Raw genomic sequence first — 57,689 nt, forward strand, 5'->3', positions numbered from 1 at the left:
ATTTGTTCTCATCACTTCAACCCAAAGTATAAAACGGGGAAAAGTTGTAGAATAAGATTATTTCCATGCGCTTTACCAGAGATGCATCAATTCTATTCTGGTGGTTCAAAAAAGAAATTTCCAGGGTACGTACAGGGTTGCCCATATTCGATGGACCCATGACTCTTTGGGCCCATTCCAATCGACGAGGCTTGTCCGCAGGCAACATTCTTTGCGTCAATTGAATTTTGTACGGGAACAAATGCAAATCAATGTGAATAATCCGTTGTAAAGTGGACCGAGCCATGCCCAACTGCTGAGAACGGCGTTTTTGGGATGTTCTTGGGGACCTCTCAACACTGGCTCGTACGGCAGCGATATTCTCGGCCGATCGCCTTAGTCGACTTTTATATGGCCTCTTCGGATTAGAAAAAGCCTTACGAGTCGAAAATTTTTCGTATAAACGCTTAATGGTGTTCTTAGAAGGCGCACTTCTCACATTTTTTAATGTTTTAAAAGCACGTTGAGTTTTCACAATAGATTTCTTGTATATTTCAACTATTTCAGAGCGCTCGCGTGGCGTGTATTGTTTCATGGTAAAAATCTGCTTGGACTGACGCTTCAAACGCGGTATGTCATTAAGCGATGTGACATCTCTGTCAAAAGTTATGGCGTTGCCAGATGGGTCCGTCGAATATGGACAACCCTGTATTTGCCAGAAGTGAGAATGTTAATAAAATATATAAAATACGGTTTATATGTAGATGAGCCCAATGCGAAGAAGTCGGGAGGATGCTTCAGTGTGAGGCTGGAATAAATAGGCTATACCAAAACGTGGACCGATATGTCCCATTTGCAATACCAACCATCCTAGGAACAATACACACACTTGTGCCAAATTTCAAATGGACAGACAGACGGACATAGCTAAATAGTCTTAGAATTTTATGCTGATTATGGGTCTACGACGAATATTTAGAGGTGTTACAAACGGAATAACAAAGTTAATATACCCTCCTACCCATGGTGGAGGGTATACGAAATTATTAAGTAGCTTACAATTTCTCGACCTTGATATTGGTGGAAATAAAAAAGTTCCACCGTAGTTACACACAGGTTTAAATTCACAAGTTCCACGCATATATGTACATTTATTGTTTAAACACTTTTAATGGCAAAGCATAAACCCTAATTCTAATACAAAAGGATAACTTGAGATCTTTACACATTTCTTAAAAGCCTATATCTAATGCTACAAGGTGAATTATTTATTTTATTAAGAGAATAAAAAATAAGTGATAACATAACATATCTATCTTTTGTATCTTCACACTGGATTCTGTGCTGTTAAAAATGTCGTGAGGAGTGGGACGACATTGCCCATCTCCGCTCTATGTTTGTTAAAAATATTGCGATGCACTATGTTTGGATGATGATCCATTCTACAGCTATCGTACGCACCAGCCAGAAAGACGGACGGATCGAACCCAAATGTCCTGAAACGGATTTGGTCGAAAGAGGCGTTATTTCGATCAGATACATTTTGGTCATATCAATTTATACAAACCTTCTGTAGCGATATGACTGATGGTATAATACGTATACACTTCCAGTTATTGCAGTATTTTCAATTTATATGTTAAAAAATATTCTAATCTCAACTAATATATACATATGAATAAACCAAAATAAACTTATTCAATGTTTCAGAACGAAGAGTTCTGATTGGTGCAAACCAATTTGCCCCAAATTTTATACTTCAAATAAATTCGCCCTGATTAAAACTTTGACATATCAAGTTTCTAAAAAAGTTGCTTTGTTGTAATTTTCGCCTATGTTGTTACCTGTTATTTCTACCATGACTTAGCCCTTTACTCTAATAAAATGTGACGTAAGTGTCCGATTGTCTTCAAATTACACACGTCACAATATTTTTATTAACCCAAGGTCTGGTGTGAAGATGGAATATATTGGTACACTCCTTCCGGATCCCCCACACAAAGTGTCAAAATTTGCAATATTCATAAAGCGAAATTAGTATCCGATTCCATTCAGACTTGGCACATCTCAATATTTCCATCAACACAAGATCTTTTATAAAGATGGTGGAGATCGGACCATTCCTTCTGGTACCTCCCACACAAAGGATCAAAGTTTTGAACAACCAAAACGATCTTAAAATCCGAAATAAGCATCCGGTTCCCTTCATATTTCACACATCTCAACATTTCCGATAACACAAGATCTATTATGAAGATTGTAGATATCGGACCATTCCTTCTGGTACCTCCCCCATAAAGAGTCAAAATTTTGAACAACCAAAATGTTCATAAAAACCAAAATTTGCACCCGGTTCTCTTCAAATTTTGCACATCCCATTATTTCTACTAACACAAGATTTGCTGTGAAGATGGGATATATCGGCGCATTTCTTCTGGTACCTCTACGGCATAGGATTTAAGATTTTGAAAAACAAAACGCTCAAAGTAAGCGAAATAAGCATCCAACTCGCTCCAAATATCACACTTCCAAACATTTTTGCTAACACAAGATCTGTTGCGAAGATAATATATATATCTGCCAACCCCTTTTGGTACCTCACCACACAAAGGGTCACAATTTCCAATGCTTATATCGGTCATAATTTGCAAAACAAGTCGGCGATTCTTTACAACTTGCTATATCTAAATATTTCTCTTAACCAGAAATCTGCTATGAATATGTAATTTATCGGAATTTATGATTTCGCATAAAATTGGATATAAATGTTCGATTTCCTTCAAATTTGACCCATGCCAATATTTAGATGAAGGAATAAAATGGAATACTTTGGTCCGATATATCTGTTACCTCACATATATTTCCACATTTCCCAAATATGTGCATATATTTCATATAAAGTATTGGAAGTAGTCGATATAGTCCAAATGTGGCACGTTGTAATATTTATATCAGTTTTAGGTCACATACAAATTGGTCAATATTGGCCATCTGCTTTGGAACCTCCCTCATAAAGGGTTAACAGTTTGAATAATCAGAATCAAAAGGCATCTGTCGGAAAACCCGACTGATACTATTTTACTTATCTTTAATTTTTCATAACAGTTTGTTTTCTTTTTGATTCTTTCTTTTGCCATCAAAATCTCCGCTTGTAATAAAATTGCAGAAATACATATTTTTTTAACTATATTCTTATTTATTCATTAAATAACTTTATGCTACACATGTAGGTATGTACTTCTTTTTTTTGTTGGTTTAGTAATAATCTTTAAAAATACTTTATTGGTTAGTTAAAGTTGAAATATATAAATTGTTATATTTTTGTTTTTCAATGTTGAAATGCACTTAATTTGATTTTTTCTTCTAAAAAAAGAGACAAAATATTTTATATTTTATGCACGATTATGGATTATTAATAAATGTATACAGATAAATAGAGATATATTTTGTGTGTGTGTGTGTGTGTGTATAGTAATTTATTTTGAATCCTCTTTTTTGCGGGGGATTAGATTTAGATTTTTAGGGTTTAAGCAGCAATTTGAAATCATCATTGGCATTCTTTGCTAAATATTCAAATGGTATTTTATTCTTATTATCGGCTACATCTTTGAGTTTGGGATTTTTCTCGAGAAGAAATTTACTAACTTCCAAATGGCCACCGATTGCAGAGCGATGCAAGGCCGTTTGACCATCATCATCCTGTATATCAACATTGGCATGGGCACTGTTCACCAATAGTTTAACTATGTGAAGGTGACCTGGAAGAATAAGAAAAAGGGAATATTAAACATTTTTTTTTAATATTTTTTTTTCAAAGCCTCAGCAGCAGAGCTTTAGCAGTTTGATGTTAAAATATATGTCAAGTTAAAAGTAGTAGTAGATACCTTTTGTTGCATACATGTGAAAATATACGATTACATGCAACCCGGATACAACCCTGAATTTTTAAAATGGAACGAAGTTGAAGATACGAAGCCAACCTGACAAGGCGTACTAGTTTAAGCTCGTATAATTGATTTTAATAAACGTTTGTGAATTCTTAATTTAATATAAAAACGGTCGTTGTATTTCATTTGAGTATACGGAAACCAACAGACTTCAATCGATCACTTGACATTTTTCTCAGAAGTGGGATACGACAAGTCTTATTGGAAGAAGCGTCTACCAACAAGAAATATGGAGAATTTGCACAAATGCACGGTTAAGCAGTTGCAAGCGAAATGCAGAGAAATTGGTGTTTCTCAAAGTGGTAACAAAAAGCAATTGATCGAACGACTTGAAGTCAACAACGAAAGCGAGCTGCACGGATTCGCATCTCCTCATGATATGCAGGAGCGAATTTCGCATTTGGAAGATATGGTAACTGAATTGCGTTCATCTATGGAGCAACGTGGACAATCAGAATTTGAGCCGAACAACGCATCATCCCCTTTGAACACGTTTTCGACACCGGATGGTAATATGTCCCTGCAAGGCACACGGCCTAGCTTGCCAAACGTGGCAAACGTTGTGACAATATTACCGGAATCACGTTCGATTCCATCGTATGTTCAAACGAATACTTCTTTTGGTGCATTTCAGACTACGTCAACAATTCCAACGGTCCACACGTGTGCTTCTGCTGGTTTACCAACGTTTACACCTTCATTGCACGGACATGCTCAACTTCCACGAAATACAACGCAAAATGTAGCGACGTCATGCTACAACGTACCAACACATATAACGACACATTCGAATTTTACAACAGCAACACCGACAGGAGTGTTCACGCAGCCGAACAATGGATATGTTCAATCAACGCAGCCCTACAACGCATATCTACAACCGCCGATATTTGCAACAAGTGTCTATTCAGCGCCGCCGCAGTCAGAAATAGTTATGCAGCCTTCACAACGTTATGTTCAGCACAACCCCTTTGGGAACGTTAAGGAAATAATTCAACTTTTGCCAGAGTTTAATCCGTCATCTGAAGAATCGATTAATCCTTCACAATTCGTGCGACGTGTGGAATTATTGAAGACAGCTTATAACTGGGACGACGCATCAGTTATATTTGCAGTGCAACAGAAAATGGCTGGCCCAGCCAAGTATTGGGTTGACTCACTGCAAGAGGTATTTCTGTCTTGGCCTCAGTTTGTTAACAAATTTCTTTTAGATTTCCCTCAAAATGTAAATGCAGCCGATGTACACATTAGAATGGCACAGACAAAACGGCAGTTCGACGAAACGCCGCAGGAATATTATTACAGAATGTATGCTATTGGAAAACGGGGCAATATAAATGAATCATCCATAGCACGGCATATAGTCAACGGAATTAATGATCAAGGATTGAAGCAGAAAATATCTAACGAGTATATTACCTGTAATCAACTTTTGAGTGACATCAACGCATACTGTAGTTATAACGAGGTAAGAAGAGTGCTGAACCCGATATCGAATAAGACGAAACGTAGCAATGAAAATAGAACTGCCCCAGAAAGGAAAAGCGATGAAAGAGTGAATAAATTCAAATGTTTTAATTGTGGTAATACTGGTCACAAAGCCGTAGACTGCCCAGATCCACAGAAGAAGAATAGATGTACGATATGCAAACGGACTTCACACGGTGCAAGTGAATGTCCAACAAAAACCCTGAACACAAATGTCAACAATATAAGGGACAGCGTAAAGTCCAACGAAATACTATGTAAACGTGTCAAAGTAAAGGACAAGGAGTTTGAGGCATTTATTGATTCGGGAAGTGATCGGAGTCTGATCAGACGAAGTTTTGCAATGATAATTGGCGAAACGGAAAATTGCAGTATGGTTTTAAATGGCTTTGCTGGTGGCAAATACGAGTGCACAAAGGTGGTTAAAGTGCCAATTGACATTGATGAGACGAGTTACGACGTGAACCTTTATGTTGTGGAAAATTCTATGATCCCGAATGATGTTCTTTTAGGTCGAGATGTTTTATGCCAAAAGGGTCGACGCACCATTATTGAAGGAGATGAGTGTTGGATGCAAAACGTAAATGCGATTAGTATCAACGAAGGCTTAACATCTGAAGAGCATAAGAAGTTGCAGTTGAACATTCAAGAAAACCGACAATGTTTTTCAGAAAAGTCAAGCGAATTGGGTAAGTGTAACTTAGTGAAGATGGAAATCGAAGTTACTACTCCAGAACCAATACGATGCAAGCCATATCGACTAGCATTTGCCAAACGTCCTATTGTGGCAAATATTGTGAAAGACTTACTGGATAACGAAATCATAAGGAAATCGAATTCTCCGTATGCATCGGGAATTGTTTTGGTCGAGAAGAGAAATGGTGAACACCGTTTATGTATAGATTATAGACAGTTGAATCGAATAACCGTACGTATAGCGCATCCTACGCCTGTACTGGATGAACAGATTGCACAACTCGCCGGAAATCGTTATTTCACCACACTCGACTTACGTATGGGTTACCACCAAATTGAAGTAGAGGAAGAATCGAAAAAGTTCACAGCTTTCGTGACTTCAGATGGTCATTATGAATTCAACCGGATGCCATTTGGTTTGGTAAACGCACCTGCAGTTTTTCAGGCAACGATGAACCGAGTTATAAGCTTTATGAAACCAGGAGAAGTTTTAGCGTATCTGGATGACGTCATAATTCCCAGTAAAACAGTCGATGAAGGTCTGGACCGAATAAAAAGATTTTTGGATATCCTTAAGAAATGTGGTCTCACGTTACGATTGGCGAAATGTTCGTTCCTAGCCGAAAAGATTTCTTATTTGGGACACATAGTTACACGTGACGGAATTTTACCTGGAGAAGAAAAAGTAAAAGCGATTAGAAATTTTAAGGTACCAACGAATGTAACAGAAGTACGACGATTCCTTGGCCTAACTAACTTCTTCCGAAAATTTGTAAAGGATTATGCAGCCATTACGAAACCTCTTGCGATGTTGACACGAAAGAGCGAAGAGAATAAATTTCGTTGGGACGTACACCATGAAAACGCATTCAGAAGTTTAATCCAAATTTTGTGTAGTGAACCAGTTTTAGCAATCTACGATATGAAAGCAGATCACGAGGTGCACACGGACGCTAGCAGTCTCGGATTAGCAGGAGTGTTATTACAGTCCGATGGTAATGGTAATTGGCAACCAGTGTTTTATTTTAGCCGCCACTGTTCTGAAACGGAATCGAAATATCACAGTTACGAGCTGGAAGTTTTAGCTGTGGTTGAAACGGTGCAGCGTTTCCGTATATATTTACTTGGAAAGCCATTCCGAATCGTCACTGATTGTGCCGCAATTACTAATGTGAAGACAACGAAGGAATTACAACCTCGAGTAGCACGATGGCTGATGAAATTACTTGAATTTGATTGTGAGTATGTACACCGACAAGGGTCACGTATGGCTCACGTTGATGCTCTCAGCCGTTCACCGGATCAGCCACAGACGGAGATTGAACCAGCAGGGTTCATAATGAATATTGATAGCGATGATTGGATTCTCACGATGCAGCTAAACGACGACCACATAAAGAATATTATGAGAGTACTGCGAAATGAATTGAAATCTGAGCAAGAGAAACAGATAAAATCTGAATACTTATTGGAAAAACATCGACTATACCGGAAAACGAAAAATGGACTACGATTGGTCATACCGAAGGCTATACGATGGCGCATAGCTAAATACTGTCATGATGATATTGGCCATTACGGGTTGGAGAAAAGCCTCTCACGAGTCGAACAAACGTTTTGGTTCCCCCGCATGAGGAAATATATGAAGGAGTACATTGCAGCGTGTGTAGAGTGTTGCTACAACAAGGCAAAAGGTGGTAAACACGAAGGAGCTCTACATTTTAGTAATGTCGAACCGCTACCATTTAGGCAAGTACATATTGATCACTTGGGACCGTTTATAAGAAGCAAGCATGGTCATACACATATAGTGGCAATCGCCGATTCCTTTACGAAATTTGTGGTTATTAAAGCTGTAAGGAATACGAAGACATTGCCCGTCATCAACGTTTTAAATGAGGTTAGTGGATACTTTGGTTTACCTCGAAGAATAATTTCGGACCGTGGGACAGCTTTTACGTCAAAAATGTTTGAGGAATATTGCGATCGAAACAATATTCAACACATTAAGAATGCCGTTCGTACACCAAGAGCCAATGGACAAGTTGAGAGGGTCAATCAACTTATCCTGTCTTATTTACGAACTACCACTGAAGAACCGAAGGATTGGGACTCGGCACTTCACGTTTTACAATGGTCAATCAATTCAACCAAAAATTCGACAACAGGTTACAGTCCGAATGAGTTGATTTTCGATTACAAGCCCACCGACTTAATACAAAACCGATTGTTAGCAGCTGTACAAGATGATGTACAAAACGAAGAAATTTCCATCAACGAAAAACGTATCATGGCCGCAGAAAACATCAAAAGCGAACGAGAACGATGGAAGAAAAGATTTGACAGCAAGCATTCGAATCCGAAATTGTATGTGGAAGGTGACTTGATCCTTATACAGAATGAACCACCAGCGACAGGTGAATCCCGGAAGTTAGAACCTAAATACAAAGGTCCATACATAATAGCACGAGTATTGGGCAACGACAGGTACCTGATAGAGGACATTCCTGGAATAAACATCACGAATAGGAAATTCTGTTCCGTATTCAGTTCCGACAAGTTGAAGAAATGGTGTGAATGTTCCCCCGAATTGGATGTTTCAAGCGAAGATGAAGCCGAGGACGACTTCAGGTCAGGAAAGGCCGAGTTGTCAAGTTAAAAGTAGTAGTAGATACCTTTTGTTGCATACATGTGAAAATATACGATTACATGCAACCCGGATACAACCCTGAATTTTTAAAATGGAACGAAGTTGAAGATACGAAGCCAACCTGACAAGGCGTACTAGTTTAAGCTCGTATAATTGATTTTAATAAACGTTTGTGAATTCTTAATTTAATATAAAAACGGTCGTTGTATTTCATTTGAGTATACGGAAACCAACAGACTTCAATCGATCACTTGACATATATATTTTTTCCAAGGACTATGTGAGTCGTCACAAATCTTTTTGAAGAGCCAAAAAACTAATTACCATGTGATCCAAAGACCATCAGAGCCGAATATTTTCAAGGACAATCAGAGGTATGAAGTTGAATTGTTAGGTTTTAGTTTTTTAAGGACCTTTACAGGCAATACGGTGAAAAGGAAAGTAATTTTTTAGGAATTTATTTTCAAAAACAATAGGAGACAGTACAAGGTTAGATAAAAAAAACTGCAACAAAGTCAAACGTCAAATTTCAGAATAAGTTTAGATTTATTTGGATTGGTCACCTTTGGCACAAATTATGGCCTTCAAACGGCCAATGAAACCGTCACACGCTGCCCGAATGTTGCTCTGCGGTATTTTGGCCCGGTCCCGGCGAAGCGCTTGCTTGAAGTGATCGACACTTTGATATTTTTTATTGCCAACCTTGCTTTCCAAATTACTCCAGACACAATAGTCCAACGGATTGGTATCCGGAGATTTTGGAGGCCATTGTGCACTGGAAATGAAGCGAGGAACCAAACAATATTTGTTTGGCCCATGTACGAACCTTATTGAAACTGGTGAGAATCGGTTCAAATTTAGATATAGCTCCCATATATATCTTCAACCGATTTCGGGTTAATTGTGCACTAAATGGCCAATATCAGTCCAAATTACCTGAATTTTGACACATCCGACCGAATTCGGTCTAGAAGCAAATACATCAAATTGTGATAGCTCTCATATATATGTTTCATTCGATTGTGTTTTTATGTCCCTCACATTCGTAACATGCATTCGACAACAGTGATATTTGGTACCAGATATCTCATAGAGCTCAGAAATACCTTTGCAAAATTTTATCGAGATCGGCTAAGATTTGGATATAGCTTCCATATATATTCATAATCCGTTTTAAATCCCAAATGGAGTGAGTTTCGGGACGCACATTTCCATTTGGAGGAACTCGGCTTCCATATATATTTTTTTTAATGTAATCCTTCTCGAAGTGATATCAGATACTCTATAGCAATGTTATTTGGTATAGAAGATAAAAATGTCCTCGTCAAATTTACTGAAAATCGATTCAGAATTTCATACGTCTCCCATAGATAAGTTCCCTCTGAAAACAAACTATAACTGCTCTAAAGCCAAACGTTGATATGTGGTATGATCTACTTCAAATAAATTATTTTGTTAAGGGAGCTTTATTAAATACGCATAGCATAGTAGTATCCTGGTACTTTCCCCACAAAAGATTCACATTTTCCACAAGAGTGGAGAAAATCGTCGATACAATCGAAACTTGGCAAGCCGTAATATTTGCATCCGACTTATGTCAGATGAGAAATGGACAATATTAGCCCACTCCTGCGGTACCTCACCCAAAAGGATTAACATTATCGATTGTGTTCATACTACTAAAAATGAGGTTGTGGGTGATAGAAGGGATACGGAAACGAGACAGAGAGGAAAAGTTTTATAGAGAGAAGTGTAGTTAGTTGGCTGATCTATCTAGCCAGGGAATTCTTATGGCAAATTTGTAGATGTTGATAAGACCTATGTCTACGTTAAGAGTTTCTATCTCCCACCCACCTTTTGTGAGATAAAATGGGACATCTGTGTAATGGGTGTTTAATCGTCTGTACATCTTTTGCTTTATCTTCACATAGCCTATAGTAGTAATGTACGCTGTTATGCCATCTTGAAGTCAGATATCTGCCACTGCAAGTCTGCATGCCTACTCCTTTACCATAAAGTCTAGGGCTGTTTTGGAATGCAGGAGATCCTTGGATCACGAAATTGGCTAGGCTCGATTAAACCACACCAGTGCCACTTCTTCCAGGTAATTCATAGACATTACTCTGAGAAAACTCAGCCACAAAGGCTGGATGAAATGGAATGTAATATATCCAAGAGAATCTCTGAGAAGAGAACAAAATCGCTATTGTCCTTGTCGGAACCTGATTTAAAACATGTGGTGGGCATCATCACAGATCACTGCGAAGTGAGGACTCATTCATTAACGCGAGACACAGGATAGTGGGGGAACAACTGTCACACGATTTGTCTTCGTTCTTTAACACTGACCCTACATTAATTCTTCAGTTAGCCAGAAGACTTATATGTCATAATTTGCGAAACAAGTCGGCGATGCTTTATAACTGGCTATATCTTAATATTTCTCTTAACCAGAAATCTGCTAAGAATATGAGATTTATCGAAATTTATGATTTCGCATAAAATTGTATATAAATGCTCGATTTCCTTCAGATTTTGCATATACCAATATTTATACCTTACACCACATAGTGGTAAGGGTATTATAGCTTTGTGCATTTGTTTGTAACATGGAGAAGGAAGCGAGATAGACCTATAGTTACTTTTGAGGATCTCCATAGAATCACTTTCTGAGTTAATTTATGCATGCAGTCCGTCTGTCCGTCCGTTCGTCTGTCCATGTATTCTTGTAAACAAAATGCAGGTCGCATTTATTATCCGATTGAGATGAAATTTTGCACAAATCATTTGTTTGGCCCATGGACGAACCCTATTGAAATTGGAGATAATCGGTAAAAATTTAGATATAGCTCCCATATATATCTTCGTCCGATTTGCCCTTTATTGTGCACCAAAAGTGTAATATCAGCCCGAATATCTTTGCCAAATTTTATCGAGATCGGTTCAGATTTGGATATAGCTCCCATATATAACTTCGTCCGATTTACCTTTTACTGTGCACAAAACGTCTAATATTTGTCCAATGGGATGAAGTTTGGCACATACGACCGAATCGAGTCCAGACTTCTTCTTTATTTTTTTTTTGAATTTCTAAATAAACATACCCATCATAGCTGCACGATGCAAGGGTGTAACACCACCCTTGGTAACGGCATTGACATCAGCTTTGCCCTCATTAATGAGTAGTTTACAGATTTCTTCGTTGCCATTACGCGCCGCATAATGTAAAGCTGTATAATCACAATTATCCAAATCCATGGTTTTACCTTTTTGGATAAAACTGCGCACCCGATCAACTTCATTGTATATTACTGCAAAAAGAGGAAGAGGATAATTTCAATAGAAGTCATCGTTAAAACTATAAACAACCAACACTAACCTGCATTCCAAATGCCTCGATCAAATTCCATATCCGTGATAGTCTGCTGGGCAGGTTGAACTTGTTTGTGACACTTGCAACAATCAGCCTTGTGTCGGTCCATGATGATGACGATGTTGTATTATTTGCTGTTTACGATATATTTTTATTTTAAATATTCTGATTTTTTATTATGCCTTTTTAAGTATTTGGAAAAAAAATGTTTTTATTTGAGGTTATGTCTTGCGTGTTGGGGTCTTTTTTTTGTTGCTTTTCTTCAGAAAGATAGAATGTTGTTGATTAGTTGTCTTTTTTGTTTGTTGTTGTTGTTGGATAATAATTCTAGAATATATGTTTGCTTAAATTTCACGTTGCATGGTCCAACAAATTTCTGCTTCACCCGAACTGCATACCACCTTATAGCTTAACTGGGCCAATGTGTTCATCATAATCATGGGCGGACATGAAATCATAACACCATTGACCACTGGCTTAATGCCATTCTCAAAACGTTTCGATAAAGCGTGCAGTTCGGTATCGTTTAGACCGAAGACCTGACAGGAACGATCGTGCAGGGAACCTTTAACGGTAACATAAGCAAAAGTCCCCTCGTTATTGACCACGGGTACTGGAATGGTGACTACACTGGCCGGTTGGGGGGCAGCAGGTGCCGCAACAACGGGAGGAGGGACAACACACTGATTGGACACCGAAGAGGATGACAAAGATTCTGGTAAAGGATTTGTAGTAGCTGTGTTAGTTGGTTCAGATTCCATTTCCTTGCTAACAATTAAATTTAAGGTTCAAACTTCTTTATATATACTTTTACAATACGGGCCTTAAAGCCGTGTTTTTCTAAATGTTTTTTTTTTCAACTTGTTATGGTATTGAAGTGTAAATTTCTCAAATAGTTTTGTTGTGGCTGTTTCTTTTCCCTATTTTTTATCTGGTTTTTAGTTTCTTTTAAAAAAAAAAACTTGGCTTTGGAGTCTAAACGAATAGAATGTTACAAAAAAAGGGGAAAGGCGGGGTAGGTGTTTTTTGTTTGTTTGAAATATTACTAACAACACAACAAATGTTGAACCGAATTGAATTTATTCGGGCGAATGCACTTTTTGATAATTGCCTAAACTGGCCGCTTCCCTTCCAATATTTGAGAGATTTTCCCTTACAACTGATTCTGTTTCTAATGGCTCCGGTTCGGCAAACTCTTTGCGCATTGTCCACATATACTCGTTGTAGTCTTGCTTAACGGCTGTCGATGAAGAGGCCACAACGCGAAAACCTAAAATCTGAAAAATAAAAAGAAATAGAAATGGAGATTATAATTATTCTTGAGACACTCAAGGGAATTTTGATAGTGAGATGATTGTAAAAGAACTAAAGATATTCGTGAGGACTTCATACACTATATTTATACCCTACACCATATAGTGGTAAGGGTATTATGTCTTTGTGAATTCGTTTGTTTCATGGAGAAGGAAGCGAGATAAACCCACAGTTACTTTGGAGGATCTTAATGGAATTACTTTCTGAGTCGATTTATGCATGTCAGCCCGTCTGCTGTCCGTCCATGTGTTCTTGTGAACAAAATGCAGGTCGCATTTATTATCCGAATGAGATGGAATTTTGCAAACAAAATTTGTTTGGCCCAAGGACGAAACGGAATTGGTGATAATCGGATCAGATTTAGATATAGCTCCCACATATCTTCAAACGATTTGGGGTTAATTGTACACCAAATGGCTAATATAAATCCAAATAACCTGTATTTTAGTACATCCCACTGAATTCAGTCTAGAAGCAAAGAAATCAAATTTAGAGAAAATCGGTTCAGATATAGCTATAGCTCCCATATATATGTTTCATCCGATTTGGGGTTTTAAGTCCTTCACATGAGTAATATGCACTCAAGAAGTATGATATTTTGTACCAGACATCAGGTACCGCCCAGAAATAACTCTGCCAAATCTTATCGAGATCGCTTCAGATTAGGATATAGCTCCCATATATATCTTTATCCGATATCAGGTTTATTGTGCACCAAATGGCTAATATCAACCCAAATGGACTGATTCTTGGCATGTACGACTGAATTCATACTATAAACCAGTACATCAAATTTGATGTAAATCGGTTCAGATATAGCTATAGCTCCCATATATATATGTTTCATCTGATTTTGTGTTTAAGTCCCTCACAATCGTAATACCCATTCGAGAACAATGATATTTGGTACCAGTTATCAGATACAGCCCAGAAATACCTCTGCCAACTTTTATGAAGATCGGTTCAGATTTGGATATAGCTCCCATATATATCTTCAACTAATTTCGGGTTAATTTTGGTGCACAATTGACCAATATCAGTCCAAAAGTCCTGAATTTTGGTACATCCGACTGAATTCAGTCTAGAAGCATGTACATCGAATTCGGAGAAAATCGTTTCAGATATAGCTATAGCTCCCATATATAAGTTTCATCCGATTTTGTGTTTAAGGCCCTCAATTTCGTAATATGCATTCGACAACAATGTTATTTGTTACCAGATACTTTATAGAGCTCGGAAATACCTCTGCCAAATTTTATCGAGAACAGTTAAGATTTGGATATAGCTCTCATATATATCCTGAATCCAATTTCAGGTTTATTGTGGAAATAATGGCTAATATCAGCCCAAATAGAGTGAATTTCGGGACGTAGGTTTCCATTTTGTGCACTCGGCTCCGATATATATATATATATATATTTCTAATATAATCCTTCTCCAAGTGATATCATGCACTCTATAGCAAACTGTAACTGCTCAAAAGCCAAATGTTGATAGGTGGTATGATCTACTTGAAATAAATTCTTTTGTACGGGAGCTCTACTAAATATGCATACTAGTGTAGGGTATCATTGGTTCCGCCCAACTTTTGATTTTTCCTTACTGGTTTTTCACAGAAGAATTGAGAATTTTTGTAGTGTTACGAAATAATCTTTATATCTTCTATCTACATATCCTCTAAAAATCCACAGATATTCAAGAGAAAATCTACGAAATTTTTTAAAAACAGATATCAATGAGAAGTTGTGTGGATCTTCATACGAAGTCCTTAGAGAGTAGTTTACTATCATCATTTACATTATCATCTCGCTTGGTGGATTTTTTTGGTGCATGATATATACCCTCTGTAGCCATAAGAGTGAGGATATAAAAATGAGTCGAAATTTGTTCACGTCTCCGCCTTCGACTGCAGCAAAATTGCTCGCAACCCTAATCCAAATGCCGTGAATAAAATTTCGCTGCAGCATTAATTTCAACGACTGTATTGAATGACATACTCAGGGAGATTATAATGTCGATTTGAAAGCTTTTTTGGAATTCCCTTCGACTCCAGCAAAATTGCTCGCAACCCTAATCCAAATGCCGTGAAACAAAAATTCGCTGCAGCATTAATTTCAATGACTGTACTGAATGAAATATTCGAGGAGATTATAATGTCGATTTAAAAGCTTTCCCTGGAATGCTCTAAAAAGTCCTCCATAATAAATGTCTTTACATTTGCAAATATGATTGATTCATGATTTTTGGAAAAATTTCGATTCAAATCTTTTTTCCCTCTTCGTTTTTTCTTGAAAATAACTTGTGTGTACAAATCAAATTATGCAGAAAAAAACCCCGATTTAGATTATATGGAGAGAAAATCTCATTAATATTACTATGCAAATTATTTGTGTCTATATATATGTGCATATTCAATACATTACCTCTAGAGCGGACAGTATGTGACAAGGATGTACCAAATAAACAATAGTTGTCTCATCCACTAGACCACCACATGAAAATTTATTCAATTGTTCAATGTCTGGGGCTGAAATTGTAACGAAATGGAAATTGAAAGTTATTATTGATATATTGTGACTTAATAGAATTATGAGAATGATAATTATTGTTATTATTATTAAATAAAGATAACAAAATTCGCTACAATTAACACAAAATTACAAAATGTTTTCTTTTTTCGTAATAAGGTTATATAAAACTAACAAAAAAAGGCAAACAAAAATAACTACAAGTACCAGCAGCAACTGTGAGTGGTGTTAATCAGATAACTTAGAATTTTGGCTTTGCGATTTAATTCCGTGGTGTTTGCTAGGCAACGTTTAACGATAAAATGCCGAATGTATCGAGAAGAAAAAAATAAACGTAGTAGGGAGAGAGTGTACAAATGAAATATTCTAGTAGCAAGTAGAGTTGTTGTGTCATGCTATGCTAAAATACAGTGGGATTAAAAACGGAATTAAACTGTTTGATGCATGGGAAAAGAACTGAAAAAAAGAAAATTTAATCTGCATGCAAATAATTTGAAGGGTAAGTTTTAATTTCACCATTTTTATTCCTTTCGTTGTGAAATAAATAAAATGTTTTTTTATCTTAAAATGTTTTTTTAAGTCAGAATCCAGTGACTTTGTACGTTAAAGGGGAAAGTGTAAAAGTGCCACCTTAGCGGCGCTTTATGTGCCTTTCCCGACGGTTAATATATGGAAACCGGGTGATTTGTTTGTTTCTTATATCATCACATCTGCAGACGCTCGTAGGATGGTCGAATACCCAGGAATAAGACCAAACTCACCATTTGGAGGGTCTCACCATTTGGAACGAACTTGGTAATTTTTGCAAAAATAAAATCCGTTAAAAATTCTTTTCAAAAATTAAAAATACAGAATGTAGCCGTTATATTAGGGTTTATAAAAATGACGTGGACCTGCATAGACAACTTTTGTCTAAGCCATTCAAATGCTAAACTTGAAATAAAATTCGGTAAATAATGCCGCTAAAATCATCAAAATCCCGAATATCGGGAGGTACAGTTATATGGGGAATATACCACAACGTGGACCTGCACAGACAATTTTCTGTCTTAGGCTGTAGTATCCATTACGAACTTCAAATACCAAATTTGATATAAATCCGGTGAATAATGTCGCTAAAATCATCAAAATACCGAATATGGGGAGGTACCGTTATATGGGGGCTATACGAATACGTAGACCTGCACAGACAATTTTCTGTCTTAGACTGTAGTATGCATTACAAACTTCAAATGCCAAATTTGAAACAATTCCGGTGAATAATGTGGCTAAAATCATTGAAATACCGAATATCGGGAGGTAACGTAATGTGGGGGCTATACGAAGACGTGGACCTGCACAGACAATTGTATGTCTTAGGCTGTAGCATCCATTACGATCTTGAAATACCAAATTTGATACAATTCCGGTGAATAATGTCGCTAAAATCATTAATACTATCGGGAGGTACCATTATATGGGGGCTATACGAAGACGTGGACCTGTACAGACAATTTCCTGTATTAGTGTGTAGTATGCATTACGAATTTCAAATACTTAATTTGAAATAAAACCGGCTAATAATGTGACTAAAATCATTGAAATACCGAATATCGGGAGGTATATACCAAAACGTGGACCTGCACAGACAATATTCTGTCATGGGCTGTAGTATCCATTACGAACTTCAAATACCAAATTTGATATAAATCCGGTGAATAATGTCGCTGAAATCATCAAAATACCGAATATGGGGGGTACCATTATATGGGGGCTATACGAAGAAGTGGACCTGCACAGACAATTTTCTGTCTTAGGCTGTAGTATCCATTACGAACTTCAAATACCAAATTTGATATAAATCCGGTGAATAATGTCGCTAAAATCATCGAAATACCGAATATGGGGAGGTACCGTTATATGGGGGCTATACGAATACGTGCAGACAATTTTCTGTCTTAGGCTGTAGTATTCTTTACGAACTTCAAATACCAAATTTGAAACAATTCCGGTGAATAATGTCGCTAAAATCATTAAAATACGGAATATCGGGAGGTGCCGTTGTATGGAGACTATACGAAAACGTGCACCTGCACAGAGAATTTTCTGTCATAGGCTGTAGTATGCATTACAAACTTCAAATGGCAAATTTGAATAATGTCGTTAAAAACATTAAAATACGGAATATCGGGAGGTGCCGTTGTATGGAGGCTGTATGAAAACGTCAACCTGTACAGACAATTTTTTGTCTTAGGCTGTAGCATCCACTACGAACTTCAAATACCAAATTTGAAAGAATTCTGGTGAATAATGTGGCTAAAATCATCAAACTACCGAATATCGGGAGGTACCGTTATGTGGGGGCTATACCAAAACGTAGACCTAGGCACATTCAATACCAAAAGTCCTGCAGACATAATATACATTTGAGTAAAATTTTATCAACCTAATTCATTTCAATCAAAAGGCTAGAGCGATTTTCACAGACGCACATACGGACGTACATCGCTAAATCGACATACAATTTTACGCTGATCAAAAATGTATGTACTTTGTGGGGTCTAAAATGTATATTTCGAGGTGTTACAAACGGAATGACAAACTTAATATACCCTACATGCTATGGTGGAGGGTATAAAAATGAGATAATAATTTATTATAGATAGATAATAGAATATTACCCTGATCATGAATATATTAACTGTATAAAAATCTAGATCAACGGGGCTATGATGCGTGTATAATAATTATTCATACTGATGCAGTCATAGATGCTGATCATCAAGAGATTTGAAGAACGTCTGCTCGCAAGTCAAATCAGTTAAGTTAGATTTTTGGGCCGCTGGTCGTCACAAAGATTTCAAAAAAGAAGGTCTTCTCTATCGTTATAGAGAACTTCATCTGTGTCGTAGGTTCCAAATTACCGAGATATAATCTGCACCTTATCACGGGAGGTTTATTAAAATCTGCTCAGTTGTGCAGTTTTCATTTATTTTATTTAATGGTTTGAAACAATCTGAAAAGATGGTGAGACGATTAGTGAATGATTTGAACAGCTGAAGTCTTAAAGGGAAGATATGAAATCACTAAACCATTTTCTATGTTTTTCTTTTCACTTTTCAACCCCCAACATGCGTAATCTTCCTCCAGATCAATACCTTTTTTCCAAACTCTTTACTTCATTTAAATATGACTCATAAAATTAACATTTTTCTTTCCAATTGTCCGCTCCACTGTCCAACAAATATCTCGCTCCCTCTCCATAATTTTTTTTCTCTCGCACTAGCGAAAATAGTAGTTATGGTATTGTGCGGTGTGTCATAGCAATTGACCGGCGAGTAGAGATGATATAAAAGTAAATTCTAAAGCCAAATCGACTACTACTGATACCATCATGGAGAAGGGGTCTTAGGGGCAGCAAGGAGTCCAAATAAAGTTGACAGTGTTTCAAGTTTTTTTTTTTCTCTGCTGTTGAGCGTATAAATGTATGCTTAATAAAAAGCCAACAAAACACAAAATAGGTAGATATGTCATTAAACTTTTGTGAGTGGGGTGGGCGAGTGATGTTGGCGTTGTTGTTGCAGTGCGGACGATGACGCATTGTTTTGTAAATATTTGTATTTTGTGTTTTTATTTCAATCTTTTTTTTGCTTTTTTTGTTTGTAAACATTTGCATTTTTAATGGAGAGAAAGCAAATATTGTAGGGAATCATAAAGTTAGGAATGGAATATTTTACTAGGTCTATGGGAATTATCGTAAAAGATCCAATATAGAATTAAGTTTTGATATGTTATAATCCGTTAAAAATCCAATATGGGTCAGAAAGGCTGTTTCTTTTAATAAAATGTGCAGCTCCTTTTCATCGGTATACCCTCAGCCATATGGCTAGAGAGGGTATATATCATTTTATACATCGAAATAAGGTTTTAGACCCTAGGTATCTTTGGATTAAATCGACGTCAAGGAAATGGACGGAAGAAAACAGCAACATCGGCAGAAATGGTTCGAAAAGTAAAGAAGCGACTTGATCGAAACCCGCGTTACAGTGGTCGAAAAATGGCCCGTGAGCTTAACATATCGCAATATTCCATTCGGCAAATATTGAAATATGAGCTCGGGGTGACCATTGAAATTGCAAAAAGTGCAGGAACTTAAACCGCTACACAAAGAAAATAGACACAAAAGATCTAAAGAGTTGTTTCGCTTGACCGAAAGTGGTGAACTGCCGAATTTGGTTTTCTCCGATGAGAAAACATTCGTTGTCCAGCAGTTTGTAAACAAACAAAATGATCGTGTTCACTTGCTAAAGAGGCGCTTGTCTTAGTTTCAGCTTTTTTATCCTACACGTATGTATTCATAAAAATATAAAAAAATATATAAGGGTAGCAAGGTAAGGGTATTTAGGTATTTTTAAGATTTTGGTCCCAATTTCCCATCAAATTGAGTGAAATATGGCATTTTCGGTTGTCTGTGGGTAAATTTACGCCGAATAAATATTTAAACCAAGTAAGAAAAGGTCAAAAGTCGGGCTAACCTACAGCACTATGCATATTTATCAGAGCTCACGTAAAAAAGGTTTATATTGGGCATTTTTGAGCTCTATGAGATATCAATGATTTAGGTGTAAGAAGGCGAGGTTGTAAGAAAAACAGCCACTCCACTCGGTCCACTGTGTTCGTCCTAATTAGGAAAATACGAGAATAGAATAGAGAGAAGAAAAGGAATGAATAGCGAAAAGTGAAGAAATAAAAAGTGTGTTAACGTGTCGTCTTTAGCCATTTTAGTCTTCTGGCTAACTGAAAAATGACTGCTGTCGGAGAGGCAGAATTTGCTTACCCAGTCGCCTTTTTCTCGCTCCTATAAGAGTTGGGTAGTGGCAGAGTAAGTGCTCTGCCGTCTCAGTTTCTTCCTCGTCCTGACAAAGCTTGCAGTATTCAGTATCGTCACCCCCCATTTGGATGTCATGGCCTTCATGTTGTAGTGTTCTGTAATTAGACCCACCACAAGCTTCAAGTCCAGCTTCGTCATGGATATAAGTGACCTTGACCTCCTTTCGGAGTTTACCCCCCAGATCTTCTTGGAGACATTACATTCCCTTCCAGTTAGCCAGTTTTGCTGAAATTTCCCAAGATAATGCTTATGCAGTACTTGGAAGAAGTGACATAGGGGTGGCTTCACTGAGCTCTCAATCTCTAGACCTACTGACTCAGATCCGCACCTGGCCAATTCATCAGCCGATTCATTGCCAGATATGTTGCAATGTCCAGGGACCCAACAGAGTTTGACAAACGAATTAACGTTTTTAATGAGGTACAAAATATCATTATTATAGAGTGCATATTCCGAAAGTGGGACATTTAAACACCAAATCGGAAGAAACATATATGGGAGCAAATTTTAAATACTTGCTTCATGCCTAAATTCCGTTGGAAGTGCAAAAATACACCCCATTTGGACTAATATTAGTCATTTATTGCACAATTAACCTGAAATCTGAAAATATATGACAGCTATATCCAAATCTGAACCGATTTCGATAAAATTTAAAACAGCTATTTCTGGGCTGTATCTGATATGTGGTACCAAATATCATTCCTGTGAAGTGCATATTACAAATATAAGGGACTTAAACACCAAATCGGATGAAACATATATATGCGAGCTATAGCTATATCTGAACCGATTCCCTCCAAACTTTATGTACTTGCTTCTAGACTGAATTCGGTCGGATGTACCGAATCATTTGGACTGATATTTGTTATTTGGTGCACAATTAACTCAACATCGGCCAAAGATATATATGGGAGCTATATCCAAATTTGAACCGATTTCGATTAAATTTAAAACAGCTATTTCAGGGCTGCATCTGATATCTACTACCAAATATTATTCTTGTATCGAGCATTTTACGAATTTGAGGAACTTAAACACAAAATCGGATAAAACATATATATAGGAGCTATAACTATATCTGAAGCGATTTTCTCCGAACTTGATGTACTTGCTTCTAGACTGAATTCGGTCGGATGTACCAAATATTTGGACTGATATTGGCTATTTGGTGCACAATTAACTCGAAATCGGTGGAAGATATATATATGGGAGCTATATCTAAATTTGAACCGATTCTGACCAATTTCGTTAAAAATCGACAAAGAAAGTAATTCTATAAAAATCCACAAAATTAGCTGTGGGCCTATTTCGCTTCCTTCTCCATGTTACAAACAAATGCACAAAGACATAATACCCTTACCACTATGTGGTGTAGGGTATAAAAAAGTTAAAATAGTTTTTGGCCAAAATAAACCATGTCGATCAATGCATATTTTTATTTATATATATATGCTATATACTTCAAAAAATAACCTCCAGATTTTTGCTATTTTAAAGGTTTCCAAAATATTTAATGTAGTTCCATTTTTTAGTATAGTCAAGAATGTGGCGATTCTTTGCATCTTTATTTAATATTTTACTAAAACTAAAATTTCCTTAAAAAATAATATGGACATGATATCTTCTTCACATTTTTTCGGACAATGAGGTATGATAAAGATGAAACAGACATATTTGTGGATATTAACAGTCCACATAATGTGTGAACACATTTCAAAATCTTAAATCTTAATTATAAATATAAAAAAAAAACAATCTTACACATATTCAAATCTTAATTCAATTTTAAATGTGAATTTAAAATTTAATAAACTATGGCGTGCAGAAAAATTCCAACTAAAAATTGTCTAGGAAAGTGTGCATTTTTCTTGTGAAAAAAGAAGTGGACCAATCTATAAAACATTGAAGAAAAAAAAAAGACAGGAAACTATTTTGACAACAATGCTGTTATTAAAAATTTGCCATTGCTTGCTTACCTTTTAATCCTGATACTAGAACACGCCATGGATATTTATGGCTATAGGAGGCTAAATTACCACGAATTATTATGTAGGGCATTTGGTTGGATTTATTTGTGTCGACTTTGAAAGGAGGTGCTGGCCAAGGTGTATATGACAAAAAATACAACGAATTTCAATTCAATGGAAATCAAATGTGTCGAGTTTTTTTCAAACTGGAAAATTGGTTTTTGAATCTTGCGAAATTGATTTTTTTCCAACAAAATTTTTTGTTGGGTGTTGCAGATGATTTGCCTTGTCGTTTTATTTTCCACCTGTCAGTTATTTATAAATTTCACAGGTATTACAAGTTGTTTTGAGTATTGCCTCTTTTTTTTTTGGTTTCTTTTCGTTTCAAAGTTTCTCAAATGACTAAAATGCAAAAGGTTTGTAAAACAGTAGCTTGGCTGGCTGACTAGCCTTACAATTGATTGCCTGGCCTTACTACTTTGTTGGTTTTCTGCCGCCGCTGTTGTTGTTGTGGTAGTAGTAGTTTGTTTTTACCAAGATTTGCCGGTTGTAGTTGCCGCGAAATGTGTGCGCTAGAATTTACTTCTTTTTACTTTAGATATATTGTTGCTATGCTTCTAGCGTTTTTTCTTTGTTTTGTTTTTTTTTTTTTACTTCTGGCTATGCGCTAATTCACTTTTATTATTGTTATTATTATATTTTCCATGCACAAGTCGTTGCTACCTTTGGCTGAGCTTAGCTGTTAACTATTTTGAAGATTTTGTGTCATTTAATTTTGCGTTAAATGGCCATTTGTATTAACAAGGTTAGGTTGTTGCACACACACAATGTTGATGACTGTGGGGGGTGAGGGTTTTGGCTAGACATGGACATGGAAAAGCAAAACATGGTTGAGACTGGTTAGGAACTCACGTTGCCCGTTCCAGTCGTGTTCTATGGGAGTTGATATATGAAAGTAATTGTAATTTAATAACATCTCGAAATATATAATATTGACCCCACAATTATATACAGCGTGAGATAAAAAAAAATTCAACAAAGTCAAACTCCATAATTTTTAATTTTTTTTTTAAATTTTATTGAATGAAGGCAAAAACTGTCGGAAATAGCATCAAATTTAAGAATAAGTTTAGATTTGTTCGAATTGGTCACCTTTGGCATGAATTATGACCTTCAAACGGCCAATGAAACCGTCACAAGCTGCCGTCGAAGCGCTTGTTTGAGGTGATCGAGGTGATTGGTATTTTTTAGTGCCAACCATGCTTTCCAAAATACTCCAGACACAATAGTCCAACGGATTGATAGCCGCAGATTTTGGTGGCCATTGTGTGCTGGAAATGAAGCGAGGAACCCATTTTGTAAACATTCTTGGGTGGCGCGTGCTGAGTCCTGTTGGAATGTCCAAGGTCTGCGGCCAAAGGCTTTAATACACCCTCTAGAATATTTTCGCGATAATATTCGGCATTTATTCTGATGCCACGGTCTATTAATACGAGCGGCCGAGTTCTGGTGGCCAACCGAAGGTGCACATTTTCAGCTGACCTCTTTGTCAAGTAAACACGATCATTTTGTTTACTTACCAAAGAGGTCAGCTGAAAATGGGTTTTCGAATTTGGCGAAATTGATTTTTTTCCAACAAAATTTTCTGCTGATGTTGCTGTTTTCTTCTGTCCACTTCCTTGACGTCGGGCTACGCTACCAGTATCACGGGAACAAGGGGTGGTACGAGACACAAAAAATTTATTCACATTTAAATGCTGGAGTGCTCTAACGATAGCCACTTGTGGTTTTCCAGCCAAATTGAACTCCATCACGAATAAAATTCTCACCAAAATGCTTTTGTACGCTTGTAAACAATATAACGAGCTGTAACTGGAATAATTTTAACAGCTGTCGGACGAGTGGTTTAGAAATGACATCAGCCTGAAGTTGGTTGCAGTTTTTCATCTCACCCTGTACTCTAAGATTACAGACGAATATTGTAAGAAAAATCGAACGGGGTCCTAAGGGAAATTGGCTCAAACCAAATAGTACTGCCTGCTGTCTCCTTTCGACAGAACCCCATAGACAATTTTCAGTGGCAGAAATGAAGGACAATTTTCGAGTTTCGATATTTCACCTGCCAAATAGTCTTTGCCCCTTGTTAGATAACGTTGGACATCTGGGGTTCAATGCTCTCTACCACTTCTTCATCTTCACATAGTAGCCTTAAGGTAAGATATCTGATACTTCAGTGGCCAGTCGATGTGCCTGCTGTGATTCTTAGATCAGACCTACAAAGTGTTAAAAGGGTACTTGTTCTTCTCGAGATTATCGGCCGATTTCCAAGTGTCATCTTAGTCAACTACGCTTTTTTGGAGGCAGTTGATATAATTGCTTGTTGATGGTTTAACAGACTTATTAATCGACTGGGATCCGCCTTGAGCTAACACATCAGCCGCTTCATTCCCCACTTTGTTGGCAACATGCTGAATCCCAGCAATTCTTAATGAATCCACGTATTTCAGGTCGATGTTTTCTTGCAGTCAAAAATGGCTCTCGATTTAATGGCACTTGACAGCTTTGAGGGCAGTGAGTTTCACTATCGACATATACAAGGTGGCGCAAAAGTAATCCTCCTATCATAAATTTATGATTGGCTCCTAATGTTAGCCATCCTTAATCACAACCAAGAAGAAGATGATTTTTCATCAAAAATAATCATAAGCGATGATGCCCATTTCTATCTTAGCGGGAACGTAAATAAGCAAAATTTACGCTTCTGGGGCCGAACTTTTAATACCCTCCACCATTGGATAAAGAAAACATTTTTATATAGGAGTGTCTTGGTTCGTCGTGTACGAATACCAGTAAAAATGTTTGGATAGCCCGAGCTAGAACCTATTATTACCAACAAATACCAATTAATAGACAAATCCGTGTAAAATTGTGACAAAAATCATGAAAATAACCAATATCGGGAGGTGGCGTTATATGAGGGTTATTCGAAGGGTGTATTCAAGCCTTGGGCACGCAAACATTTTGTCCGCAGACCTTCGATATTCCGTTATATGAGGGTTATTCAAAGGGTGTATTCAAGCCTTGGCACGCAAACATTTTGTCCGCAGACCTTCGACATTTAAACAGGTCTCAGTACCATCGCACTCAGCACGCTCCACCCAACAATGTTTACAAAATGAGGAATCTCGCTTCCTTTCCAGCTCATAATTGCCACTAAAATCTCCGGATACCAATCCATTGGACTATTGTGTCTGGAGTATTTTGAAAAGCAAGGTTGACACTAAAAAATACCTACGTGTCGATCACCTCAAGCAAAGCGCTTCGCCGGGAATGGGCCAAAATACCGCAGAGCCACATTCGGGCAGCGTGTGACGGTTTCATTGGCCGTGAAGACCATAATTCGTGCCAAAGGTGATCAAATCGAAAAAATCTAAACATATTCTAAAATTTGAAGCTATTTCCGAAATTTTTTGCTTTCATTCAATAAAATTTAAAAAAAAAAATGTACAAATTATGGCGTTTGATTTTGTTGTAGTTTTTTTTTCTCAACCTGTAGTATGAATTTCGCCCTCGAAAAAATTTATTTTAAACTCCACGATTTTAATCAGATTGTCAACAATAATAATAATAATAATAATACAAAAATCCACATTTAAACCTCTAAAATTTTTTGAAGAATATTCTTCAATTATACGCCTTAACAGATCCACCATAACAGATCTTAAAATAAACAACGTTTAAAATTTTAATAGCTTTTTCAAAGACTATCCTTTAATATTCATGTTTTGTTGTCTCCTATAATCCTTAACAATATTTATAAATATTCATTAAAATATATTTAAACCTTCACGCTAATATCGCAGTAAGTTCTTTGAAAAATATTCTCAAATAATTGCTGAACAATCAACTCCCTAAAAATAGCGTTGAAAATGCTCTTCATATCTGTATAGTTTGTGACGATGACAGAAGCATGACCATTTTCTTTGTGACACTGTTGGTCAGTAATAGGAGATTGATGGGTAGGCAGACTGTCCTGCATGTCAAATATAAAAATGAACAATTTAATCACAAGCAGTTGAATTGATGTCCAGGGTATAGCGGTGTGTACGTTTATATGACGTAAATGTCCTTGTGTTTGAATATTCCAAACTTTGTATTGCTTTAAAACAAGACAAATATGAGAATATGAAGATAAACAATTCCCTGTTGGAATAACCCATTGCTCACAGCACGCATGTATGATGTATTACTTATTCATATTTCACGGGGATTTTGAAAGGGATATGTCGATGAAGAAATTCCACGAAAACTAAGGTTTGTTTAATTTTAAAATGTTGTTTTTTGTTTAATGTCCACATTGCATGCCAATAATGAAATAATAATGGACTATCATCACAGCAAAGTTTTATGACATTATTGGAGGAAAGCTACTACGAAGCAAGTTGCTGTGGAAGGGGGGAGAAGTGAGTAGCATTTAGATTATAGGTTAGGTTACAGGATGCGCAGCTATACTGGAGTCGGCAGCTGCTTCACTCGGAGACCATTGGTCCATTGTGTTCATCGTAGGAAGAATCAGTGATGGTAAGAAAGATGTAAATTGAGAAAAAAGAAGAGACAGAAATATATAGTTATATGAAGGCTTGCCAAGCCATGATATGCTTTTATCAAATCTGTGAAGTTTCTATATCCCAACTACTGAATAACATACAGGGTGAGATGATAAGACTGCAAAAAACTTCAGACTGCTGTCATTTCTAAGCCACTCGTCCGACTTGTTTACAAGCGTACAAAAGCATTTTGCAACAGAAATGGTTCGAAAAGTAAAGAAGCAACTTGATCGAAACACGCGGCGCAGTGGCCGAAAAATGGTTTGTGAGCTGAAGTGGTGAACTGCCGAATTTGGTTTTCTCGATGAGAAAACATTCGTTGTATACCAGTTTGTAAACAAACAAAATGAGTGTGTGATCGGCGCTTGCCAAAGAGGTCAGCTGAAAATGTGCACCTTCGGTTAGCCAACAGAACTCAAACGCCGGCCATGGTGATGGTGTGGGCCGCCATAACAGACGATGGTTCCTCTCCGCTCGTATTAATCGACCGTGGCATCGGAATAAATGCCGAATATTATCGCAAAAATATTCTAGACGGTGTATTAAAGCCTTTGGCACGTAAACATTTTGGTCGCAGACCTTGGACATTCCAAAAGGACTCAGCACCATCGCACTCAGAACGTTGGACTATTGTGCCTGGAGTATTTTGGAAAGCAATATTGGCACTAAAAAATACCAAAGTGTCGATCACCTCAAGCAAGCGCTTCGCCAGGAATGGGCCAAAAAACAATAGAGCAAGATTCGGTCGGCGTGTGACGATTTCATTGGCCGTTTGAAGGTCATAAATCGTGTCAAAGATGACTAATTCGAACAAATCTAAACTTATTGTAAAATTTGATGCTATTTCCGACATTTTTTGCTTTCATTCAATAAAATTAAAAAAAATGTTGCAGTTTTTTTTATCTCACCCTGTATTGTTTATCCAATTTGTTAGTTTTGTTTTCCGCAGCCGTAATCTCCACGCTGTAACAACGATTTCTGGGGAATTATTTCAAATGCATCTAAGAAATACCTTTGCTAACTTTTATCGAGATCGGTTCAGATTTGGATATAGCTCCCATATATATCTTCGCCCGATTTGTATTTTATTGCGCACCAAACGTGTCATATTTGCCCAAATGTGATCTGGCACTTACGACCAATTTGAGTCTAGAAACTACTATGTCAAATTTGGTGAAAATCGGTTCAAATATAGCTATAGCTTTATTTGTTTTCCACAGCCGTAATATGCACTCCGTATCAAGGATAATCAGGGAAATATATCAAGTTCAGCTTAGAAATTTCTTTGTCAAATTTTTTCGAGATTGGTTCAGATTTGGATACATATCTTTATCAACTTTCAAGCTAAAACTTTTATTTTTTATGTGAAGCTCTACTAAATATGCAAAGTGGTGTGAGGTATCATAAAGTCGGACCCGCCCGACTTTGAGACTTTCTTTACTGGTTTTAGTATGGCTTCATATTTATGTTCTTTTAGGGGAAATTTATTAAAAATCATTAAAATCAGCTATAATCTGATATTTTGGTTTCTGTGTGGTTTGATCAATTCCCCTCAAACAATATTCAATAAAGTTCTGGTCCCTAATACAAAGGAACTTCCACACTCAAAGGATTTTGATGAAAGCCTATTTGGACATAGGTCAAGTCTACTCATAGTGGAGCGTTTGGCCCAATCGAACTTAACTTTCGTTTTACTTGTTTAAATTGTGTTCAAAATGTAGTTTCCTGAGAAGAAATTCCAGGCGACAAAACCACTTTCTGTGATGGTGATTTTCCTCTCACTTTCCACACATATACCTATGTGTGTTGATGATACAATACCACTTTTGAAGGCGACTTAATGGTTTCATTCATTCAATATTCCTAAAGTGCTGGAAAACACGACATGTTGGCCACTTGCTAACCACCTCCCACATATCAATATAATTTCACCTCAGGTTTATTAGGGGAAATGACCTAAATCAGTTTTGATGAAAAATTATATGGTAAATTGGGGTTTTTTTAAACTTTGTATAAAAATGCAATTATAGTTACATTAAGCCTCTGCAAATTGTGTTGGCAAGATGACGTCGTGTAATAAACTGCCATATTGTATTCTTACATTTAGATCTCAGATAAGAGATAAGTTAATAAACATATTAATTCTTCGTGTTCCCTTATATGGACCCACACAAACAACCTGACACTCTTTATTTGGAATGTTGACTCCTCACTTTCTCGTTCATGTGTACTGACTGACTGTCTAACCTTCACCAAGAGGGCCTTATGCACACACACACATACACGACATAAATATGGGATGGGATGCACGTACTTATATGCGAAATTGCAGTGTTAATGAACTTTTCCAATGTTAACCACCAACCCATTTTAATGAAGATGCAGACATGTATATATACATAAATATAGAAATAAAAAATGTGTTTGTATTAAAGTAATTTTTAACAAATTATGATATCCTTACTCAAATGAAAGTTTATGAAATGAAAAATTGTTTGTTGTTGTTGTTATTGTGTCCTATGTCAACAGATTAGATTTATTAGTTATGGCCCGTCATCATATGTTCAAACTCACACTTTTATTGAAATTTGTTTTATTTTCCTTTGGGAAATAATTATTTTGGAAATGTTTTTTTTTTTTTCAATTTTTCAATAGAGTCCTCAGATCTAAATTTAGCTTACAATTTATTTGCACAAAATCGACTTTTCACCGCAAAAAATTTAACTTCACTTTACCTTAAGACGACAACAAAAACATTGTCATTTTGCAAAAAGGGTTGCCAGTATCTTTCGGGGTCTTTTCCCCATAATCCCAAAAATGTGTGTAAATCTCCACAGTTTATTTTTTCACAAAGTGAGAACATTTGAATGTTAATTGTTTTATATTAAATAAATGACATTGCTTTTACTTCGTTTTTTACTGCTTTACTATTTTTACAATGAAGGACATTTGAGGTTTAAACAAATTGCCGTCCATATTGAATCCAATAAGGAAAAATACCCTCATTTTGGGAAAATCCCCAATAATGACAAGGTTAATAGGTATATATAGATCGATTTTTGACTATAAATTTATAACATGGGCAATATAATGGCGTTGTTCCGCCACCTTTTTATATCCCCTATCACAAAATTTAATTTGTTGGAAATGGTGGAAATACATAAAGCGCATATTTGACTGGCTTAAGTGATCGGCTGGCTTCTTCGTAGATGAACAAAGGAGTTTTAGGTTGACTTAGTTCGATTTTGGCCCTAGGCTCCCTTGTTCATTTCCGAAGAAGCCAGCCCATGACTTAAGCCAGCCAGATAAGCCCTTTATGTATTCCCACCTTTAGTTCTACCATGGTCGCAAACTTTTACATTTTTTTGTAATTGAGCCTAAATTCTAACATTTTTATTTTTGTTTTTTGTTGAAATGCCAATGAGAATATAGCATTACTAGAACAGGGGCTGGATTCTTGTTCTATGAAAATATGAAATGAAAAATATTTCCTTTATAAAATTTTTCATTTGACATTTCTTTCCTTTATAAAAGTTTTCATTTCACATTTTCATAGAACAAGAATTGAGGCCCAGAACAAACGATCAATTCATGATATTGCCACATCAATGAAAATAACAATACCATTGATATGCTGTTTGGTAACTCTACTTTGTGCTAGACTACAAAGCAAAGCTATTTTGTTGGCGGCGCGCTGAAAAATGTTGTCGGCGGCGATAGTCATTCGACTTGTGCATTTATTCGTTATCGATAGCGGCTATTATCGAAAAAAAAGGAACGGCGGCGATTTACAATCGTTTCGCTTCCACCTCTGTTAGTGTTATGTTGTTGTTAAAAAAGAAATAATATAAAAATTTAAGTTTTTTGAATAAAAATCCTTCTAGTTCTGGCAATTTCTAGAAAAGTGCATTGCCTTAATAGACGATAAATTAAATTTAAAGATTTCCGAGCGGGAAAAGGTAAGTTTTTCATAAAACATATGGAAGGAAACATTTTTTTGCCTTCCGCCGCAATTGTTGGTGAACAACAAATTCGGGGAAATGGTTGCTTTGTTTGGGCAATATTTTGTGGCGTGATAATTTTGAGAAAGTACAATATTTTGGAAATGTATGTCGGGATATAAAATGAGTTTTGTGCAGTTTTGATGTTCCCCAGGAAGAATGTGACTAAATGCAAGACTTTCGGTCTGCGTAAGGATTAGTGATAGTCATAGAGGCCGGCAACGCAGCATATCTGGTAAAAAATTCAATCAACCTGCATGTAGCTCCTCAAATCTATTAATAATATGTCTGGTGCTGAAAATTACTTTGGCGAGATGGATTATGTTATGGTGCATTTTTTTTACCACAAAGAAAAAAGTAGGAAGGTTTTAAATCACTAGATCTCGGTGGCAATTTTGAGAGATGATTCGTCCGGGACTCTTTCCCGTATAGAGGAAATAGTTTCGTTACATGTGTGGCACGCATTCTTGTTGAAAGTAAATGTCCAGATTAATACCATTCAATTTTGACCATTAACTATAGCTGTGGTTCCAAACTCATTTTTGAGTAGCAAGGTCATCTAACACCGTTGGACCATTATTCGTATTGAGAGACTTCTTAACAAAAACTTGCGTTTTCCGACCACACAGATGGAACAATTTAGATTCTTGACCTAGCTACCGGTATGAAAATATACCTTATCAGTCGATAGGATTTTCGATGGAATCTAGGATAATTTTAATATGGACTTGGAATTCTGGAATTCAAAAAGCCACTGGCATCAAAAAAAAAAAAATGATCTAAAATTTATAAATCTTCCTGGAGGCTCGAAATGTTTCGGCTAAGTCCACGACAATTTGGAGATTTTGTACATCACCGACTGATTTTAGATATTTGTTTTGACTTTTTTAATTTTATCTACAACTAATTCAGTCAAATCATCTGACGGATCTTTCTCTTAATTTATCGGATAACCACCTCATTAACATACTAATGAAGAGAGTGAGTGAGGCAGAGAACTCGACAAAGGTCAATTAAGTTCACACATTTGCCTTTGGCATCATCAAACGTAATGATGTAAACGATATTCAGATCAATTTTTAACAACCAAAAGAAATGAACACGCACGCACGCGACTGCCAAAGACATGACGTGGATAAAAGAAAAACGAATGAACGAACGATACAAGAGAACCATAATAATATAAACAAAAAATAAACAAAACAATTCAATACAGCTTCCAAATATTCACTCAAACTTATACAAATATGTACACACACACATTTTCGGTGGGGATGGAACAATTTTTTTGGTACTATAACATATTTAGCTGGGTAATTTTCAGCACAGAAAATTACATATCTTTGTATATCTTTAACTGTGAAGGTCTTACGTTTGAATACTCCACCGATCCTCAGGAGATAAGAAAGAAACCTTCTATATATAGAATGGTCAATGGGAGACCTGCAGATAGAAAGTTCCAAACAATAAAAAAACATAAAGGAAGGTGTTTTCTATTTATAGTTGTCCTACATGGCCTTCTATCCATATAGACCTGTAGATGGCGTTTGAGTTTTTTTTTTTTAGTGATTGAAGGATTTTGTGGCCCTATCAGTCTAAAGAGGACATTTAAAAAGTTTTAATTTACCTTCCAAAGAACCCTTACCGATGTAGGTCACCAAAAGTCATATTTACCAAAGACCTATAGATAATTTTCTTAGTGTGTAAGACCTATTGAAGGTATTCAATTTAGAGAATACTTATTGTAGGTCTCATATTTAAGAAAATCTACTGAAGAGCTTCTATTTCAGAAAAATCTATTGAGGGGCTCGATCCATAGATAGTATTGTAATGGCAATGGGCTTATTGAGGATTATTGGTCTTCTATCTCTTCTATCTATAAGAGAAATTGGGAATTTATAGGAGACTTAATGAAGGTCTTCTATGTACAGAGGGCTTAGTAAAGATCTTCTATGTCTAGATGTTATATTGTAGGTCTTCTGTCCACAGAGAAACTACTGAATTTCGTGTATCTGTGGAGAACCGATACAAGTTCATTGTCTAGAAGGTTTTCTATTTAAGGTTTTCCTTCAAATCACCAATTGAAAGCCTCACAATAAAGATGTCCACAACCTCTACTTCATGAAAATGAATACCTCAATGTTCCTATAAGAAGTCCCCCAGATGCTCTACAAATATTCCACACGTCTTCTGTAAAAAGCATCCCAGGTAACATATAAAAATACCACCAGTTCTCCACAACCAGATCTAAAGGTGCTTTCCATGAAGACCTATAGATCTTCAGAGCTACAGAAGAAGCCCTCCGGACCTATTTAAGAAGACTCCCAGGTCTTTTAAAGACCTGGAAGAACACCTGGTCCTCTCCAAGAAGACCTCTCGGTTCTGTATTAAAAAGGCACCCGCTCCTTTTTAAGAAGACCCCAGGTCCTACATGCAAAATCTCCAAGAACCTCCGAATGAAGTCTTTCAGGTCAAGTCCTCTATAAGAAGACAAATAGGACCCCGCTATTAATACATTCTGGTCGCCTTTAAGCTGGTCACTTTAAGAAGCCTTCCCGGTCCTCTATAAGAAGAATACCAGGTCCACTATGAGAAAATCTTCAGGTTCTCTATAAGAAAACCTCCAGGTTCTACTATGAGAAGACCTCTGAAATGTCTGAGAACATCACTAGGTCCTCGCAAAGAAAACCTCCCGGTCCCCTCCAATAAGACCTCCATGTCCTCTATGAGAAAACCTCCAGGTTCTCTTTAAGAAGACCTCCCGGTCCTCTATAAGAAGGTCCCCGAGTCCTTTATAAAAAGTCCTCAAGATTCTTCAAACGAAGTCTTTCAGGTTTATTATGAAAAGACATTCAGGTCCTCTATAAGAAGACATATAGTTATTCTATTAGTCGACCTGTAGGTCCTTTACGAGAAGACCTCCGGATGTGTCTCAGATATTGTACAAAAAGTACTTGAAGTCCTCAATAAGTAAACCTATATGTCCTATGTAGAAAGGTTCTCCGTAAGAGAATATAAGTTGACTCACATGTATTCTATTAAAAAGACCTCCAGGCATTCTATAAGAAGATCTCCACGTTTTCTATAATGAAACCTTCGGGTCTTTTAAAAGAAATCCCCCAGATACTCAAAAAGAGTTTCTACATTAAAAGGCCTACAGTTCCTTTATAAGACCTCCATGTCTTCTATAAGTAGACTCTCAAGTCCTCCTTAAGAAGACCTCTTTGTAGATTTAAACAAGTAAAAAAGCTGTAAGTTTGGCCGGGCCGGGCCTCCACCATTTAGAACGAATTTGGCAATACTCAAAAACAATAAAATCCGTTAAAAATTCTGTTAAAATCTTTTAAATACTGAATGTAGCTATTATATTAGGATCTATACGATGACATGAACCTGCGTTGGTAACATTTGTCATAAGCTCTTACAATATTCGAAATTGAAAAAACTGCGAAATTTAAAAAAAATCGGTTATAATGTCGATAAAATCAAGATACCGAATATCGGGAGGCGCCGTTATATGAGGGCTATACGAAAACATGGACCTGCACAGACAATTTTCTGTCTTAGGCTGTACTATCCATTACGAACTTCAAATACCAAATTTGAAAGAATTCTGGTGAAAATTGTCCCTAAAATCATTAAAATACCAAATATCGGGAGGTACCGTTATATGGGGGCTATACGAAGACGTCGACCTTCACAATTTTCTGTCTTAGGCTGTAGTATCCATTACGAACTTCAAACACCAAATTTGAAACAATTCCGGTGAATAAATTTGCTAAAATCATCAAAATACCGAATATCGGAAGGTACCGTTATAAAGGGGCTATAACAAAACGTGGACCTACATTTTCAATACCAAAAGTCCTGCAGACATAACATACATTTGAGCAAAATTTTATCAATCTACTTCAATTCGTTCGGAAGCTAGAGTGATTTCCACAGACGGACAGACGAACAGACATCGCTAATTCGACATAGAATTTTATGCTCAGCATACAAAGACGTCCACACCTTCTACTAAACCCCCATGAAAATGAAGAACTCATGTCTCCCATAAGACCTCCATTCCACACATCTTCTGTAAAAAGCCTTCCAGGATCCTCCAAACGAAGTCCTTCAGGTTTATTATGAAAAGACCTTCAGGTCCTCTACGAGAAGACCTCCGGAAGTGTCTCAAATATTGTATAAAAAGTACTTGAAGTCCTCAATAAGTAAACCTATATGTCCTATGTAGAAAGGTTCTCCGTAAGGGAATATAAATTGACTCACATGAAGATCTCCACGTTTTCTATAAGAAAAGCTTCAGGTGTTTCGAAAGAAGTCCCCCAGATACTGAAAAAGAGTTTCTACATTAAAAGGCCTACAGTTCCAGTTACAGAATTTAAACAAAACCCGCCAGGTCTTCCTTAAAAAAGACTTCAAATTCATTTATAAGAAGACCTCAGATCTTCTTTCATGTTTCCTATAGGAAACTCCGTTCCTTCTAAAGAACTTTCTGATCTCCAGGTTTTCTGAAAGACCTCGTATTTACATAAGATGACCTGAAAGTCCTCTACAAAAAGACATCAAGGCCCTACCATATTCAAGAAATCTACCAGATTCTCAATAAGAATGCTTCCAAGTCCTCAATAAAAAGATTTTCAGGTCCGGATCTTTTAAAGCACTTTCTGATTATTTGTAAAACGACTTTCAGGGCCTCTATAGGAAGACCTCCAGGTTTCCTAAAAGACCTCAATTTTGCATAAAATGATCTGAAAGTCCTCTATAAGAAGACCTCTCGTTACTTAAAAGAAGTCCCCCAGATTTTCTATAAGAACACTTTCAAATCATTTTCAAGTCCTTCAAATGAAATTTTCTGTGATCCTTATAAGAAGATGACCAGGACCTTTAAACGAAGACTTCAAGGTCCTACATATGAAGACCATCCTCTCTTTCATAAGTAGATTTTGCCACTCATTTATAAAAATGCCACATAATCTATAAAAGAGGACGTGACCTTTAATATAATGTGACGTTTCCGTGGAAATACTTCAGAACTTACCTGAAAGAAATGGTACCTTAAAACTATTTCCATCCCCAATACGACACACACACACTCTTGCCCCGATTTTGAGAGAAGAATTCATTGACTGTTTTCATTTCATTAATGTGTTGTTCTTTTCAAAACATTTTCATTTCAGTCGGCCAGCATAGGTCTTGTGGTCAACATCGTACCGACGTCAAGAATAGTGAGAATACCGGTACAAAATACAAACGCAAATATAGAGAACACCGAGAAGAAAATTGTGGCTGACGCGTGCACAACCTAATAATTCATTTTCATGACATCAAAACTAAAAAACCAATAGTGCTTCTTCACGTCATCCCAAAATAAGGCCAAACTATAACCAAACAGCAACTGTGCAAACAAAGAAAACAGAAAAAAACAACAAGTATTTCAATAATTTTTATTATATCAAAAACAGATATAAAACACATTGCCTGCCTGATCGTCTGTCTGCCTGCCAGCCAGCCAGCCTGCCTTTGAGTCAAGTGCCAACAATACGCAGCAAATTGTAAAAAACACACACCCTCCCAGACAAACAAAACAACAATTTATTTCAAGTGGTTTGAAGGGAACATTTACACGCATTTATTAACCCAGATTGGCGGAAAACCCATTACAAACATCAAACGAAAAACATGTCCAAATTTTGTCTGGTGCTGTGTTGCACAGCCTTCGTTTTAATGGTCAGTACCATGCCAGCCTATGCGGGCATTGCACCCCACAAACATGAAAAACACACAAGTAAGGAGCGTATAAAGGATGGTGTCTATCAGGCCCGCGATGCCCATCATCATGAGAATGGTGAACACAATGTGGAGTTCGATCATGAGGCCATTATAGGTACGTTTGGTTTTTTTTTTTGTAAAAATATATATATTTTTAATCATGGTTTTTTATTTCTTCCCAGGCAATGTCAAAGAGGCCCAAGAATTCGACACCCTATCACCGGAAGAGTCGAAAAAACGTTTGGCCATCCTGATACGCCTTATGGATTTGAACAATGATGAGTACATTGAACGGCACGAGCTGAAAGCATGGATTTTAAGGTCTTTTAAGTGAGTTATTATGTTTGTGCTCTAATAATGCTTTGAAGAATGTTTTTTTTTGTCATCACCAGCAAATTTATTGAATGACCGAACATCATCCCTAGGGCTTATGCAAGCTTATTAAAAACATTTATTTATTTTTTATTTCTTGCGGCAATCATGCTCTAGCATAACATTTGCAGCAGCTTGTATTTGGCTAGGGTGTTGTGTGCCTGAGTGTGTGTGTGAGTGCGTTATTTTCTTAACAAACACACACCAGACATTAACATATTCTATTAACATTTCAATTTGCTGATTGGCAATGGTCGGCCAGCCAGCTAGCCAACCAGCCAAGAAAGTAAGCAAAAGGTCAAACACCTTTAAAGATTCTTGAGATTCTGAAGAAGTTGTTTATATCCAATTGTTGTTTTTGTTTATGCTTCGCATCATTTTATTTTTGTTGTTCTTCGCAACTGTTTGAAGTTCATTTGAATTTGTTGGTATTTTGCAAAATAGCCAGTATTGGTGTGATACGTGTTACCAAGAGATGTTAATGATCAGTGAACCGTTTGAAATTGTAAACGATATATTTCATGCCTTATGTTTTAGGCGGGAATTTCGTTTTAATTTATTCTGAATTCGATTTTGTTTGGAATACGTATGCAGTGTGGCACAAAAGTCATTAACTGTTATTATAAGTAACACAGCACGGAATTTCTTTGGGAGATCTTGTTTGGTATCTCCCGGAAAATACAAGATTCTGGGGAACCATGTCCATCCACAAAATACTTGTGAATTCTCGTGTAGTTGAGGAGGAGCATAGCAGATAAGATTTCAGATTTCTAGAGGTTATTTCGTTATCGGGGTAATTGGATCCATAAAGTCGTGGTCTGTTTTTATTATAACATCCATCATTCTATGAGAATCATGCTGCAGTCAATACGAATTAAGATAGAAAGCTAAATTTTACACAGATATGTCTTTTGTCTGCAAGCAGGTCAAGTTCGAAGATGGGCTACATCGGTCCCCGATATGGTACAGCCCCCATATTCGGTATTTTAATGATTTTAGCCAAATTTTTCAATGGAATTATCTGAAATTCTACACACGGGGTTCTTTGTGAGTACTTTACCCCCTGAAAGAGAATAGTCTACACAGGTCCACGATATCGTATATCCCCCATACCCCCAATTATTCGGTATTTTGATGATTTTAGTCACATTTTTCAATGGAGTTGGCTGAAGAGAATTATCTATATAGGTCTAGAGACTTACCTATGTATGTCCACGACATCGTAGAGTCCCTATAGAATGGTAGCCTCCAATATTCGGATTTTTTAAGATTTAAGTCAACATTTTCAATGGAATTGTTTTAAAATCCATACAAGGCGTTCCTTCTGAGTAATTTACCCCATAGAAGAGAATTGTCTAAATAGGTCCACGTTTTAGTATGGCGCCTATATAACGATACCCCAGATATTAGGTATTTTCATGATTTTTGCGACATTATTCACGGGAATTGTTTCATATTTCGTATAAAAAGTTCGGAACCGTTACTACAGCTTATGACACGAATTACTTATACAGGACCACGTCTTCGTATAGTCCCCATTTGAGCGGTATTTTCGAGGGTATAAAAAATTCGCCCCCCCCCCCCCCCAAATTTAGCAGCTTTTTTAATTGTTGTTCTTGGGAGATTCTTGAGAATTAATAGCCCCTGAATGTTGCACTTTCCATAACCACGGGAGAGCTCTTTCGCGTAGAAAAGAGGCTGAAAGACGTTAAGCATCATCTACGAGTCATTATCAAAGCTAGAGTCGCTCGCATCTTATCCAAAGGGCAACTGATAGGCAGAGAAGTGTAAGTGGGAGACCTCCAGGGCTTTTGAGGAGATCCAACAGGTATTTAATAAAAACTCCTACAGGTCTTTTAAGAAAAGTTTTCCCCAGGCGATTTATAAGCAGACCTCTAGATCGTCCAAAAAATACTCACTAGGCCTTATAGAAGAAGATTCAGAGAGAAACATAAGTGGAAGTCCTCCAGGACTTTTTACGAGGTCATACATGTCTTCTTAAGAGGACATCCACGTTCTTTATTCTAAAACCCCAAGGCTTTCTATTCGGCAAAATTTAAGGTCTTCTTTATGAGAACCTTCTTCAGGTATTTAATAGAAACTGCTCCAGATTTTTTTAAGAAAAGTTTTCCGGCAGGTGATTTATAAGCAGACCTCTAGATCGCTCAGAGAAAGATTTACCAGGACTTTTAGAGGAATACTTAATCTTTTATAAGAAAACTGCTAGGTATTGTATAGGAAGAACTTTTTTAGATCTTCTATAAAAAGGCTCGCTAGGTTTTTTTATGAGAAGTCCTACCCCAGGTCTTCTGTACGAAGGACATACTCTAAGCCTTCTACAAGAAGACCTCCTGAATGTTCTCTATAAGAAGAATCTTCTTAAAGAACATCCTCTAGGTCTTCTACAAAAAGACTTCCTCTTCTATAAGAAGATCTCCTCCAGGTCTTCTACAATAAGACTTCAATCAAGTCTTCTGCGAAAAGACTTCCTTTAAGTCTTCTATAAGAAGACTTCTTTTAGGCCTTCTATGAGAAGACCTCCTGCAGGTCCTCTTTAAAAAGCATCCCCTTTAAGCACCTCCGCCAGGTCTTCTAAAAGAAGTCTTCTTTGAGAAGATCTACTCCAGGTCTTCTATAAGGTCTTTTATGAGATGACCTCCTCCAGGGTTTTTATGAGAAGACCTCGTCCAGGTCTTCTATGAGAAGACCTCGTCCAGGTCTTCTATGAGAAAACCTCGTCCAGGTCTTCTATGATAGGACCTCTTTCTAGATTTTTTATGAGAAGTCCTCTTTATGGTCGTCTATGAGAATGCCTCCTACAGATCTTCTGTGAGGAGATTTGCAAGGCCTTTTATGCTAAGACCTCCTCCCTGCCGTCTATAAAAACATCTCACCCAGGACTTTTAAAACCTTCAGGTCTTCTTAAAGAAGTCCTCCTTTAGTTTTTCAAAAAGTTAGTGCTACAATGAAAAATTTGCAATATTGAATCAAAACAAATCTAAATTGGAAACCATTCAAATTCTTTAAAAATTAAAAAATATTGGAAAAAGATAAAAATTGGTCAAGCTCATAACACTCAAGAAAACATAACAAAATCTCACTCATCAAATTGGAATCCCATCAAATTAAAAGCAGCTGCAATTTTTCAAAATCCCAAAGAACGGACATTAACAAAATTTCCCCTTCAATTTCCATTCTTGTTTTTGCCAACGTCTAGGAAACTGGCCGAAGAAGAGGCAGCCGATCGTTTCGAAGAAATCGATCAGGACAATGACAATCAGGTGACATGGAAGGAGTATTTGCAGGATGTCTATGCCATGGAAGATGAAAACTACAAAAAGGAGCTCATCGATTTCGATAGCTATGACGAGGAGCAGAAAATGATCAAGGACGATAAGGAAATGTTCCAGGCAGCCGATCTAAATCATGATGGTATGTTAAATCCCGAGGAATTTGTACTCTTCCAAAATCCCGAAGAGCATCCACAAATGTTGCCACTGGTGCTGGAACACACAATGCGCGACAAGGATACAAATGGTGATGGCAAAATCGATTTCAAAGAATATGTCGGCGAGACGGCCGATCATCATGACAAGGAATGGTTGATCACCGAGAAGGAACATTTCGACAAGGATTACGATAGCAACAGTGATGGTGTGTTGTCCGGCAATGAGGTGCTAAGTTGGATTGTGCCCAGCAACGATGTGGTTGCCACCGACGAGGTGGATCATTTGTTTGCCGCCACCGATGAGGATCACGATGATCGTTTGTCGTATTTGGAAATTCTCAATAACTACGATACATTTGTGGGCAGTGAGGCCACCGATTACGGAGATCATTTGCAAAATATTCACCATTTGGCGGATGAGTTGTAAGGGATGCCAGGAGATTCTAATACGTATCATATTTGTTTTGATATGCCTCATTAATTAGTCTCAATTTTTTATTTTATTTTTAATTTATAAAACTTGCAATGCAATTTTGGCATTATTTAATTGCTTTATTTCATCGAATTATACCTCCTATTAGTCTCTAAGTTAACCGTGCTATACAAACAATATTTTTATATTTTATTTTTTAATTTTTTTATTTATATACTTTAGTTTTTTTTTATTTAAATATAAGAAATAAAAACTTATATTTTTAACAGACATCAATTGAAATGAGTATCTCTTAATGGCCAAACTAGTGGCAATAAATGTTTGTCCAATTAAAAGTCGACATGGACGACAGAGTATTGCAGACGGCATTCCTAGGCAAGAGGAGGGTATGTATTTGTTATTATTTTTGGCCTATTGCTAATACAGCTTATCTTGCGCCGATTATCCATTTAAATCGCTACAAAAAGTGGTCAATTATTCCCACCTCATTAAATAAATTTGTATAACACCTCATTTTGGAATTTTTTTTATATCCTCCACCATAGTATGAAGGCTATATTAAGTTTGTCACTCCGTTTATAACACATCGAAATATACATTTTAGACCCCACAAAAAATATATATTCTGGATCAGCATAAAATTCTATGTCGATTTAGCGATGTCCGTTTCTCCATCCGTGTGTGAAAATCACTCTAGCTCCCGAACGAAATGAAGTAGGTTGATAAAATTTTACTCAAATGTATATTATGTTTGCAGGATTTTTGGTATTGAAAATGGGTCATGTACAGGGTGAGGTAAAAAAACCGCAACAAAGTCAAACTCCATAATTTTTCCATTTTTTTCTTAATTTTATTTGGATGAAAGCAAAAAATGTCGGAAATAGCAGAAGTAGGTTGATAAAATTTTACACAAATGTATATTATGTCTGCAGGACTTTTGGTATTGAAAATGGGCCATGTACAGGGTAAGATAAAAAACTGCAACAAAGTCAAACGCCATATCTTTTACATTTTTTTTTTAAATTTTAGTTGGATGAAAGCAAAAAATGTCGGAAATTGTATTATAATTTTAGAATAAGTTTAGATTTCTTCGAATTGGCCACCTTTGGCACGAATTATGGCCTTCAGACGGCCAATGAAACCGTCACACGAATTATTGTCTTCAAAAGTTTTGCCAATGAAACCGTCGCAGCGATGAAGCGAGAAACCTCATTTTGTAACCATTCTTGGGTGGCGCGTGCTGAGTGTGATGGTGCTGAGTCCTATTGGAATGTCCAAGGTCTTCGGCCAAAATGTTTGCGGGCCCAAAGCTTTAATACACCCTCCAGAATATTTTCACGATAATATTCGGCATTTATTCTGATGCCACGGTCGGTTAATACGTGCAGAGAGCGACCATCGGCTGCTATGACAGTCCACACCATCACCATGGCCGGCGCTGTGTGAGTTCTGGTGGCCAACCGAAGGTGCGCATTATCAGCTGACCTATTTGGCAAGTAAACACGATCATTTTGTTTGTTTAAAAACTGCTGGACAACGAATGTTTTCTCATCGGAGAAAACCAAATTCGGCAGTTCACCACTTTCGTCGAAGCGAGGCAACTCTTTAGCTCTTTTGAGTCTATTTTCTGTTCTGTTTCTGTTGCGGTGTAAGTTCTTGCACTTTTTGGAATTTCAATGGCTTTACTCCGAGCTCATTTTTCAATATTTGCCGAATGAAATATTGCGATATGTTCAGCTCATATCGGCCACTGCGATGCGGTTTTCGATCAAGTCGCTTCTTCATTTTTTGAACCATTTCTGCTGGTGTTGCTAATTTCTTCTGTCCACTTCTTTGACGTCGAGCTACGCTACCAGTATCACAGTAACGAGCGATGGTACGAGACACAAAAGATTTATTTACATTTAAATGCTGGAGTGCTCTAACGATAGCCACTTGTGGTTTTCCAGCCAAATATAAAGAAATCACACTACCACGCTTGAATTCCATCACGAATAACTTTCTTTCTGGAAAATTCTCAACAAAATGCTTTGGTACGCTTGTAAACAATGAAATGAGCTGTCACTGGGATAATTTTAACTGCTGTCGGACGAGTGGCTTAGAAATGACAGCAGTCTGAAATTGGTTACAGTTTTTTCATCTCACCCTTTATATTCTGGATCAGCATAAAATTCAATATCTATTCTAGCACACCAGACGTTCACTAGCTCACCAGAGCTTCCAAACGAAATGAAGTAGGTTGATAAAATTTTATTAATGTATATTCTGTCTGCAGGACTTTTGGAAATTGGCCATGTAGGTCCACGCCCTTGTATAGCCCCATATAACGGCTCCTCCCGATATTCGGTATTTTGATGATTTTAGCGACATTATTCACCGGAAATGTTTCAAATTGGTGTTAGAAGTTCGTAATGGATACTATAGCCTATGACAGAAAATTATCTGTGGAGGTCCACGTCTTCGTATAGCCCCGATATAACTGTACTTCCTTATTTTCCATATTTTGGTAATTTAAACGACATTATTCACCGGAATTGTTCCAAATTTGGTGTTAGAAGTTCGTAATGGATACTATAGCCTATGACAGAAAATTATCTGTGGAGGTCCACGTCTTCGTATAGCCCCCAAAATAACGGCGCCTCCCGATATTTAGTATTCTGATGATTTTAGCGACATTAATCACAGGAATTGTTTCAAATTTGGTATTTGAAATTCGTAATGGATACTACAGCCTATGACAGAAAATTGTCTGTGCAGGTTCACGTCTTCGCATAGCCACCATATAACGGCACCTCCCGATTTTCGGTATTTTGATGATTTTTGCGACATTATTCACTGGAATTGTTTCAAATTTGACATTTGAAGTTCGTAATGGATGGACTGCAGCCTATGAAAGAAAATTGTCTGTGCAGGTTCACGTCTTCGTATAGCCCCCATATAACGGTACCTCTCGATTTTCGGTATTTTGATGATTTTAGCGACATTATTCACCGATCTTTTTTTCAAGTTTCGCATCTGAATATTGTAGTGGATTATGACAAAATTTGCCTATGCAGGTCCACGTTTTCGTATAGACCCTAATATAACGGCTACATTCGGTATTTTTAAGATTTTTATAAAATTTTTAGCGTTTTTTTTTTGAAAATTGCCAAATTTGTCCCAAATTGTGAAGGGTATTCAAAGTTCGGCAGGGCTGAACATACAACTTTTTTACTTCTTAAAAATAAAATAGTTTTTTATTTATATTTTTTATTGAAATAATATATGTATTTTGTTTTGAGTTTATTACATCGATAAGAGTTTATTATTATTTGTTTTTTTATTTAACAACTATTTGTTTACACAAAAATTTCTCAATATGCATAGTCAATTAAATACAAATAAATATTATGATTACATTTTATTATTATTTTGTTGTTCTTTTAAATCCTAAAGAATATTAAAATACATAGTTTAATTTTGTTATTAATATTATTATTATTATTGATCTACTTAAAAGTTATGCGTTTTGTTAAAACAAAACACTGACTAGAATTCACTCATCTTTTCGTCGTGCTGACATAATTTACAATAGCAAAAAATAAAGTGAAGAGGAGAAGAATAGAAATTATAATAATTATATAATAATTGTAAAAAAAAAACTAGGTAAGAAATTAAATAATTGAAGAAGAAAATTTACAGGATGGAACCTGATTGAGATCATTTGAAGAAATGTGGAATGTGTTTCAAATTTTAAGTTCGAACAATGTAAAAATTTCCACAAAACTAGATATCCGTAGTTTAAGATGGACGTAGCATAATATGATACATTTCATCCTCACCAGAGGTTCCCTAGCTCACCAGGAGCTCACAAGAGGTTCAATAGCTTACCCGAGTTTCACTAGTTCACCAGAGGTTCATTAGTTCACCAGAGGTTAACTAATTCACAAGAGGTTTATTTGATCACCAGAGTTTCACTAGCACACCATAGGTTTACAAGTTCACCAGAGGTTCACTAGTTTATAGAGGTTCCCTAGCTCACCAGAGGTTCACTAGCTCATCAGAGGTTCACTACTTCACCAGAGGTTCCCCAGAGATTCACTAGCCCACCAGATGTTCACTACCCACCAGAGGTTCACTAGCTCAAGAGATGTTCACTACCTCACCTGATGTTCACTAGCTCACCAGAGGCTCCTCAGAGTTCACCAGAGATTCTCTAGCCCAACAGAGGTTCACTAGATCACCAGAGGTTCACTAGCTCACCAGAGATTCACTAACTCATCAGAGGTTCATTAATTCACCAGAGGTTTCCCAGAGTTCACAAGAGATTCACTAGCCCACCAGAGGTTCACTAGTTCACCAGAGGTTTACTAGTTCACCAGAGATTCACTAGTTCACCAGAGGTTCACTAGTTCACCAGAGGTTCACTAGTTCACCAGAGGTTCACTAGCTCACCAGAGGTTCACTAGTTCACCAGAGGTTCACTAGTTCACCAGAGGTTCACTAGTTCACCAGAGCTTTACTAGTTCACAAGTTCACTAGCTCACCAGAGGTTCACCAGTTCACCAGAGGTTCACTAGTTCACCAGAGGTTCACTAGTTCACCAGAGGTTCACTAGTTCACCAGAGGTTCACTAGTTCACCAGAGGTTCACTAGTTCACCAGAGCTTTACTAGTTCACCAGAAGTTCACTAGCTCACCAGAGGTTTACCAGCTCACCAGAGGTTCACCAGCTCACCAGATCTTCACTAGCTCACCAGAGGTTCACTAGCTCACCTGATGTTCACTAGCTCACCAGAGGTTCACTAATTCACCAGAGGTTCACTAATTCACAGGAGATTCACTAGTTCACCAGAGCATCACTAGCTCACCAGAAGCTCATAAGAGGTTCAATAGCTCACTAGAGTTGCACTGTCTCACAAGAGGTTCACTAGCTCACCAGAGTTTCACTAGCTTACTAGAGATTCACTAGTTCACCAGAGGTTCACTAGCTCACTAGAGATTCACTAGTTCACCAGAGGTTCACTAGGCACCAGAGGTTTACTAGCTCACCAGAGGTTCCAAGCTCACCAGAGGTTCACTAGTTCACCAGACGTTCTCTAGCTTACCAGAGGTTCACTAGCTCACCAGAGGTTCACTAGCTCACCAGAGATTCACTAATTCACCAGAGGTTCACTAGCTCACCAGAAGTTCACTAGTTCACCATAGGTTAACTTGTTCACCAGAGGTTCGCTAGTTCACCAGAGGTTCGCTAGTTCACCAGAGGTTCACTGGCCCACCAAAAGTTCACTGGCTCACCAGAGGTTCACTAGCTCACCAAATATTCACTAGCTCACCAGAGGTTCACTAATTCACCATAGGTTCACTAATTCACAGGAGGTTCACTAGTTCACCAGAGGATCACTAGCTCACCAGAAGCTCATAAGAGGTTCAATAGCTCACCATAGTTCCACTGTCTCACAAGAGGTTCACCAGCTCACCAGAGGTTCACTAGCTTACTAGAGATTCGCTAGTTCACCAGAGGTTCACTGGCCCACCAAAAGTTCACTGGCTCACCAGACGTTCACTAGCTTACCAGAGGTTCACTAGCTCACCAGAGGTTTACTTGTGGCACACTCGCTTTCCATTTGGTTCACTAGTTCACCGAGGGTACACTACCTCACTAGTTGGTTGACTAGTTGCCCAGGGCTTCACCAGCTCACCAGTGGTTCACAGATCATCAAAGGGCTCACTAGCTCACCTATTGGCAGTATTATTCTAAATATTTTGAATTACTTAAAAGAAAAATGAACAATTAAAAAAAAATAAACATCAATATAAACAGAATACATACAAAACAACAACAAAATTTATAAAAAAAAAAATATAAAAATAATAAAATGTACAAAAAAATTAAAACTTATATCACATTATTGCACCAACTTGGCCTGTCTTTTTTTGTTGATCTTGCTTTAATTTGAAATCATTTGACTAGAAGTTTATTAATTTTTTCTTACATTTCGAAAAGTAAATAAATGACTAGAACTTTGTTTTTAAGAATTACGAAAATTTTACAATATTTAAATTTGAAAAGAAGAGAAAAAAAAGATAGGAATTTCTTTTCAACGCTAATGGCTAAAAGCTCCTTAACATCTGATCTGGATGCCTATAAACAGTATGACAAAATAGTTATTTGTTATAAATCTATTTTTCTTTTTTTTTGGAAAACTCTTCTAATACTTTTTTTTTTGAGTTATTTATGCTAGTATGGCACTGCAAGCTTCACGGTTATATCAAATTTGTTTGTTTGAAAGCTTTGTTGGCTTTTCTAGTTTCTAGTTAAAGTAATTGTTGCTAACACAAATGAGAGAAAATACTTAACTCGAATGCCGGTTGGCCATTTAGTTTCATTTGTTATCCCCCTGGTGGTTCCGCTTTGGTTTGCGTCCCTATATTTGTGTCTAAAAATCAAATAACATATCATAGTTATCCACCTGACGCAGCGTTCGCAAGTCATAGAAGGTTTCACCCAAATAATTCGTAATAATCGAGGGTAGCTTTAATTTGTTCAAATCCTCCCGTTGTCGAATGTGTTTCAAAACCTCGGCTCGACATCGATCCTGTAGTTGGCCTATGTCGCTACGTGTATTTTTCAGTGTCATTTCGGTTTTCGCCGCCGTGGAACAAACTATCGGGTAGAGAGGTTCTTTGATCTGTAATAAGAGAAGGATAGGAGAGAAAATCGTTATTAGAGTATGTCTCAAGTCTACAAAAATTCCCAATAAATCACAAGCTTTTTCCTTATTAAGAGTTATTATGAAGTGAGCTCTCGAACTCTTTTTGGGTGGCTAGCCAGTGACAAGTTCACCAATGGCTCACAAATTCACCAATGGCTCACAAGTTCACCAGTGGCTCACAAATTCACCAGTGGCTCACAACTTCACCAGTGGCTTAAAAGTTCACCAGTGGCTCACAAGTTCAGCAGTGGCTCGCTAGCTCACCAGTGGTTCACAAGTTCAGCAGAGGATCGCAAGTTCACCAGTGGCTCAATAGTTCACCAGTGGCTCACTAGTTCACCAGTGGCTCACGAGTTCACCAGTGGCTCACTAGTTCACCAGTGGCTCACGAGTTCACCAGTGGCTCACGAGTTCACCAGTGGCTCACTAGTTCACTAGTGGCTCATAAGTTCACCAGTGGCTCACTAGTTCACCAGTGGCTCACAAGTTCACCAGTGGATCACAAGTTCACCAGTGGCTCACTAGTTCACCAGTGACTCACTAGTTCGCCAGTGACTCACTAGTTCCCCATTGGCTCAATACTTCACCAGTGGCTCACTAGTTCACCAGTGGCTCAAAAGTTCACCAGTGGCTCACTAGTTCACCAGTGGCTCACTAGTTCACCAGTGGCTCACAAGTTCATCAGTGGCTCTCTAGTTAACCAGTGGCTCACAAGTTCATCAGTGGCTCTCTAGTTCACCAGTAGCTCACAACTTCACCAGTGGCTTACAAGTTCACCAGTGGCTCACTAGTTCACCAGTGGCTCACAAGTTCACCAGTGGCTCTCTAGTTCACCAGTGGCTCACAAGTTCAGTAGGGCTCGCTAGTTCACACGTGGCTCACAAATTCATCAGTGGCTCAAAAGTTCACCAGTGGCTCACAAGTTCACCAGTGGCTCACTAGTTCACCAGTGGCTCACGAGTTCACCAGTGGCTCACTAGTTCACCAGTGGCTCACGAGTTCACCAGTGGCTCACGAGTTCACCAGTGGCTCACTAGTTCACCAGTGGCTCACGAGTTCACCAGTGGCTCACTAGTTCACCAGTGGCTCACAAGTTCATCAGTGGCTCAAAAGTTCAGCAGTGGCTCAAAAGTTCACCTGTGGCTCACAAGTTCAGCAGAGGCTCGCTAGTTCACCAGTGGCTCGCTAGTTCAACAGTGTCTCACAAGTTCATCAGTGGCTCACTAGTTCACCAGTGGCTCACAAGTTCACCGGTGGCTCACTAGTTCACCAGTGGCTCACTAGTTCACCAGTGGCTCATTAGTTCACCAGTGGCTCACTAGGTCACCAGTGGCCTACTAGTTCACCAATGGCTCAATACTTCACGAGTGGTTCACCAGTTCACAAGTGGCTCACAAGTTCACCAGTGGCTCACAAGTTCACCAGTGGCTCACAGGTTCACCAGTGGCTCACTCAGTTCACCAGTGGTTCCCTAGTTCACCAGTGGCTCACTCAGTTCACCAGTGGCTCACTCAGTTCTCCAGTGGCTCACTAGTCAAAAGTAGATTGACTAGATCAGAGGTTGGTTGAACAGCTTTCTACTTTTGGCTAGCTCACCAGTTGGTTCAATGGCTCACCTGTTGGTTTCCTAGCTCACCAGATGGTGTCCTAGCTCACCAGTTGGTTTCCTAGATCACCAGATGGTTCCCTAGTTTGCCTGGGGCTTCACTAGCTCCTCTCTGATTCTTCAGCTCGCCATTTTCTCCTCCTGAGAAATTTTCCTCTACTCCCCCGTTTTTTTAATCCCCTCTCCCCCCTCTACTCACCGCATACAATCCACGATATGCCACACCCAAACATTCACCATCCTTGTAGTACGTCAACGTGCCCGCAATGCCATCGAACAGAATACCCACCACTGTGGGTTGATTCTCTTTAAAGCGATCCGTGTACATCAACGCCACGCCCTTGTGCCACAATACGCCCTTGTGCGACAGACCCCAGCCGTGTTCATTTTCTCCCAAAATATTACGAAATGAATTGGCATGGAGGCGGGCCTTTCGAGTGCCAATGCCGAACATAATGCTGGTGCCGAATATTCTCTTCGAGACATGTAGTTCCCAATAGAAACGGCCATTGTTGAGTGGCCGTTCGCCCTGAACTCCAGCGGTGCCTTTACTCCAATTCGGATGAAAATGTACGGTGCGATCATTTTCACCACTCAACACAATCTCTTTGGAGCGATGCCTTCGGCTCCAGGTCCAATTGTCTTCACAACCATGTTCCAGAGGTATGGCGAGTTTTTTGTTGTTGCTACAGTTGTTGTTGTCGTGGTTGTGGTTGCTGGTACTGCTACTGGGACGTTTGCTGGCATTCGTTGTGGAACTATTGTGGCTACGGACTGAACGTTTACGCTGGCGCGGTGAGGTACTGGGCGATGTGGCTGTGCTGGAGGGGCTGCCACTGCCACTGCCGCTACTGCTGCTATCGCTTGATGTCATTGTTGTTGTTGTTAGCTTGTTTGTTTGATTTCCAAGTGGTAATTCAATTGTTTTGTTTTGCTATCGTCCTGGTTGTATTGAAGAGCTTCTTTTCTTCTCTTTTTTCCTTTGTCCAAACAACTACTTCTCGAAATAATTGCTTCCGTTTTTTCGTATTACAATTTCCAAGATTGATTGAAAATCTAGGTTTGTTGTCACTCCAGCTGGCTGGCTGGCTGGTTGGTTGTCTATTCTCCCCCTATTGTTGTTGCTGTTGTTAGACTCTTTACCTCAAGTATCCTTCGGTGCCTGCAATTGCAAGTGTCATCAATTAGAACACTTTCACTTGCCAACTATTTCTGTTGTTCTACTTGTTGGTGACCATATGGAGGCCGTTGTCCTCGATTTGGCAGAGCTTTTGTGTTCCACTCTTTGTCTGCTGGCCAACCTTAAATGGAAGAAGAAAAAAAGTGGAAAATACAACAAAGTTATGGGATGTTTTCATTTTTTTTTGCATTTGTTTGTGTAATTTTTATGGCCTCGAATTGGAACACATTGTGCACCAGATAAATAAAGCCTGCAGTGTGTGTGGGTGTGTGTGGTGGCATAACAAACGAAAGGAATTTCCATTGAAACCAAATGCCGCTGCAATTTCCATTTGACAAATTGAGAATAGGAAAAGCAGGACAAGCATTTTGTAAATAATTAATTTCAAGGAAAAAAGGAAAAATTCTTTGAGATGAGAGAAATTAATTAAATTTCCAAGGCCTAGGATATGTAAATTATTGATTGGGCGCCAAGCCAACATACGGGGTGAGATAGAAAAACTGCAACCATCTTCAGACTGCTGTCATTTCTAAGTCACTCGTCCAACAGCTGTTACATATATTCCAGTGATAGCTCATTATATTGTTTACAAGCGTTCAAAAGCATTTTGGTGAGAATTTTCCAGAAAAAAGTTATTCGGGATGGAATTCAAGCGGGATAGGGTGATTTCTTTAAATTTGACTGGAAAACCACAAGTGGCTAACGATAGAGCACTCCAGCATTTAAATGTGAATAAATCTTTTGTGTCCTGTACCATCGCTCGTTATCGTGATACTGGGAGCGTAGGCCGACGTCAAGGAAGTGGACGGAAAAAACAGCAACATCAGCGGAAATGAAAACAACTTGATCGAAAAGTAAAGAAGCGACTTGATCGAAACCCGCGTCGCAGTGGCCGAAAAATGGCCCGTGAGCTGAATATATCGCAATATTCCATTCGCAAATATTGAAAAATGAGCTCGGTTTAAAGCCATTGAAATTCCAACAAGTAAAAAAGCTGTTAGTTCGGCCGGGCCGAACTTTTAATACCCTCCACCATATGGTACAAATTTGGCAATTTCAAAAAAAAAAAAAAAAATAAAATAAAATCCGTTAAAAATTCTGTTAAAATCTTAAAAATACCGAATGACTATACGGCGACGTGGACCTGCATAGGCAACTTTTGTCATAAGTTATTACAATATTTAAATGCGAAACTTGAAGAAAAATCTGTTTATAATGTAGCTATAATCATCAAAATACCGAATATGGGGGGTACCGTTATATGGGGGCTATACGAAGACGTGGACCTGCACAGACAATTTTCTGGCATGGGCTGAAGTATCCATTACATGTGAAGACATGTGAAATTTGAAACAATCCCGGTAAATAATGTCTCTAAAATCATCAAAATACCGAAAATCGGGGGGTACGGTATATGGGGGCTATATGAAGACGTGGACCTACATGGCCCATTTTCTGTTTTATGCTGCAGTATCTATTACGAACTTTAAATACCAAATTTGAAACAATTCCGGTGAATATTGTCGCTAAAATCATCAAAATACCGAATATCGGGGGTACCGTTATATGGGGGCTACACGAAGACGTGGACCTGCACATACAATTTTCTGTCATAGGCTCTATTATCTATTACGAACTTCACATGCGAAATTTGAAACAATCCCGGTAAATAATGTCGCTAAAATCATCAAAATACCGAATATCGGGGGGGGGGGGGGGGTACGGTATATGGGGGCTATACGAAGACGTGGACCTACATGGCTCATTTTTTGACTTAGGATGTAGTATCCATTACGAACTTCAAATACCAAATTTGAAACAATTCCGGTGAATAATGTCGCTAAAATCATCAAAATACCGAATATCGGGGGTACCGTTATATGGGGCCTATACGAAGACGTGGACCTGCGCAGATAATTTTCTGTCTTAGGCTGCAGTATCCATTACGAACTTCAAATGCCAAATTTGAAACAATTCCGGTAAAAATGTCGCTAAAGTCATCAAAATACCGAATAATGGGAGGTACCGTTATATGGGGGCTATATGATAACTTGGACCTACGTGGCCCATTTACGAACTTAACCTGCCTACTGGAAAAATATACATGTGTGCAAAATTTTAGCCTTTTACCTCAATTTGTTCGAAAGATAGCGTGATTACAACAGACAGACAGACGGACAGACATACCGACAGACACACAGACGGACATGGCTAAATCGTCTTAGAATTTTACGCTGATCAAGAGTATATATATTTTGTTGGGTCTGACATGAGTATTTCGAGGAGTTACAATGACAAAATTAATATACCCTCCATAGTATGGTGGAGGGTATAAAAAGGCCAAGAACTTACACCGCAACACAAAGAAAACAGACTCAAAAGAGCTAAAGAGTTGCTTCGCCGAGTTGGCCGAAAGTGGTGAACTGCCGAATTTGGTTTTCTCCGATGAGAAAACATTCATTGTCCAGCAGTTTGTAAACAACAAAAAACAAAATGATCGTGTTTATTTGCCAAAGAGGTCAGCTGAAAATGTGCAGCTTCGGTTGGTCATCAGAACTCAAGCGCCGGCCATGGTGATGGTATGGGCCGCCATAACAGTCGATGGTCGCTCTCCGCTCGCATTAATCGACCGTAACATAAGAATAAATGCCGAATATTATCTGGAGGGTGTAGTAAAGACCTTGGACATTCCAACCATCGCACTCAGCACTCAACACGTGCCACCCAAGAATGGTTACAGAATGAGGATCCTCGCTTCATTTCCAGCGCACAATGGCCAACTAAATCTCCAGATTCTCTGGTCTATTTTCCAGATTCTCTGGAGTATTTTGGAAAGCAAAGTTGGCACAAAAAATACCGCCGTCAAATGTATATTATGTCTGCAGGACTTTTGGTATTGAAAATGGGCTATGTAGGTCTCAAATTTGGTATTTGAAGTTCGTAACGCATACTAAAGCCTAAGACAGAAAATTGTCTGTGCAGGACCAGGCCTTCGTATAACCCCCACATAACGGTGCCTCCCGATATTCGGTATTATGATGATTTTAGCGACATAATTCACCGAATTTGTTTCAGATTTGGTATTTGAAGTTCGTAATGGATACTACAATCTAAGAGAGAAAATTGTATATGCAGGTCGACGTCTTTGTATATAACGGTACCTCCCGATATTCCGTATTTTGATGATTTAAGCAAAATTACACACCGGAATTGTTTCAAATTTGGTATTTGAAGTTCGTAATGGATACTACAGCGTGAGACAGAAAACTGTCTGTGCAGGTTCACGCCTTCGTATAGCCCCCACATAACGGTACCTCCCGATATTCGATATTTTGATGATTTAAGCAAAATGATTTACCGGAATTGTGTCAAATTTGGTGTTTGAAGTTCGTAAAAGATATTACAGCCTATGACAGAAAATTGTCTGTGCCGGTCCACGTTTTCGTACAGTGCCCATAGAACGGCAGCTCCCGATATTCGGTACTTTGGTGATTTTAGTGACATAATTCACCGAATTTTGTTTCAAATTTGGTATTTGAAGCTCGTAACGCATACTACAGCCTACGACAGAAAATTGTCTGTGCAGGTCCACGTCTTCGTATAGCCCCCATATAACGGTACCTTCCGATATTCGGTGTTTTGCTGATTTTAGCGCATTATTCACCTATTTTTTCAAGTTTCGCATTTGAATATTGTAATGGCTTATGACAAAAGTTGCCTATGCAGGACCACGTCGTCGTATAGACCCTATTATAACGGCTACAATTGGTGCTTTAATATTTTAACAGAATTTTTAACGGGTTTATTATTATTTTTTTTTTTTTTGAAAATTGCCAAATTTGTTTTAAATGGTGCAGGGTATTCAAAATTCGGCCCAGCCGAACTTACAGCTTTTTTACTTGTTCTTCCTTGTTTCTTGGAGTATTAAGCCCTGTCTTTCGTTCCCAAGTCCAATTACTATTCCTTCAGTTCATCAAAGTTTAATAGGGGGTTATTAGAAAATTTCTGGATAAATATGTGTTTCTTTTTGGGAATACTCACCTCTCTCCTTCTTCTGGCTTCCCTCACAAATAGCTTGTGGAAAGTGTTGAACTGGTGCAGGACACAAAACTCTGATTGGATGTTACCCTTGGCAGCGTGGGAGTGGGTGATGGGGTTCGTGGTGTTTCCGGGCACGAGCCAAATGAATATGTGGTCTCCACCAAGGATTCGCTGGGTGTGGGTAAATCTAAAAATTCTTTTGATGATTGTGAGGAGATTTCAGGTAATTGGAGAGCTTCTTCTCTCGGCTCCTTCTCCTCAACTTCCTGATACAATTGTTGTTGGGGTGTTGAGGGTGAAGAATTTTGATTTGTCAGGGCTATACTTTGATAACCCGAATCCTGTAGTGAGGAAGAATTGGTTAGACTCTCCGAGTGCTCATAGACAGAGTCCTCCGGGTCCAGGGGTATTGAGTGGTAGATATTTGAGGATCTTGGAATATTAGGCTGCTGATGATGATGTGGCTGCTGTTGCTGCGGATGTAGTGTCCTTTTCAGTTCCCTTTTGATTTTCCTCAATTGCTTGTACTCCACATTGCGTGTGAGCAGGCCACCACCACCGAGAGGACACCAAATCGATTGTTGTTGTTGGCGTTTGTGTACCTGCAGCTCCTGCAAATGGAAGTGATGACGACAATAGCCCTGTGGTGTGTTGGCACAAAAACGACAATTCTCAGCTCGTGACCCCAACGAACTTAGCACCGTGGAGGCGGACGTGGAGGGTGTCTGTGACAAGTGGCTGCTGGAGTTATTGCTCGAACCGCTGGCGTGACGCCGTCGCTTGCCTTTGCGCGTCTGACGATAGTCGTCCAACAGGAATTTGGAACCTTTGGCTTCGGCGGCTTCTTTGATGAGGCGTACGTTTTTGGGATTTATCCAGCGGTCATGAATGTGCAGGACCAGACGTTGACAGTACAGGCAAATGGATTTGAAGAATAACAACAACACGATAATCATTCAGACGAAAAGTTTCCAGAAGTTGAATGCAATGAAACGAGAGGGTGGACGTGAAGGAGTAGGAGCAGGCGGAGTTGCATTGAAACGTTTGTGATTTCGGTTTTTTTCGATTTTTTTTTTGGTTCGGGGGTGGTTTTCTAGTTTTGGCGTTACGCGGTTTTGGTTTCTTTTTTTTTTGCGGCTATTTTGGGTTCACTATTTTCTATGCTTGTTCTTCTTTTTCGTCTTTTTGCTTATACATACACACATACATTGGCAGAGGTAGTTGAGAAAGTCCAGCAGGAACCAAAAAGGGGCAAGTGTAAAAAAAGTCCAATAAGAAAATTATTGTGAACTGGGATTAGTTTTCTTCCAGGAACCAATAGGATGCTCCTTTTTTCTCAATTTTATTTACACCTACACACACACAAAAGTATTTTCTCTTGATACAATATTTTATTGCAGTTTTTTTTTTCAATATTTGATAAGAACAACACCTAATTTTTTCCTGTTCGACAACACTTGCTTTCCTCCGCTGTTTATTTCTGTGTGTTTTCGGTTCCTTTTCCTTCGCGCACTACCAACTAACTAAACGGACTGCCGAACTGCCAAATCCCAATATGCTTGGAAAACATCCAGACCAGACCCACAACCACCCTTATTATCGTCGTAATGTAAATGTAATCGTTTTGCCATATCGTTTGTGTTATCGCTCCTCTCTGTTTTCTGTTTTCGTTTTGTGCTTTGGCTGTTTTTTCACCCTCATCTGTGTTTATGTTTTCCCTTATTTTCTATAGTCTCGTTTTTTTTTGACGTGGCTTGTTATCAGTTAGTGTTGTTGTAGTTCTTGTTATTATAATTGCCGGCTTTCTTTGTTACAGGTTCTCGAACACGCTGCTAAGGGTTGTAAATATTGCATAGACCTCACACCCCTCTGTGGCAACCGAAAAAGGGGAAATGTGTGTGTTCATCCCCTTGTTCGTGACACGAAAAGGGGGAAATATTTTCGAAACAGTGATTTGTAACAACACAGAGGGTATATATCATTTGATACGGCCAAAATGTGCCTTATCGAAATAACGGTTTTAGACTCTAGTTTTTTTTTTTAAACAATTAAAAAACTGTAAGTTCGGCCGGGCCGAATTTTCAAAAAAAAAAGATAAAAATAAAATCCGTTAAAAATTCTGTTAAAATCTTAAAAATACCGAATAAAGCCGTTATATTAGGGTCTATATGACGTCGTGGAATATCGGGAGGTGCCGTTATATGAGGGCTATACGAAGGTGGAGACCTGCACGGAAAATTTTCCGTCATAGGCTGTAGTATACATTACTAACTTCAAATACCAAATTCGAAACATTTTCGGTGAATAATGTTGCTAAAATCGTCAAAATATAGGGCGGTTCCGTTATATGGGGGATATACGAAGACGTGGGCCTGCACAGACATTTTTCTGTCTTAGACTGTAGTCCATCCAATACGAACTCCAAATATCAAACAATTTTGGTGAATAATTTTGCTTAAATTATCAAAATACCGAATATCGGGAGGTACCGTTATATGGAGGCTATACGAAGACGTAGACCTGCATAGACGATTTTCTGTCATAGGCTGTAGTATCCGAATTACGAAATTCAAGTACCAAATTTGAAACAATTCCAGTGAATAATGTCGTGAATAATGGGAGGTACCGATATTTGGGGCTATACGAAGACGTGAGCCTGCACAGACAATTTCTTGTCTTAAGCTGTAGTATCCATTACGAACTTCAAATACCAAATT

General features: G+C 37.9%; 6 protein-coding genes and 1 long non-coding RNA gene across 9 annotated transcripts; 1 reads left to right on the forward strand and 6 right to left on the reverse strand.

Moving 5' to 3' along the window:
* Nucleotides 1-3,152: 3,152 nt before the first annotated feature.
* On the reverse strand, nucleotides 3,153-12,285 carry LOC101898672 (ankyrin repeat domain-containing protein 39). Its single transcript, XM_005186371.4, has 3 exons — nucleotides 12,140-12,285; nucleotides 11,865-12,071; nucleotides 3,153-3,737 (listed from the first exon to the last, which is right to left on the reverse strand). Exons 1-3 carry the CDS (start codon nucleotides 12,240-12,242, stop codon nucleotides 3,499-3,501), a joined length of 549 nt encoding a protein of 182 aa, XP_005186428.2. The 5' UTR covers nucleotides 12,243-12,285; the 3' UTR covers nucleotides 3,153-3,498.
* A 189-nt stretch (nucleotides 12,286-12,474) lies between these two features.
* LOC101898327 (uncharacterized) lies at nucleotides 12,475-12,924 on the reverse strand. The gene has a single exon (XM_005186369.4). The coding sequence runs from the start codon at nucleotides 12,892-12,894 to the stop codon at nucleotides 12,478-12,480; it is 417 nt and encodes a 138-aa protein (XP_005186426.1). The 5' UTR covers nucleotides 12,895-12,924; the 3' UTR covers nucleotides 12,475-12,477.
* Nucleotides 12,925-12,933: 9 nt separating this feature from the next.
* LOC101898503 (uncharacterized) lies at nucleotides 12,934-23,217 on the reverse strand. Of its 2 annotated transcripts, XM_059125649.1 has the most exons (4): nucleotides 22,825-23,217; nucleotides 15,871-15,974; nucleotides 13,291-13,410; nucleotides 12,934-13,078 (listed from the first exon to the last, which is right to left on the reverse strand). In XM_059125649.1, exons 1-4 carry the CDS (start codon nucleotides 22,904-22,906, stop codon nucleotides 13,061-13,063), a joined length of 324 nt encoding a protein of 107 aa, XP_058981632.1. In that variant the 5' UTR covers nucleotides 22,907-23,217; the 3' UTR covers nucleotides 12,934-13,060. The 2 variants fall into 2 exon arrangements, with proteins under 2 accessions (XP_058981632.1, XP_011293711.1); XM_011295409.3 differs by lacking the exon at nucleotides 12,934-13,078 and having other exon boundaries at nucleotides 13,089-13,410.
* A 221-nt stretch (nucleotides 23,218-23,438) lies between these two features.
* Nucleotides 23,439-30,164, reverse strand: LOC131803861 (uncharacterized). Its single transcript, XR_009342804.1, has 3 exons — nucleotides 30,104-30,164; nucleotides 29,887-29,939; nucleotides 23,439-23,561 (listed from the first exon to the last, which is right to left on the reverse strand). It is a non-coding gene; the product is annotated as an uncharacterized LOC131803861 (long non-coding RNA).
* A 1,197-nt stretch (nucleotides 30,165-31,361) lies between these two features.
* On the forward strand, nucleotides 31,362-41,449 carry LOC101898152 (reticulocalbin-2). The gene is made up of 4 exons (XM_005186368.4): nucleotides 31,362-31,381; nucleotides 36,607-37,313; nucleotides 37,381-37,528; nucleotides 40,788-41,449. The coding sequence occupies exons 2-4, from the start codon at nucleotides 37,109-37,111 to the stop codon at nucleotides 41,443-41,445; spliced, it is 1,011 nt and encodes a 336-aa protein (XP_005186425.1). The 5' UTR covers nucleotides 31,362-31,381; nucleotides 36,607-37,108; the 3' UTR covers nucleotides 41,446-41,449.
* Nucleotides 41,450-47,379: 5,930 nt separating this feature from the next.
* Nucleotides 47,380-50,642, reverse strand: LOC109611599 (SPRY domain-containing SOCS box protein 3). The gene is made up of 2 exons (XM_020037783.2): nucleotides 49,951-50,642; nucleotides 47,380-48,121 (listed from the first exon to the last, which is right to left on the reverse strand). The coding sequence occupies exons 1-2, from the start codon at nucleotides 50,623-50,625 to the stop codon at nucleotides 47,870-47,872; spliced, it is 927 nt and encodes a 308-aa protein (XP_019893342.2). The 5' UTR covers nucleotides 50,626-50,642; the 3' UTR covers nucleotides 47,380-47,869.
* Nucleotides 50,643-50,798: 156 nt separating this feature from the next.
* LOC101900505 (uncharacterized) lies at nucleotides 50,799-56,596 on the reverse strand. 2 transcript variants are annotated; one of them, XR_891626.3, is made up of 3 exons: nucleotides 54,973-56,596; nucleotides 50,976-51,052; nucleotides 50,799-50,913 (listed from the first exon to the last, which is right to left on the reverse strand). XR_891626.3 is itself a non-coding variant. In XM_005186381.4 (2 exons), exon 1 carries the CDS (start codon nucleotides 55,926-55,928, stop codon nucleotides 54,996-54,998), a length of 933 nt encoding a protein of 310 aa, XP_005186438.2. In that variant the 5' UTR covers nucleotides 55,929-56,596; the 3' UTR covers nucleotides 50,913-51,052; nucleotides 54,973-54,995. The 2 variants fall into 2 exon arrangements, 1 of the variants encoding a protein (XP_005186438.2); XM_005186381.4 differs by having other exon boundaries at nucleotides 50,913-51,052.
* Nucleotides 56,597-57,689: the final 1,093 nt, after the last annotated feature.

The sequence above is a fragment of the Musca domestica genome, unplaced genomic scaffold (assembly GCF_030504385.1).
Source record: "Musca domestica strain aabys unplaced genomic scaffold, Musca_domestica.polishedcontigs.V.1.1 34, whole genome shotgun sequence".
NCBI lineage: Eukaryota > Metazoa > Arthropoda > Insecta > Diptera > Muscidae > Musca > Musca domestica.

Bases quoted from the DNA above. Each gene is read 5' to 3' on its own strand.
- LOC101898503 (XM_011295409.3), bottom strand. From the start codon at position 22,906: ATGCCCTACATAATAATTCGTGGTAATTTAGCCTCCTATAGCCATAAA. The intron at 15,975-22,824 runs GTAAGCAAGCAA...TTACAATTTCAG, and splicing joins TCTAGTATCAGGATTAAAAG to CCCCAGACATTGAACAATTG. The intron at 13,411-15,870 runs GTAATGTATTGA...TTTATTTTTCAG, and splicing joins ACATACTGTCCGCTCTAGAG to ATTTTAGGTTTTCGCGTTGT.
- LOC101898672 (XM_005186371.4), bottom strand. From the start codon at position 12,242: ATGGACCGACACAAGGCTGATTGTTGCAAGTGTCACAAACAAGTTCAA. The intron at 12,072-12,139 runs GTTAGTGTTGGT...CTCTTTTTGCAG, and splicing joins TCGAGGCATTTGGAATGCAG to TAATATACAATGAAGTTGAT. The intron at 3,738-11,864 runs GTATGTTTATTT...TTATTCTTCCAG, and splicing joins GCATCGTGCAGCTATGATGG to GTCACCTTCACATAGTTAAA.
- LOC101900505 (XM_005186381.4), bottom strand. From the start codon at position 55,928: ATGATTATCGTGTTGTTGTTATTCTTCAAATCCATTTGCCTGTACTGT.
- LOC109611599 (XM_020037783.2), bottom strand. From the start codon at position 50,625: ATGACATCAAGCGATAGCAGCAGTAGCGGCAGTGGCAGTGGCAGCCCC. The intron at 48,122-49,950 runs GTGAGTAGAGGG...CTCTTATTACAG, and splicing joins CATATCGTGGATTGTATGCG to ATCAAAGAACCTCTCTACCC.
- LOC101898152 (XM_005186368.4), top strand. From the start codon at position 37,109: ATGTCCAAATTTTGTCTGGTGCTGTGTTGCACAGCCTTCGTTTTAATG. The intron at 37,314-37,380 runs GTACGTTTGGTT...ATTTCTTCCCAG, and splicing joins CGATCATGAGGCCATTATAG to GCAATGTCAAAGAGGCCCAA. The intron at 37,529-40,787 runs GTGAGTTATTAT...GCCAACGTCTAG, and splicing joins TGGATTTTAAGGTCTTTTAA to GAAACTGGCCGAAGAAGAGG.
- LOC101898327 (XM_005186369.4), bottom strand. From the start codon at position 12,894: ATGGAATCTGAACCAACTAACACAGCTACTACAAATCCTTTACCAGAA.